Source organism: Oryza sativa, chromosome 12, assembly GCF_034140825.1.
Source record: "Oryza sativa Japonica Group chromosome 12, ASM3414082v1".
NCBI classification, from domain to species: Eukaryota; Viridiplantae; Streptophyta; class Magnoliopsida; order Poales; family Poaceae; genus Oryza; species Oryza sativa.
The window spans coordinates 11,207,815-11,279,692 of record NC_089046.1 but is presented as its reverse complement, the minus strand read 5'-3'; the positions used below and the strand labels follow the sequence as shown (position 1 = coordinate 11,279,692).

General features: G+C 43.5%; 3 protein-coding genes across 13 annotated transcripts; 2 read left to right on the top strand and 1 right to left on the bottom strand.

The window, feature by feature from the left end:
• The first annotated feature begins 12,972 nt into the window (after positions 1-12,972).
• Positions 12,973-24,079, top strand: LOC107275865 (quinolinate synthase, chloroplastic). Its single transcript, XM_015764390.3, has 7 exons — positions 12,973-13,700; positions 16,223-16,507; positions 18,428-18,646; positions 18,774-18,953; positions 20,698-21,213; positions 21,900-22,061; positions 23,617-24,079. The coding sequence occupies exons 1-7, from the start codon at positions 12,996-12,998 to the stop codon at positions 23,683-23,685; spliced, it is 2,136 nt and encodes a 711-aa protein (XP_015619876.1). The 5' UTR covers positions 12,973-12,995; the 3' UTR covers positions 23,686-24,079.
• Positions 24,080-26,421: 2,342 nt separating this feature from the next.
• Positions 26,422-33,332, bottom strand: LOC9271850 (uncharacterized). The gene is made up of 13 exons (XM_015764391.3): positions 32,752-33,332; positions 30,670-30,844; positions 30,385-30,468; positions 30,069-30,310; positions 29,756-29,993; positions 29,129-29,208; positions 28,970-29,054; positions 28,743-28,874; positions 28,551-28,664; positions 27,428-27,472; positions 27,098-27,182; positions 26,920-26,979; positions 26,422-26,844 (listed from the first exon to the last, which is right to left on the bottom strand). Exons 1-13 carry the CDS (start codon positions 32,973-32,975, stop codon positions 26,705-26,707), a joined length of 1,704 nt encoding a protein of 567 aa, XP_015619877.1. The 5' UTR covers positions 32,976-33,332; the 3' UTR covers positions 26,422-26,704.
• Positions 33,333-39,907: 6,575 nt separating this feature from the next.
• On the top strand, positions 39,908-52,805 carry LOC107275294 (pentatricopeptide repeat-containing protein At4g02750). 11 transcript variants are annotated; one of them, XM_066306196.1, is made up of 7 exons: positions 39,908-40,036; positions 47,250-47,370; positions 47,501-47,725; positions 48,380-51,144; positions 51,562-51,722; positions 51,849-51,899; positions 52,297-52,805. In XM_066306196.1, exon 4 carries the CDS (start codon positions 48,701-48,703, stop codon positions 50,783-50,785), a length of 2,085 nt encoding a protein of 694 aa, XP_066162293.1. In that variant the 5' UTR covers positions 39,908-40,036; positions 47,250-47,370; positions 47,501-47,725; positions 48,380-48,700; the 3' UTR covers positions 50,786-51,144; positions 51,562-51,722; positions 51,849-51,899; positions 52,297-52,805. The 11 variants fall into 11 exon arrangements, with proteins under 11 accessions (XP_066162293.1, XP_015620698.1, XP_015620697.1 ...); XM_015765212.3 differs by lacking the exon at positions 39,908-40,036 and adding an exon at positions 46,356-46,692 and having other exon boundaries at positions 47,274-47,370; XM_015765211.3 differs by lacking the exon at positions 39,908-40,036 and adding an exon at positions 46,356-46,696 and having other exon boundaries at positions 47,274-47,370.
• Positions 52,806-71,878: the final 19,073 nt, after the last annotated feature.

Sequence of the window (71,878 nt, the reverse complement as noted above, 5' to 3'; positions counted from 1 at the left end):
TGTAGGGAATCGGGGGCGACTCAAAAGGAAATAAATTGGGCGCCACTGATAATGGCGCGTAGTTAATCAAGAATTAAAACAAATTGAATCGCTTTGATTTTGCGTAGACAACGGGTGGAAAAAATGGTGTAGCGCGATCTCCTCCCGGTTTTTCAAACCGAGAGATCAATTTTTCCAACACGAATGGCATTTGGAAGTTGAGTTGTCCGATTAGCATTGCAAGTACTCCATTATAATGTGCAAGTGCGGTTTGAGAATCTTGTCATGGTGGTGAAAAGATGCACAGACATCGTGTTCTATGGAGCACCTGGTCGCGGATTGTATCAATTATTTGTCAAAGCATCTCGGATGAGGGGATGTTTCAGCATTCTGTTGAGACTACAAGTCATATCTATGGCACCGGCACTATAAAAAATGATTTTCCTGGACGAACCACTTCTTAGATTTCAGGCGGTCCATAACTGACAGCGTCTAGAAAAATCGTCCTCCCATTTTTACGTGCGGATCCTTAAAATGCTTGCACGCGAAAATCGATTTTCGCATGCGGTTCCTTAAGAGGTCCGCACGCAAAAATAAGCCTATTTTTACGTGCGGAACCTTAAGAGGCCCACACGTGAAAATCGATTTTCGCGTGCGGACATCTTAAGAGCACCGCACGCAAAAATACCCTCCCTCCTCAGGCATTTTTCCCTCTCAACCACTTCAAAATTTTCTATCTTATCCTCTCCACCTACTCATCCTTATCTCTCTCTCTCCACAGGCGTGGGCACGCGGGCGCGGGGCACGGCAACAGGCTCGGCAGGCGACGGGCGCGCGGCTGCCGGCGACGGCCGGGAGAGGCGGCGGGCGACGGGAGGCGGCAGCTGCGGCCTCGCGCGCGCTCCCTGGCGGCGTCGCCCCTCGCCCGCCCGGATCTAGAGGCGGTGCCCCTCTCTCGCCAGGATATGGCGGTGGGTGGCGGCGATGCGGCCGGGAGCGGCGGAAGGCGGCGGCGACGGTGACGACGAAGATGATTACGGCAACGACGACGATGGCGGCAACCACGAGGAGGGCGGCGGCGGGCGACGGCTAGAGTTAGGGTTTTGATTTTATTTTTTGGGTTCTTTTTGTTGCGTGTGGGCGACGTAAGCCACCTGCACTCGAAAATCTGATTTTCGCGCGCAGGTGTTAAAAGTGAAATTTGGTAAGCCACGGAGTCATCATCGACCTAAAGTCAGTATCGGCTTCATAGTCCTGAAATCGGCCAATGAGAGTCATCAAGTCACCAATAGTCAAATTCCTGCTATATTCGGTTAAGGAAATTAATCAATTAAAGAAAGTTTATCCAGAAGTGACCGAGATCAAGGAGTAGTATGTTAGTTTCCTTTTAACTTTAGGAAAGTGTGTTTAGTGTCCTACAAGGAGTAGTATCTACCCATGGATATAAATATGTACGTCAGGGGTCATTGTAATTTATCTCACAGATCAATACAACTACTCTCGGTGCATCGCCACCCTCTTTACCGAGGTTTTTACTTATCATCCGACGGAGCTTGGCATCTGACGCGGGTCTACATCGGTTTTCGATCTCCAGGAAGGGGTAAGTCCTACGTTTCGTTGGCCCTGGCAATTATATTGGCTACATTGGCGTCGTTCAAGGCTGCATCAGTATATTTGACCTCTTGGATTGCTCTGGTTCGGTTGATATATTTGCCTACCAATATATTATATATCGTAGTTAATCTAGTTTAGCATCTTAATTTCATCATATCGGCTGAGATTCGTTTTAGGGTTTATACTAGTATCGGCTAAATTATCTTGCTAGATTAGATTAACTAAGCTATCTACCACCCTGAAAATCAATCAAGGGTTTGATTGTCTAGATATTATGTTTCTTTTCATACTTAGTGCTGCATCAATTAAGTTTGATCTACTAAGTCGTGTTTAGAACCATAATCTCTAGCTTGCTTTTTGATTGCCAATAAGGGTTTCATCGGGGTTTCAGCCGATGAGTTATCTGAACGTTGTATTGGCTTATAAGGATTACATAGAAGTTGGATTTAGCCAATCGCAATAAAGGTTCCACTGTTTATCTAATCTTCTGGATTTAATGACATCGGTCTTCCAGCCGATGTATGCTTTAACTTTTGAATCTGTGCTTATTTTATCATATCATTATTAGACAGTTGGTTTCTACTGGATTATATTACTATATTGATTATCATTAGCCGATTGTCTTTGTATGATTATTTATTCATGCGCCAGATTCTACATTGGACATATAGCCAATCAAGACCCTATCGGCATCGGCTAGTATCAACATCGTCTGGAATTACTTCATCGGCTTGTCGGCCGATCGGCTATTTGATCTATTGTTTATATATCTTGTCAGTTGTAGGATCAAACTAACTGGTATGCCTGCATCTCATCAAATAACCTGTACTGGAGCTAAGCAGATCTTCTAGGCTAGTGTGTGTTTTTCGCATCAACAGCGGGTGCGTCACCCACACGAAAAAAATGTATTTTTGCAGACACCCCGTTGCAGATGGGCGCAAGATCTGCACGCGAAAATCCTTTTCGTCCACACACAAAAATCATTTTCGTACTAGTGCGGTTGCTCAACCTACGGCTGATGGACTATAGAAATATCAATGTAGCAACAAAAAATAATTAATAAATAAAACCTTTATATTTATATTATTCACGGTTTAAAAGTCAATCCTTGATGATAGCCTAGGCTGAAAAAAACCTCAAAAATAAATTAAAATTTGGTTGCTGCTGATAATTCAGTAAGTAGACGATTCAGGAAGAGCTAAAGCTTGTATGCAAGGCTTAGCATCGCAGGATATCCAGCCCATTTTTCATCATTGCTCACCTTGAATGGTCGAAGAGAAAGGGTCATTCTTAATGGGCCTATATAAGTATGAGTGGTAATGCAATACGTTCACATACTTTCCACAGATTATAGATGCGTCCCTATGCACTGAAATGATTTATTCCTCGTTTGCAACATGAAGGACAAAAAAGATGGTCTACAACCTGTCAATCAGAGAATTATTTTCCATCACATCAAACTTTCATACACACACAACTTTTCTATCACATCGTACCAATTTCAACCAAACTTCTAAACTTCAGTGTGAACTAAAGACAACCATGGTACAACGCTTAGATTTGGAGTTGACCCTCGTAGCAACAAGTATAAGGTTCTTCTCCACTAAGCTATGCTAACTTCCATTTTCACGCGTACGCTTCTCAAACTACTAAATACTAATACTCCTATAATTCCATGTTAATTATCATATAACCAAAAATCAGATATTTCAAATTGACCATTATATAGCCCTGACTTTGACACGCAATAGTATTACATCTGTGCATGCAAATTGAGTATGCATACATGCATGCAGGCATTCAGGGGTAGGTAATGGCTCGTTTCTTGTTCGTAGTGGAGTAAAAAGTCTACATGTGTCATGACCCAAGGTCATGATGGGATAAACACCGCTGGAAAGATAGCCGGGTGGCGTCGGCTCCTAGAGAAGGGATGCAGATTTAGGCTAGAGAGAAAAACATTGTTGGGAGGGAGAGATTAGACTAATTAATATTCATTGCTTAATGATAATAGATACAATCTCATCCTTATATAGATGGTATAGCTTGACCCCTGAGTAAGGATTCAATCTAATATTATCTCTAACTTAACTAATAATCTTAACTCTAACTTAATTGATATGGACTGCCTACGGCCTCTGCCTTTGTGCCCAATGCCCATGACAACATGTTTCTTGATTGTTGTCACCACATACTCACATTAAATAAATTGTACGGTATAGTTAAGTCCTTTATCTTGGTGAAAATACTTATATGATGATCAATATAAAATGAAAAGAGTATGTTTCTAGCAAAAATTTTCTATAGGAAAGTTAATTGCTTTAAAAAACCATATTAATCTATTTCAAATATTTTTAACCAATACTGAATTAATCACACGCTAATCCATCGCTCTCTTTTGCGTGACGAGGGAAGGTTCCCAACCACAAACGAACACAGCGAGTATGTTTCCATGTAACCCAAACAATGTAAAGTCTTCCAGTTCAACCCAAGTGGAGGATGAATTCTATTTGTTTCATTTTCAGTCCAGTGTTATCACTAGAGATTTGGAGTGTTGGGCAGAAGCAGAACCCTGAATAGACTCGAGTAAACGATGATGCACTATACAGGGTCCACCAACAATTATTCAGCGGCCTGTAGCAAGTCCACCAGTTGTTTTTCATGGAAAAATGTTGCTATTGGCATTAAAAAAGTTCTATAAGTATGATATCCAAACTTGTAAAATGGAGCAAATAGCTTTAGCAGATGAAGACTTCATGTGCTATAAGGGAGAAAACAATATTTGTAATTGTTGGTTATCATATATCTTAGCTAATCTAATTTGATGATTCAATTTACCTCTTTCGGCCAAACCTAGGGTTTTGCCGGTATCATTTTGTCGGTTTAGATTAGCTAAGGTATCCACCACCCTGAAAATTATTCAAAAGCTTGATTGTTTAGACTTTATGCTTTTTTTCATACTTATGCTGCATCAATTGAGTTTGACCTACTAAGTCCTGCTTAGAATCATAAAAACTAACATCATTAAAACTAACATGCTTCTTGATTGCCAATAGGGGTAGAATCATGGATTCAGTCAATCTTAGTTGATATAACTGTTATGCTATGTTTAATTTCTTTAATCATGTTTTTCATGTTATATTTGTCCTTTATATAAGTATATCACTTTATTTAAACTATATTTCCTAGATTGATATTCTTATATAAGGCTGTATCAGAGTAATAGCTGATACTATATATATTTTAACCTAAGTATTGTATCATAGGTTGTGATATAAACTCATGTAAACTTTAATTCATCTTGTCTAAATTACGAGCAATCCATGCTGTCTCGATTAGGTTCGATCTATAATATTGCTTGCATCTAAGAGAAAGATTGAATTAAGGATTACATGTTTATGATTGCATAATCCACGATGAGTACGAACGTACTCTCAAGCCACTACTACAATGCACACATGGAATTAAGGAGCGGCCTGGGTTTATTTTGCATAAAACTAGTTTTCTTTAAATAGTTTGCAAACCTACGACTTACCTATTTTTAACTTAAATCAATGATATTGTTGAAGTTGTAGTTAATAGTAGAGGGTTCATCCACCTCCCCAAACCCCCACCTTGGTTCAGTTTAACTTCACCATTCAATTAATCACCATTTCTCTTAACCAACGACCAGTCCCGCCTTCCGGGGTTGTCCAACATCATTATCCAACCTATTCTAAGCAAGTTCAAATATTATGAGGCTTGTCAAGAGTATTGAAAATTCCATTGCTCTTTTAACCATGAGCTTGGCTATTTGAATAGATTTATTTATTTACATTGCAGTGGATGTATGCTTTACATGCACTTCGTGACGTGCCCAACACATGAGACTTGTCATGTGTCACGACCGGAAATAACCCGACAGGTGACAGGTTTTCCATTCGTGCGTGCATTATTCCTTGTCCCAGGAGACGAGGTACACAAAGGTTGATACAATATTAGAGTTTAACAAGAGGAAGCGTAAATAGTATTTTTATTACATGGGCGACCAAAGGCCCAACACACAGAGATAAAAGAAGAAGCGCGGAAGACTAGGGCGAAGACCATATGCACTTGATGGCAGGCATGAGCTAGACACCGAAGCCATCATCCTCCAAGAATTCCTCTTCTGGGATGGGGGAAAAATTGAGCAAGATTGAGTACAACCACCGTAATCAACAAGTCACACTGACAAATGCACAATAAATATAAGGGGTACAAAGGTGTAATAATAATTAGTTAGGTTTTGCAGTAAAACAACCTTTTAAACCACTTAGTTGCTCAAAGCCATTTAATAAATTCAAACCTAGGTCTACACAATATTACAATTATCCACGGCCGTGAACCTACACGAACCTGCCTTAACCCAAGGCCTACGATAAGTCAGACCGAACTGGCAGCCTTAAAGCCGGGCCCCAGCTCGTCCCAAGCCAACCTAGGAAAACCATTCCAGGTTTTAGTTGATTAACAAGTTTTAAGAGTGAAACCACTAACTTGGGTACATTGCTAGGCTTGCCCATAACCGAGGGTATGGCTATTCAAATAGGTTATACTCTGATCAGAGTGTTGGGATACGCGTAGGGTACGATAGCATAAATCAAAATTTTCTATTGCGTAAACCAGGAACCATGCAATTATTAGATCATAGATCGTTACCACTCGACGCGCTGCGCAGCGGAAGAAGGCTCTAAGAAGTCGAAGGAATTCTCGCGAAGTAGCGCGTCGATGTAGAGGAAGTAGTCGATCGCACCAGCTCGACCTTCTCCTCCTCGTGCGTTCTCCTCGCCGTATTCCCACCCCGATCAGCACTGCAAACCAGCGGCGCCTCTACCGGTATCCACACGTACAGGGACGGAACGCCACGTGCAGATGTGCTAGCACCCGCGCACGTCTAGGGTTTTGCTCGGGGAGGGGAGTGACGGCTAGGGTTTCTCATGTGATGCAATACCTCCGCTGGTCACACCCCTCACGAATATATAGGATCCATCACTCAGGCCTCCAAGGCACGTAGGAGACCTATTCCGGCCCATTAAGCGTGCGACCCTGTAGGTTCATGTACACTCGGCTGAAACCCAAAAACTCCTTTTCAGTTCACGCGTCAACAGCGGCCCCTAGCAGAACGTATTGACCCACCGGGCATACATAAAGATCATATCGATTGAACCTCTAGTGTATACTTATATGAACCACTTTGCCTCATGATATCGATTAAGCTCAAGGCTAGATATGTGCCATCCTCTAATAGCTCAATCATTCACTCGAACCTATTGATACATTATATAACTTGTGATTGACTCCTCAATCACCTTTGGCATGGCCATGCACTTCCATAATCTACAACATCGAGGGGCCCAGAGATATCTTTCCATAGGAGGGGCAAATCCCATCTTGATTATTCATATCCCACTACATGTTTCATGGCATACCCAAAAACTACTTTTATAACTACCCAATTACGGAGTAGCGTTTAGTAGTCCCTAAGTAAGCTACTACACATGTTGGGAACCATGATAATCTCAGGTCTAAGGATTCAACACCAACACTAAATAAGATCACTGATGACACAACACATATGGCTCTTGCAGTGTCTCATGTTGGGTCTATCCAACAACATGTTCACCAACATGTGTCCACATTATTAATTTGGTATCTCTATATCATGATCCATGAGACATGATCATCAATTAATACATGTGCTGATTATTTAAACATATTTGTTCCACATATGATATTTGATCAGGGATCCTTTAGAAATAGTAACAAACAACATAAAGAGTCTCATGAAAGAATCACATATCCATTAACCAATAATGAGTTATCTATTTCAAGGAATAAAGTCAGATAAATATGTAAACATAGTATGTGATACAATCATCTCTATGATTGCCTCTAGGGCATATCACTAATACAGAGGTGTACATCTTTACCCACAAGACACGCCTTCCTCACGTGTCGCCACACGCCACATACCACCACGGTATATGGACGGAGGGCGTAACATACTTCTTCGCTCACCCTAGCCCTGAACAAAAGTACCAACTCAACGCCCACCTACGGCCGGGGTTCCTGGGACAGGTAGGTTATGGTCGAGCCCCACGGCATTAGAACATCCTTCGGGAGTGGCCTTCTGGATGCCCATCCCATGCCACGAGATCTTGACTACCGGACACCTCCTCGTATAGCCTTCATTTGCCTCAGAGATATCCATCACCCTACTTCATCCATCTCTATTTGTGTCCTTTTGCTCATGACCAGACTGGGCTATAAACTAAGCCTTACCCACTTAGACATGTAGAAGTACGGTAGTGCTTTACAACAAAGGCCCGAAGACCGGTCCTTATGGTGACCGAGGTGCTACTATCAAAACCTTGCACCCCGAGCCCAACCTAAAACCATTTTGGGGGGTTTTGAGTAGAGGGGGAGGTGTATACCCAATTCCAAATTATGCCAACCAATCCAATATGTTCAAGTGATGTGATCTTTCCCAAAGTCTAAAGTTATAAAACCTCATAGGGTTGCCTAGTTAAACAACGAAGCATCTAGCTAAAATCATACTAGTGGAACCATAGATAGAGTACACACTAGTTTGGGGATTTATTTTCCTAGGGGGAACAAGGTATGATAACAATATCAATTATAAGGCTATAACAAAGACGGGTAGGTAAAGCTAGATAAAACAGTGATAACGCAAGAATTTAAATAAAGTGGTAATGCAATAATTTAAAATAAAATAATTTTAAAACATGGGACATCAATATGTTCAACGGAGATATGACTTGCCTTGCTCACTTTCCCAAACGTCGGCTTCAACCTCCACGTAGAGCGGATCTTCCGAAGCTGCATCATCTACACGGCCGATAAAAAGGAAAAAGACTATTACTCTAATAAAATCCACATAAGAGGCCAAAACAAAGCACATAAATGGGTTCTTGACTTCTTAAGAAAAAAATATAGACTTGAACAGTCCAATCCCGAGTTCAAACGACCAAGTTATGGCCATTTCAAGTTTATATGTTGCTTAGGTGATTATTTACTATTTTCTTGAATTATCTTTAATTTAAAAATGATTATTGCATCAGCACCCCGGGGTGACGCATGAGCCAGGTCCATGGGGTGGGGCCCACACGACAGCCTCACGGTCAACTGTGGACTGGGCTCACAGGGTTGCCCTCCACCGGCGCCGTGGGCCCCACACGTCAGCCACCGGAGGGGCGATGGTGGCTGACGGGCAGGCCTCACGCGGCGGCCACACGGTGCGCCCGAAGGTTGGCCACGTCACAGAGTTCTTTGGAGACGGGCTTCCGGAAAAGAAGTTGCAACTTGTTGACACACCTTGTCCCAGGCCAGGCCCACTTACATCTGGCAGCTTTTATAGGTCGATAAGGTTGGCCACGTCACAGAGTTCTTTTGAGACGGGCTTCCGGAAAAGAAGTTGCAACTTGTTGACACACCTTGTCCCAGGCCAGGCCCACTTACATCTGGCAGCTTTTATAGGTCATCGACTGCCCTCACAAACCAACACAAGTCTTTTTTTCAATCAGTCCTCAGAGTTCTTCGGAGACGGGCTTCCGGAAAAGAAGTTGCAACTTGTTGATATGAGTATTTTATTAATCCTATTAAGCTCTGGGCCGGGATGTTACATTTGTGGTTCACCCCAAACGGCGGCAGGTGGCGAAAATGGTGACCAGAGAGGAGGAAGACGATGGCGCGACTCAGGTCAACGGTGCGGACGGGGTTCCAGCGATCGCTGGCGCGGGGAGGGGGTGGACGAGGTCGGCGGCGATGGTGATGCCAGTGGTGGTGGCACCGAGGCGAGGGGTGTCCTGAATGGCGGCGAGGCTTGGCTGGAGCTCGGCGGTGATGACGGAGAGAGAGAGAGAGATGGCGGTGGCTCGATTCTATGGATGAGAGGAAGCGCAAGGTGGCGAAAACGAGAGAGGGGTTGCGGTGAGGGTTTTTGTAGCAACGGGGGAGAGAGAGAGAGAGAGCCGAGGAGAGAGGGAAACGATGGCGGCAAATTTTGCCGCCATCAATGGTGCCAGCGAGATTTGCCGGACTAAATCTGACCACGTTGATGAGGGAGAGAGAGGGGTAAGTGGGGGGAATGAGAGAGGGAATCTTGGGGAGTGATTCCCCTTCCAACATGGACGGAAACGGCCGGGAGCAGCGGGACTCGCGGCAGCGGCGGAGGCGCTAGGCGGAAGCGGCGAGAGGACGGGGATGATAGTGGCCCAGGGCGTGGCCGAGTGGGCCGGCCCACCAGCGTGCTCGCGGGGGAAGGAGAGATAGACCGGGCCGGTGAGAGGGGAGAGAGTGAGGAAGTGGGCCGACTTTCGGCCTAGAGAGAGAAGGAGGTTTTTAGGGTTTTTCTTTTAAGAAAATTCATAATAATTTCTTTATTGCTTTATAATTATTATTTGTGCTCTGAAAACTCCATTAAAATTTTGTTAAGCCTTTTAGGCCTTGAGAAAATATACAAAAATTCTCTAAGCCTCATTTGATTTTTTTAGATTGTATATTTTTAATGTTGGAAGCTTTAAACCAATTTTTACTTTTTCTATGAATAATTTAAAAGATACTTTTTAGGGTAAATTTGGGATGTGAAATCATGGCCTGATTTGTCAGTTTCCCTTTTTGCGGCATCTACCCCTAAGGCTCTAAACGAAGCAGCGTTTTAGCGCGTGATTAATTAAGTTTTAGCTATTTTTTTTTCAAAAATGGATTAATATGATTTTTTTAAGCAACTTTCATAGAAACTTTTTATAAAAAATGCACCGTTTAGCAGTTTGAAAAGCTTGCGCGCAAAAAACGAGGAGGAGGAGTTGGTAACTTGTACTACCGAACGGAGCCTAAGTACTATTGTCCTCGAGTTGCATCTCGAGCACCCAACCCTAGCTCAAGTGTAGCGACTTACCTTTCTCAGTCAAGGGCTCCTCCTCAACTGCTTCGCTATCTTCGTCAAACCTAAGAGCATCTCCAACAGCTTCTTCAAATTGGACTCTCCAAACACTCATATAGGCCTGGTTTAGTTCCTAACTTTTTCTTCAAATTTCCAACTTTTCCATCACATCAAAACTTTCCTACACACACAAACTTCCAACTTTTCTGTACATCATTCCAATTTCAATCAAACTTCCAATTTTGGCGTGAACTAAACACACCCATAGCCAACTCTTCAATTGATTTGTCAAGCCAAACTCATTCCTCGCTCCAACAACCTCTCCATCTATACTCTCCATCTATGACACTAGGACCCACACATCAGCCTCTACTACACCTTCTTTCTCTCTCTTCCTCTTCCCTCGGCACTCTTCCCGCGCGACAGATGCGGCCGGGCGCAGAGGCAGTGGCGGCGGCGGTTGTGGCCGGGCGCGGAGGCGGCGGCGGCGGATGTGGCCGGGGTCGGAGGCGGCAGTGCCGGATGTGGCCGGGGCAGAGGCGACGTACAGTGTACGTCGCCGTCAAGGAGAGGGGCGACGGCAACACCTCGCCGTTGCCACTCCCTTCATGCCCTCAACGCCAGCGGCCGGTGAGCAGGAGGCCTTGGCGACGCTCGCTGTCGTGCCGCCCCACCGCCGCATCCTCCGGGGGTGGGTGGGCAGGCGAGCGGACGGGCGGAGGCTGCGGGCTTCGGCTACTTGCGGCGGAGACGACGTTGCTGCTGGTGGCACGAATGAGAGGCAGAGGCGATGCTGCGGGCTGCGGCTACTCGCGTCGGCAAGGGAGGCGGGGGGCGGACGGGTGGATCTGACGGTGGCGGCGGAAATCGGCGGCGACGACGACATTGAGGGTCCTCAGCTGCTGCTCACGCCATCGAGATGTGGCGGCAACGACGACAGCGACGGTGGATCCTCAGCTCCATCCCCGTCCGCGCCGCTGCTCCGAGGTTGACGCCTTTGTTGCGCCCGGATAAGGAGGCGGAGTCGGAGACACAAATCAGTGTGGGGCTCACCATTTGGCCAGTGAGTTTGCCTCTCCACATTTGGCCAGGCGGTGTGGGTGTTTGGCCAGTCGGATGGCTTAGCCATCCGGTTAGCAACTCGTTGGAGCATGTTTTTTTTGGCTTGACTAGCTAAAATTTAGCTTGGAGAGGCATTTGGGGAGACGGTTGGAGATGCTCTAACCGGTTCAGCGAATGACGAGTTAATATAACCGGTTTTCCTATTCTAACAAAAAAAGGGCCAAAATCCTAGAAAAATACTCCCTCCGTTTCACAATGTAAGTTATATTAATGTATCTAGATAGATATATGTCTAGATCCATTAACATCAATATGAATATGGGAAATGCTAGATGACTTATATTGTGAAACGGAGGAAGTAGAAAAAAATGTCAAACCAATGGCCTCGTACGTTCCCTTCCTCTCTGTGCTCTCTACGGCAGCGGTGGCGCATGACCACCTCGTCGGCTGCCCGAATATCGGCCATCCACGAATAACTGCGGCAGCACGAGTGCGGCAACGCGGCGTCCAGGCCCAGTAGCGCGGAGCTCGTCCCGGCTGGCACCGTCTCCCACGGAGTCCTCGCTGATGCCGATGTCGCTGTGACGCCCAAAATAGCAAGAACAGAAGAAATGCGAAAGCAACGATATCGTTGGTTGGCTTTGAGCAAGCAATAGCAGTAGCAACCAGCCACGACGCAGTCCCAATCCAACAACAACGTTGTCATCGTCGTGGTGCTTGGCCTCCTCGAGCACCCAGGCGTAAGTGTCAACAGCGCCGCAGAAGGTAGCGAGGAGGTCCGGATCCAAAAGCATGGCGAACGGGCTCCGACAATAGCGGCGCGGTCGAACGAGCTCGTAGCCATGGAGACATGGCTGCGTAGGCTACACGGTGCCGTGCAGCCGCGCTTGGAGAGAAGCAAATAAGACAGCAGGAGGACGATGGTGAAACAAAGTTCCTTTTGTCTTTCTGCATTCTGATTCCTCTGACTAACGGCCAAACTGATGGAAGTGCTGTAAGATTGGAAAAAAATGACGGAGCTGTGCTTTTAAAGAGGCATAAATTTTTTTGTGCTATTTTCTGCTACTGGGAGAAGCTGTGCTATGAATTGAATTTCCTCCCGGCAGTACTCAAACTAACACGATCATTGGATGACCGGGGTAGAGGGATCGCATGGCGGGACAGGTGGACGGCTGCGCCACTGGCCCACTCCATCAGCGTCCGAACGTTTCACACGCTACCGCCCACTACCACTGCAGTGCACTACCGGTGAAGCTGCGTTTGCCCTTTTTCCAAGAGCCTCCAGAATTTCCAATTCCCAACACCACCCGCACCGATCCACCCTACGAAAAAGCACGCGCCCCCTACGCCGCCTCCTACTACCTTCCCCTTGCATTAAAACGCAACCCACTCTCCACCTCCACGTCTCCCCCCGCACGCCATCGCCATGGACGTCTCCTCCCTCGCCGCCGCGGCCCCCTCCCTCGTCGCGCCACCCCTCCACCACAAGCCCCACCTCGCCTTCCCTCCACACCATCCCTCCCCCGCCCGCGGCTCCATCGGCGTCCGTTGCGCCCACTCGCCCTCGCCCCATCCCTTACGGCCCTCCGCCGCCACCGCCGACGAGGAGGTCTCCTTGCCCCCGAGCCTCCGCGTAAGCCGGCTCGCCGAGGAGTTCCGCGTGTCCCCGGACGCCGCCGACCGCGCGCGCCGCCTCCTAGCCCGTGCGGCCGCGCTCCCGCGGCTCGGGGAGGCCGACCGCGTCGCGGCCAACCGCGTCATGGGGTGCGTCGCGCAGGTGTGGCTCGTGGGGCGGTGCGACGGGGCGGGGCGGATGAGGTTCGCGGCCGACTCCGACTCGGAGCTCTCCCGCGGGTACTGCGCCTGCCTCGTCTCCGCGCTCGACGGGGCGCGCCCGGAGGAGGTGCTCGACGTGGACCCGGCCGACCTCGCGCCGCTCGGTGGGGCCGCCGCGGGGACGGGGGCGCGGTCCAGGGCCAGCACCTGGCACAACGTGCTCATTGGCATGCAGAAGCGTGCGCGGGCGGCCATCGCGGCGCGTGAGGGCAGGCCTGCTGGGGAGCCGTTCCCGTCGCTTATCATCGGCCGCGACGGCGCCATCCGCGCTCAAGGCACCTACGCTGAAGCCCAGGTGATCTTTTGCTCGTTTGTTTATTATGTTCATTCCGTTGCTTTTATTGGTTATTCCTTCCGTTCCCTGTATTTTATTCCTGTGTATTGCCATGTTCCGTGTTCTCCATCATTTGTCCAAGCTTCTCTTCGGAAGGGTTAACAGTACGGCACGGAGCTACTCAGCTCTTCTTATTAGTTACTCCAGTATTACTGATCTCTGACTGAAAAGACGTGGTTTCCTCTACAAATTAGAAAGTAGTGTATATCTTTGATTTGTTGCTTTTCACTAGGATATGGCTAAAAATGTAAGTGCTTTTTCTTGGATATATTTGACGTATAGAATCTGCCAAAGTTGGATGCCGATTTCCATTTTCCACAAAGTTGCACCTGCAAAGAAAAGGTAGCTTTTCTATTGGTCAGTGTATTTCTCCCTTTTTGTAAATGAGAAAATGACTAGTGGTCATATTTATGTGTATGGTCAAGAATGGAGACTCAACTGTCAACCTAATGATGTCAACATCACCTCTTACTTTTTCCACTTTGCGTGGTCACATTGGCAGGTTGCTTTAGGAATTTAGTTAGTTAATTGCTTGAAATGTAGTCTCTACTAGTGCAAAGATATCAAATTCCTTGTGCAAGGGAAGTATACATGAGAAGGCTGTACTAGTCATGACTCCTAACAACAATATTACTTCAATAGGATATGTTGCGTGCAAGGGATATAATACTGCCTTTTGATATAGGAAACTATACTAAAGAGTTAGTAACCCTAAACACCTATTCATGCTACGTAAAGGCAATATGTAATATACATTCCTGTATTTTGTGAAAATGCTCACATGCTCTGATCGATCTCATGGTCATGGCCTTGTACTCCTGAATGGGCCACAAGGCCACCTGTGCCAAATGGACCATAAGGCTACTAGTTCTTTTCTTTTATTTTTTCTCTCTTTCTAGTATTACAGATTCTTAGCTCATTCTCCCTATGTGGTTTTAGTGCCCATGGGGTGTGGCAGCAGTTGTCTCTGTTTCCTACTTTAACAATAGAGTGTTGTAATGTTTCAACGCAGTTTAATTTGCTTCATCAAATCCTACCAGCACTGGTAATACCATTTTGAAAATAAAGTTTTTGAACTACCTTAAGTACACCCGTCAATTGTATCCATTTATATTTAGAGACCTTCTGTGGGGCTATGATATGTGTTAACCTATTCTTTGATGTCATCAAAAGCAGCTCAGTTTCATATTAATGCTAGTTCAAAGTTTCTATGTTTCAACTTATGTAGTTATGGTCGTAGGGGACTTTTTGTTTGTACATGTTTTAAAAAATCTTTGTTCAAAGGATTAAACAACTAAAAATTGATTGCACAAACACTACCTGAGAGCATCCCCAGCAGCTCATCCAAATTTCATCCTCCATATGCCCATATGGATGAGCATCCAAAAATGATTCCTCCTTCATATCCCTCTCCACTTCATTAGATCATCCATATCACACCCTCCTATATTTTAGTAATATCTTTTAACTAACTTTACATTTGTATTTTAAGGGCTATATTTTGAATGACTAAATTTTAATAGTGTTATTTATCTTGATAATCTCTCGAATGAGTAAATTTTAACGGATATTTTTTTAATGGGTAATTTTAACTTTCTACCCATGCTCTGCCCTTTCCTCTATTCTATTCCAACCCCTATTCCTCTTTTTCTCTCTTTCTCTATCCTTCTCTATCGTTCTATCCTCTTCGTCTTTTCCTCTCTTCTATCCTGTCCAGACTACTCCAGCTTCCACGGCTGTCGGCCAGCAGGAGTGGATGTGTGCAGGCGGCTGGCGGTGGAAGCTGAGGCGAGCGGGTGGCGCAGGCGGCCGACAGCCGTGGAAGCGGTGGCGGAGGCCAGCAGGCGCGGAGCCGAGCAGGCGACAACGCCCTCAGGCGGGCAGGCGGCCAGCGGGCGCAGAAGTGAAGGTGGTGGCCGGAGGGTGAGGAAATGACGGCAATGGCTGGCGGGCGCGAAGGCACACAGGCAACGACGGCAGATGCTGAGGTGGCGAGCGACGCAGGTGGCCGGCAAGCTCGTAAGCGGCTGCGGCGGCTTGTGGCTTTTGACGGCTTGGCGTCGGCGGCTTGTGGCCGGCAACGGCGATGACGACGACGAAGGGGACGTCGCGACGGAAGTCCGGATGGGGGCGGGAGCTCGATCCAGATGTGGGCGTTGAGATATGGTGTGAGGAGAGAGAATCGCTATATTTGGCTGAAACATGCTCGCTTTGGCGCATCATCCATATTTGGCGGAAACATGCCGTATCTGCTGGAGGCCCATTTTCACCTCCCGTACACCATCATATGATGGAGGATCTCCTGGGGATGCTCCAATATGTTAGATACCCTGAATAATTACGGTTGTGACTTTGTTGTACATAATAGAAATACCTCCTGTAAAGCTATGTATTTCAACAAATGTAAAATAGAAATACCATAAATTCCCTTCATTTCCACCATGTAGTCTTGAAACTGACTGATTTTATTTTGAGAAGTGCAGGCAATGTTCTTGTCTCCTAATGAATCCAAGACTTCAGAGCTTGTAAAATCCCTTAGGGAGAAAAAAATAGGGATTGTCGCACACTTTTATATGGATCCGGAGGTGCAAGGCATATTAACTGCTTCAAAGAAGCATTGGCCTCACATCCACATTTCTGATTCATTGGTAATGGCAGATAGTGCAGTGAAGATGGCTGAAGCAGGATGCGAATATATCACTGTCTTAGGTGTTGATTTTATGTCAGAAAATGTTCGTGCAATACTTGATCAAGCTGGATATAGCAAGGTATTTATGTGTTTATATCACTGATTGTCATTAAGTTTGAAGAATTTCTATTCTACTGTCTCCATTGTTTACTGGAAGGACTAAGTTACAGAACTCATTGGACCCGATTGATAGATGCGTAGAGCTGTAGATCAGTAGCTATGTTTTTCAAATCTACAACCATGCCATAAATGAGTAGATCAAACAGACAGATGCATCTGTGAGTATCTATATATCCTATATAGTTGAGACCAAAAGCTTAACATGCATTGAGCCACATTATCTAGAAAATAGTGGCCTCTGGATCTCTCTCATGCTTTGATCTCAACCATTCATTTACCATATGCATTTACAACCCACTAAATGTAGTTATTGCTATAAAGCTTAATGTACATTAAACCATGACACCTAGAAATGAATAGCCATTGGATCCCTCTCATGTTTGATACATAATCATCCATATGTCATGTAGAATTGTAGTTTCACATCAATTACTATAAAACAAATATTGTTCATTTAGATATTACGTGTACATGATTTACAAATTATTTTTTTCGAGTTATCTTTGAAATATTTTCAAATTTTCTGCTGCAACACGCGGGGTATCCACTAGTTATAACTATAAAGATCCTTTCATCCACAATCGTTAGTTGATTTTGATTTTGAAGTCCTCATTGCATAATCCAAACTTGGTTTTTCCCTAGTTATGCACGTTAAAAAGTATGAAATTGTTCTGCAGCAGTAATATAAGTTTGAAGTTTTACATATGAAACTATAGCCAAGGATGATGGGAGCATGTGCATTTAAGAGAACACTAACCACAAGCTTTCTTATACTCAATTGTGTCAGAGATATTGGGAGTAAGCATATGTATCTTAGTTCCACAATTCCAACTTGTTTACATTTAATATTTTAAGAATTTTATGGTTCAATGGTTGATCTACTAGTTATGACTTATATCTTAGTTCTACAATTCCAACTTGTTTACATTTAACATTTGAAGAATTCCATGGTTCTGTGGTCGATCTATTAGTTATGACTTGCAAAATATGGAGTGAATGTGCCAGGAGAATTATTTAGACACATTGTCAAGTTTCTTCATCAACAGAAAATAGGAACACTTGTCTGTCTGTGACACCATAGAATGTTACCAGGAACTCCTTACTTGCTTGTTAGGTTGGTTTGTTTCATTTTTGTTATGTCATTTTATTTCTATATTGTTTGACAGATAATTAGTGGGGCCAATCCCTTTGAAGGCCTTGTTTGCATGGGCCTCAATCTGGCCCTACCCATGTACAGGCCGATGGATTGAACTAAAACCCTGGCCCATACAAGTGGATGGGCCTGGATTTCGGCCCATCAAACAGCTTGAATTGGGTGCAATACCTATCCTTGTAGTGGTTCATGTAATGGACCAAAAAAGTCTTAAGAGTCCCAAGTCTCTGATGAACTTCTCTCCTTTAGGTTAGCTGTTCTAGATCCCTTCTCCTAATTGACACCCTTGTTCACATAGTCCCAATGAATGTTTATGCAATTGTGAACTATAATTTGCATTAAGAACCAGCTCTGTTTTACAGTTTGCCATGAAGAAACTACAAAAATAATATCTACGTGTTATTTGTCAGACATTAGAATGAAAATGTAACAACACAAGTTTTTTTGTTATGAAAATTATGCCATGCTATCGGTAATTATAACAGGTACATGCATCTACTTTTTATTTGTATTTAATAATTTTAGACTTTATGGTGCAGCATTCTGTTGGTCTTGCAGCTAAATAAAAGTTACAAAGTATTGGTTGGAGTCAAACATATTAGCATTTTCAGTGTATCCATTTATTGATGGTTACAATCCACAGCTATCTGATATAAATTTTATTAGACATTTCTGTACTTTTCTGAGTTTCTACTCCTGAGTCCTGACTAGTGTATATTTATGCAGGTTGGTGTTTATAGAATGTCAAGTGATCAAATTGGCTGTTCATTGGCAGACGCTGCTTCAAGTTCTGCATATACACATTTTTTGAAAGAAGCATCAAGATCTCCTCCTTCTTTACATGTTATTTATATCAATACTTCTTTGGAAACAAAAGCTCATGCTCATGAACTTGTACCTACAATAACATGCACTTCTTCAAACGTTGTAGCAACTATATTACAGGTAGGTGTTTTTCTTGTCTACTACAAACTCTAGCCAACCATGAATGGTTTTTTGAGAATGGACATTAATTATTGTTCACTACATTAACTCATTTTATTTTGTTTACTCTTATCCGTTAATCTTTCAGGCATTTGCCCAAATACCAGGTCTTAATGTCTGGTATGGCCCGGATTCTTATATGGGTGCAAACATTGCGGATCTATTTCAGAGAATGGCTGTCATGTCAGATGAGGAAATTGCAGAAGTACATCCAAGTCACAACAAAAAATCTATAAATGCCTTGTTGCCACGCCTACATTACTACCAGGTTTATGTGGTTCTGATCCTTCTATGTGCTTTTAGTTAATTCTCAATGATTTTGAGTTACAGATTTTCAACTTAATTGTTGTAAAGAATAGTTCTCTGCAGTATACTTTTCCTGCAAAAAAAAAACAACCTAATGAGACTGGATGTCCTAATCTTATATATTAATATATCGTGCCTTACTCATATATAATTTTCGTTGAAAGTTATCTTTAAATATTTCCACTATATGAGCTTTTTCTAAATGTTTGGTTTTATGCTATTTTCTGACCTTGTGATCCTTCTATATTTTTGTGTTAGTACTAATTTATCCAATTTCACATGTTTTTTAACCTTTTATTTCATATTTTATCCTTTTAAAATAGAAAAATGTCTATTTGACCCCTTTTAAGTTTGAACTACTAGGGTTTGCCTAGTTTTACCCACTCAACTTCAAAACCGTGAAGTAAGAAAACATCAATCGTCGTCTTTTCTATTTTTCATGAACCAACTATTTGGAACTGTGCAAAATTTCCTAGGTAACTCTCTATAATGATTTTGCTACTATGGGACATAATTCATAACATGGTAACCAACAAATTTGTTACTAAGAAAGCAAGATCAAAATCAATGACACGTAGCTAGTCGGTGCTGCAGATATATAGAGAAGGGCAGCAGCAGGGAAGAGAAAGATGTGTACACACGGAGGAGTGTTTATTGATTAACAGTTTTTTTTTTTTTTGAAAATTTGTTACCGGCACCACATCATCTGCCTTGTGATGTGCCATGGTGACAACCACTTTTGGAGCTATCCTTAGGGGTTTATTTAGATGGTTTATTGGTTTATTCTTTATATAGCCATTTTACTTCGGGAGTAAAGTGGATATATCGCAATAGTTTAGATGGGCAGATAAAAGTTTTCTTCCATAACATCTACCTTGACTCATTTTGACATCTGTCCCTTTTATGATTCTATTTGTTGTTTCTAAAATCTAATGAAAAACAATTTATTTCACAAGCAACACATTTTAGGATATTTTATAAATTTGTTCAATCAAACGTGCTGTGTTTCCTTATCTTATAGTCCAAAAAACTGGACCAGTAAACTGGAAAATCCAGTGCTGGTGCTTGGTTTGGTTGGTTTGCATCCAAGTCTGTTCCAACTTATGAACCAGCAAATACCAATTGGACAGATAGTTTTGCACTGGAACAATAAAGAACAGGGCCAAGTTGTTGCGAGTCATGCTCTAATTGAAAAGAATTATTGTGTTCGGAAGGGCAAAATTATTGTATATTTTGAATTTTCAACCAAACTGGTAAGGAATATTACATTTTGTTATTATCTCAAACTAGTGATTCAACCAGTGAACCGGTGGTTCGATGGTTTGTTTATATATTTAATGGGCGCAAGTATGAAAAATTTTACAGCACGGTATGAAATGTGTATAAAAACGAGCATATAGGCTCAGCAGGCCAGCAATGGATAATGTTAATTTTTTGTTTATCATTAATATGTATCAGTTTGATTATATAAACTAGTGTAGGAAGTTTATGCTTTCCTCAACTATAAAAAAATATTAATCTACTTCATGATAACTGGGAAGAGACGAAGAGTTGTATACTATGGAAATCCTTGATAAGGAACATTGTGCTGTCTCGTCTATCTGTACAGTATATTTTCCTTTCATTGTTTATTTTCCAAATTAAGTTTTAATGCTACTCTCATTATACAGCTTTCTCCATTTTATTGAACTGTTTCCTGTATGCAGGATGGTAACTGTATTGTTCATGATATGTTTGGCCATGAAGTTGTGGACAAAATAAAGGAGCAGTATTGTGATGCATTCCTCACAGCACACTTTGAGGTCCCAGGAGAAATGTTTTCCTTGTCAATGGAAGCAAAGACGAGGGGAATGGGAGTGGTTGGATCTACTCAGAACATCTTAGATTTCATTAAAAACCATTTGATGGAAGCTTTGGATAGGAACATCGATGATCATCTTCAGTTTGTGTTAGGAACAGAATCCGGAATGATCACTTCTATTGTTGCTGCTGTCCGTGAATTATTTGATTCCTATAAAACTTCTCAACAAAGTGCCAATATTGAAGTTGAAATCGTGTTCCCAGTTTCTTCAGATGCTGTTTCTAATACATCTGTCAATGGTTCCCACCATCTTGATTCTTCAACAGTTACTGATTTAGACAATGTTAGTGTTGTTCCTGGTGTGAGTTCTGGCGAAGGTTGCTCTATACATGGGGGCTGCGCTTCATGCCCATACATGAAGGTTGGTGGTGATTAAATATATATTGTTTATTTACGTAAGCTTTTCGATTATGTTATTGAAATGAACATGTAAGCTTTGTTCAAGACATCTATATACATCCATGGAAGCAGAGCCTTTATTTAAGACATGAATCAAGATGTCAAGAAATGTCACATCACAAAAACCTTTTCTCATTTACTAGCTTAATGCCCGTGCTTTGCTATGGAAAAAATAAAAATATATTATAATATTGATTAAATAAAAAAATATTTTTCACAAAATGCTTTACCCATCTTTTTGCCACAGGGAATATTCACATCAATTTTATTTTCCACGTGGCTATCCATTTGGATTTGATTTTTGAATATTAAGTTAAAGGGGCAATTTGCAGAATTTATAATGGGAGCAGGTGGGGTGACGGACTCACTGCCACCACCACTATACTTTTAAAGGGGTATAGATAATGTATTATTTGTTATTTCATAATAATGAAATGTAAAAAAAATATTGATCTTTTGCATTCTTTAGCTTGGTAACCATGAAACACTAATGAGTTTTTCTGTCTTTTTCTTTATTTCATTTTTATTTTTACTTTCTTGTGATTTTTCTCTTATGGCAGTTGAAGAAATTACAATATGTTCCCTGAGATTATGTTTGTTTTATGATATTAATTGTTTACCTTGCTCTAATTCTTCCTTTCCATGCAGATGAATTCTTTAAGATCACTGCTTAAAGTATGCCATCAGCTTCCTGACAGAGATAACAGATTAGTTGCCTATCAGGCTAGCCGATTCAATGCTAAGACTCCTCTGGGAAAATTGGTTGCAGAGGTTGGGTGTGAGCCCATTTTGCATATGCGACATTTCCAGGTTTGCCACCCTCTTTATCTTGAACTCTGGACATAATTAACTAACTACTAGTTCACTCATTGGCTTCCGTCCACTGCAATGCATTGGCTTTTTGTTCACTGGACAATCATTGTAGATCTGAAGCCACCGATCGTTATAATAGCATATGACTAAGGTGTTGCAGCTGGTTTCTGATTATGAAGTATATATGTTTTTTTTTGTGCTAACATTTCTAATTCTAGTATTAGAACGCACCATTCAACCTGCAAATTTCAGCAGGCGTGTAGAGTACTTTTCTGTGGCATCCTCAGAGATTTTTCCTTTTTTTTAAAAAAAATACCACTAAAGTTTTGTTTGATCTTTGATTACCCTTGGACCACACCTGCTGTTGTGCCACTGAAAATTTTGGGCCAACTACTAAATACTGGTTCCTGTTGCATTTTCATGGGCAGAAAGATCATAGAATTGTGTGTGGAGAGATGAAAGATCGAAAGCTATTTTATTGATATGGGTGCCACTTATTATTACCGATGTATTGTGCTTTCTTTAAAAGAGGTTAAGGCAGTAGTTTGTTTACATGTTCTGACTTCTGAAAAGAATTGCTCGGTGGAGGCGTGAGCATCTTGGTAGTTTCTAGGCTTTTTTCTCGCCGGAGGGCATCGTTGCTTTCTGGAAGAGCAGCTATCCAAGCAGATTAGGTGAGGGGAGTTTGAGTTTATCTTCTTACTCTCACCTGTTGCTGCTGGTGGTGGTGGTGCTGGTACGCTGGGCGTACAACCCACTAGAGCAGAAGAGATATGGAATTTCTTATTGCAGCACCAAGCATTGCATGGTTCCACAGGTTATGGTAACAGTCAGCAAAGCACGAAGTTCATTGCTGTTTGAGAGTAAAAAACTGGAGTAATAACCATCTCTGGACATGTTTGGTGTGAAACAGTTTAGTGGATAACTGGATATAAATGTGTACTTTGCAATTCTTGCATTTGCACTCAACTCACATGTTTAGGGACCTTAAGGGCATATTAGATGTTAAAAAAATGCATCCAACGTTTTTCCTACATAGCAGTTCAAAAAGCACATAGAACTATAACCCTCGTCCAATATGGTCCCTCGTGTAATATGCATCCTTCTCTCTCATTTAGTACTCTTTCTACACCTCAGAGACAAGGGCATCCTTCTCTCTAGGACTATATATAACCTGATGCAGGCCATGTATTGGTTTTGCTTCCATATTAAGATAGTAATATTTTTTTAAAAGAAATATATAGTTCTTGACGTTTTGGATAAGGTTGAGGTCAAACTTTTGTAACTTTAACAATCAATAACTTTAAAAGTATTTAGTTTAAAAGATCTAGAACAACATATATGGATTTGTCTTTTAAAGTTATATAATTAAAGTAAACATGTATTTATTTGTGCATCATCCAAAACGTCAAGAATTATGAAACTGGATTGAGTAATCTTTGATTCCATTTTCTGTTTATGTTTCAGTTCTGCCTATGTTCGTTTGTATTTTACTAGACTTCATATATAGGCACTAATTAATTATTGACAAGCCAATCTACATACATTTCAGGCAACAAAGAGATTACCAGACAAGCTCGTGCACCATGTTATCCATGGTAAAGGAGAACCTACATCATAGATGTTCCTGGAGCTCTATTAATTTCGTCCACCTGGTTACGGAAAACACCACAGTTACCCCGACTGAATGCAACCTTCAGCTCAAGAGTGCAACTACCAACTTTGTGGCCGATGATGAGATATCCCTGTTCATGGCTTTGCTACTGGTGGAAAAAAGGGAAACCAGAATTTGCAAGGTTAGATAACATTGAGCTGAAAATTGGCGGATATGTGTAAGTGCTAGAGTACACTTGCGATGTACAACAATTTTGACATTTTGTGTGTTGCATGAGACCGATAGTAAAAACAGCACCGGTATGTAACCGAAACCAGTAGTGTTTGGAGCCTCGGAGCTGGACTGCGGTGGTTTGAAAAGGTGAAAGTTGATTAAAAGTACACTCGAAACACTTAGTGAACTTTTTTTTAGACATCAGTTAATTACTATTACCCGGCTTTTTGGAGAAAGCCGAAACCAAGTAACAAGGTCTTTTCAGGAAAACACAAGTTCCGAGCGTCGGGAGTGGCTTGCCGGAGACCACCTGGCATTCCGCCTATGGGGTGAAAACTGGTAGGGTACGATCGGATCACAATATTTCTATATTCTAACTTATACTTTCTCCGTTTCAGTTTAAAATGTTTTGACTCTGGTCAAAGTCAAACCGCTTCAAATTTGTAAAAATAATAATAATATTTTTAACTCAACACAAATTTATTGTAAAAATATATTCAATTATTGATTTAATGAAACTAATTTGGTAATATAAATATTAGTATATTTGTGTATAAACCTAGTCAAATTTAAAGTAGTTTGACTTTGACCAAAGTTAAAACGTCTTATAACCTAAAACAGAGGGAGTATCTTCCTTTAAATTTAGAATCGGATACGGGTAGCGTTGGATAACATATCACTCATCCCGTATCATACCCAATATTCTTCGAATTAGATTCAGGAACGGATATTTAATTTATATCACTAATTGATAGATATTTAATATAAGATAATTGAAGTGCTAAAAGAGATACATCAATGATTAAATTATATAATATTACATGTGAGCTCATAAAGATAGTGATTAACTAATCTTTTATCATATTTATAGGTGAATTTATAATAGATATTCACATATGTTTTATAGCATGGGACATACGGGTGGATACAACCCTTCCCTATCCTAACTCATATTTTTTACGGATTCGGGTTTGAACTCGGATACTATCGGGTATCCTATTTTCTCTATATTATTCCAGCAAGCTTTGGGTTGGGCAGGCGGTTAGTAAGTACCCGTTTGTTTTCACCCCTAATTCCGCCTCCACGCACACGTCGCACCACCACACTTCCATCGTCTGCGACGGCACTCCTACCCTGCGTGTATTTCAGACGGCAAACATTCGCTCATTTTAGCTTCGTATCGAGTAGAAGCGGCTGGCTCAGGTCTCTCTATTTGCTCTGCTCCATGCCCATCCACGAGATGAGCTGGGTGTGAGGTTCTACGAGAGGCGGGTCGACGGTGATCGCGCTGGCACCTCACCTTGGCTCCAGTTTCCTCTCTAGTACGTGGTCGGTGGTTCTCGTTTTGGGTGTCTTATGGAGGAAGATTAGTACGAGGAAGACGACGTTGGTGATAGTACTTCGCATGAGAGTACGAGACTACCGACGAGGCTGTCAACGAAACTAGGGGTGTGTTTAGTTCCTGAAAAAAGTTGTAAGTTTGAAAAAAGTTGAAAGTTTGAAAAAAAAGTTGAAAGTTTACGTGTGTAGAAAAGTTTTTGATGTGATATGATGTGATGGAAAGTTAGGAATAGGGGGAAAACTAAACACGGCCTAGGCAGAGTGGGAGCGACGATGGTGGTCACCAGCTAGCAGCTAATGATGGTGGAGGCCATGGACGACCGGCTCGATTTGACGAAGCATCGCACGATTGGGAGTTGGGAGGGACCCTCAGCGACAAATACGGGAAGGGAACTCCAAAACGTGCGGGACCATTGAGGATCAGTTAGATCTAATATTTCACCTAATAGCTCTCAAAAATAGTTTTGGGATCTGTTGGATCCAATATTTCACTAATAGCCCTCAAAATCAGTTTTGGGATAATACAGTAGAACCGTTGGTGATGCTGCATCAGTTTTGGGGACAATATAGGAGGACTGTTGGTGATGCATAGGTATAATATTCCCCCCAAAAAAAATTTGTTTTTGGGTTTCTGTTGGCGGCTGTTACCGTGGCAAAGGGTTAAAATCGGTAGCTAATACACGCGGCAGCCCGTTCCTCTTTTCTTGTTTTTCTGTTGGGCCGTCCTGTTAATCCGTAATTCTCTTTTTTTTGGCCCTCTCCAAAAACCGTTACTGATAGGAAACCAGTACCATAAATCACTAAATCATTTACTACTATTTGTCAGACTGCTGATTTGATGAAGAAATTATTTTGAATAGGTTGTAAAGGAATTACTGTCTGTATTAGTATACTTTAATTATATAGAAAACTATGTTTTTCTCGCATAAAATAAAAGAAAACTATTTTTGAACAGGTAGTAAAGGATTTACTCCAGCTGTCCCGCGTGATATCAGTATTGGTAGATTGGAAATTAACTGCACAGAAGGGGAAACAATTGTTTTATGATGCATCTTGATAGTACATGTTTTCTTTGTTTCTCAGAAATTTGCGTTGCAGCAAATGTGATGACAAGGTGGACATGCAGATTTCTGCCACCTCCCCACCCCCAAAAAAAAAGGACTAGCGGCATACGCATGACACGTTCCCTCCAAAGAATGAATCTCAACCCTGTATAGAATGACAGAATCCAGGAATTTACAGACCAGAAGAATACGGATACCCCTCCCCAATGTAAACCAAATTGCACGGCATTGTCGGTAAACAAATGCTAAAGGCTCCAATATAAGAAAATGGCTATTGGAACACCCCACCGCCTATCTAAAAGCAAATTTATAGGAGCTTTTCTATACATCCAAATTTGTCTTCTGAATAGCCGTTAAGTTCTGCGGATAGCATTATGTACCCTTTTTGCCACTTCAGATTACAACTGCTATCTATGCCGCGACTGTGAATCTTCTGAGGAGATACTAGAGTGAGGAGAAGGCTCAAGGCTCTCGGGCAACTGATCCAATTGTGATGGCGTTGAGTTCAAGGAACTGCTTTGAGGTTCCTCTTCAGTATCAGCAAATTCTGTAAAATGTCAGGGAAAGCAACGTAAATATTATGACAATATCCCATATCTGAGTCTGTGTTACAGCCTTTTACCATGCAATATTGATTTAAAGGTCCGCCTCGTTGGCTTGTTATTCTTTTTCTTTACTTGAGCTGCAGAGCCAAAAGATAAATGGTTACAAATAATGTGTAAAGCACAAAACTATGTCCAAGACAATTTTTACAAGGTTTTGCAAGGAATAAATGCCAGTAGACTAGGAAAGGAACCAACCTATTCCTGGATGTTCAGGATCATCTGATAGTTCAAGGTTTTTGTAGGTAAAATTGAGAAAATTCGTGTCCTTGGAGGAAAGCATCTGCACAATAGAAACATTTAGTCAGGACCTAGAGTCAGAAAAAAAAAAGGTCACAAGGTAATTAAAATATGACGAATCACACTTTTATTTCAAATGCAAACATTGTCCTACAGGAAGAGTAAGAGAAAATATCGCTAGCCTGAAGCGACCCTTAGTAATTTTGAAATAAAAATGTATCCTCCAATATATTGACAATACAAAAAACTAAAAGCAAATGGTCGCCTGATCTCTGCAAAAAAGTGCACCTTTCTCCAAGGACCTGCCTTTGATGAAGTTTGCATTGGAGCAATCTGCAAGACACCAAACACACAAAGGTCACTAGGTAAGCACTGATGAAATAAGTCAGGTTACAAGAGCCACAATATATTGGACTTGCCAATGTACAAATATCTGCCGCCTCAGTGTATATTTTCTTCACACAACACTAGATGCAATAAAGGGTGTGACATAGTCAAACAAACAAGGCCAAATGAACTAATGATAATATCCCAGAGTGTACTGAATGGCTAAAAAGCTCATTTCCCTCTTGTCAGATCCCTGATAACTTAGTAGCATTTACCAACTAAAATGGTGGCTGATGTGCTTTGGTTTCTCTCATCAACGATGGCTGCTGCTACATTAGGTTGGCCAGGTTGTGGTGTATAGCTGGGGCTAAAGGCCTTGCTAACATTTGGCAGTACATGTTGTTTGTATAGGCCACCGGCCATGGCCCTTTCTATTTCTTTGGCAAGTCGTCATGTATTACACCTTGCCCTAATGGGCATGTTTGAGTCTTCTAGATTCATTTTCTTCTTCTTAATATAACGATGCGTGGCTTCTGCTTTTGGAATATGTAATAATAAGATGGTGCTTCCCATTCTGGCCAGAGGGCTTTAGTGATATGAACACTATTTCTTTTGTTGGCTGCTGCATCAAGATATTATTTTTAATCATGCGATAGCGAGGTTATGAAAGCAAATGTGCTAGCTATCCTAGTACTGTCTTGTGTGACCATGCAAATAAAATCTAGCAGGATAAGCAGAAACATTCAGGACTTCACACAATGTGAAACTTCTGCTATCAGTAAATTAGTGCTCCCTCCAGTCATGAAACATGTCATTTTGGACATCAAATATGTCTTCAGAATTCAACTTTGACAACTATTTGCTTGCAAAATATTTGAAAAACTAAATAAAATAATAACAATAAAAATAATATAGTGCTTTTGGACAAATCTATGCATATATTTTCTAAACATACGGTCTAAATATTCTATAAGATATTGATGTTCAAAGTTTTTAAAGTTGACTTGAGACATGTACTCTAATATGTATAGAGAAAAAGTTGGAACCATTAACTGGCCAAAATAGCTTCGTAATGACACCTCACCTCCTCAAATTTCTCAAAATTTTGTGTGTCCAACTCGTCATTAACCTCAGGAATAAAAGCAGCCTCCATCTGATATAGCTTCTCCCACTCAAGACCTTTGAACCACGGGTGTGCCTGTAAGAACACATCATGCTATAAATTACCAAACTTACAAACATGAAGGATGTAACAGATCATGTGAACCACTTTCACCTTTATCTCATGTGCTCCTTTTGTTCCAAGCCTCAAATCCGCGTTACATAATAGTTTGCTAATAAGATCTTTAGCTTCTGGTGACAGTTTGGCCTCTTCAGGGAATTTTAGATGACTTCTCCAGTTCACTATCTGTAAAGTTGAACTCAAAAGTTAATAGAAAGAATTCACATACAAATCCACAAGTCTTTGAAGGGACATGGCTTAGCTATAGCATTTAAAGTTACCTTCCTACATGTGGACATTGGATCTTCCGAATAAAATGGTGGATAACCCACAAGCATCTCATACATAATGGCTCCAAGTGACCACCTATAAAGTACAAATATGAGAGAGATATAAAACATTAGGACATGAACTGCAAAAGTTCATTAAAGTGTACTAACAAGTCACACTCCATTCCATATCCTTTCTTCAATAGTACCTCCGGAGCAATGTAATCAGGTGTACCAACTGTTGAATAAGCCTGCAATTATCATGAAAGTAAATACATAAAAAACACACTGCCAAGGCTCTTTGGCAAACAAATGATTACCATGCCATTTTTTCTACAATTTTCTATCGACATTTTGGATGTGTTCATTTTCATCTTATGCAGAATGCAGTGTAATCGTTTTCATCATGAACTAATGGGAACTGTTTGACTGTACAGTCAATCATCTCGTCATGCATTTGCTTTACATATAATAGCTAAAATTACGTAAATATACTTGACTTCTTCTAGCAAACATGTGGAATACTTTCACATCAGGCATGCATGTTTAGGCCTAGATTGGATAGATTGAATTTAATCAATTCTGTTCAGATAGGTATAGAAACTGAACTTATATCCCTACCACACTGAAGGGGTCTATCTTAAAGTCCTCTAATCCAAAAGGGCCCAAATGATTGTGATGCATACAGAATGTCCTCTGTACGTGTTTGGGCCTAGGATTTGCCCTGGCTAGGGAATGCATATAGAATTAAGCAATTAGACAAGAGGCAAAATGCTACTATAAAGCATTTTAACATACCAGCATCCGCCGATTCTTCTGCCAATGCAATAGCTGTTCCTGTTGTGTCCTCCTGGGAGCAGCAGAGCTACTTAATAGTTTATCACCATCCATTGACGGATTAATGTTTTTCCCCACTGCATAGTCAAACTCACTCAGATTTGGAAAGCTACTACTATCTAGAGGTTTGCATAAGCCAAAATCTGAAAGCTTCAGGTGCCCAGTTCGGTCTAACAGCAAATTGTCAGGCTTGATATCCCTGAAAATGTATAGCAAAGATGGAGTGGCAAATTTGCTACCGAATGCCATGCAATTTTTATTATCAATGAATTACCTATGAATATAATTGTGCTTGTGTATGGATTCAATTGCTAGAATTGTCTCCGCAACATAAAATCTAGATTCATCATCTGTAAGTGTATCCTTGCGCATTAGTAGAGTCATCATGTCACCACCAGGAAGGTATTCCATAACAAGGTATAGAAACTCTTCGTCTTGAAATGAGCAATAAAGCTTAACAATGTAGGCACTGTCAACCTCTGCAAGAAGATTCCTTTCAGCTCTCACATGCTCAACCTGAAAAGAACACATTAGAAAACCAAAAGTTTGCTGGACAAGCTGATTTAATTACTTAAACACACATGAATTACCTGGCCCCTTCGTAACATTTCAGACTTCTTAAGCTTTTTCATTGCATATACATTGGATGTAGCTTTCTCTCTACAGAGCCTCACCTGAAGAATAAAAATGTAAACTGGAGGCAAGCTGCAGGAGAAACAGAGAACATATATATTGCCTCTAAAAATAGATTTCTTTTCTCCATGTATAATAAAAGGTTTCTCAAGGTACTGCAGAAACTGATGTTTATTACGCATGACACAACAGTCAACTATATCTGCATCGAATATAGGGAGTAGAAACAGTGCCCTTCTTACCTCCCCAAATGCACCTCTGCCAATAATGGTAAGCAATTCAAAATCATCAACACCCATTTTGTGCCTCCTTGAGCGCATGATTTCTCTCTCCCTATTTTCGAAGTCCTTCAGAATATTGTTTTGCTCCTCTTCAGATACATCAGGATCTGCAAGCTTACTCTCCAGCATCCGACGCCTATAATATAATTTGGCATAATATCTTTACCACCAAATAAGAATGGGTGTTCGATGATATCTAAACTACGCCAGAAATGTATATCCAAAACTAATATATAGCATCTTACTGAAACATACAAAAAGATTGAAATTGGAGAGTTATCAAATATCAATCACAAAAAATGGCAATAAGAGAACTGTGAATAGCCTCTTATGATGCTGTAATGCAATAGTTAAGCGCTTTATGCTACATATTTTTATTTATGCATACCATCTTCCCTTAGAGAACACTTCCGAAAATGACAGAATATTAATACAGTTCATTAATAAAATTCAAGGATTGCACATGCATTGTGTTTAACAATTTAAGGCAGAGAATAACACTGAATGCTTCCCAGTCAAGCCCCAAGAAGATTTATAGTAAGTTCAATCCAACACCTATATTTCATTATTCAGAAACCTAAGAAGATAGGTTGTATAGTCATGTGATAGTTCCATATGAAATGGTACACATCTATACTATCTATATAGTTGATGCCCACTAACTCATAAATCTCAACATGTAAGTGTGTCACATCATCACCCACTAGCAATTATTATCTAGAGTATTTTCAATCACATGCAAGTGTACCACATTATCATCCACTAGCAATTATTATCTAGAGTATTTTAAATATCATGCAAACATGACATATCATTAACAATTTTGTTGTATTTTTAGAACTCAATATACAAGCAATGTTAAATCATTATCTCCAGATCATTTTTCACATTATTTAAACATATACATCTATCATTTCTATAATGTATAACATGCATTCATCCACATATCCCACAGCAAAGTGCGGGGTATAAACTAGTTTAACAGAGTGCATGGCTACAAGCAGTCCAGAGATATAATATGGGTACTAAAAGCAATTTAAAGAAGCTGTTGGCTATATAGTTCAAGTTTACATTTCTAGTATTGAGCCTTACCCTTGTTCTTGCCAAAACTTTGGTACTTTTAGGTTTTATTAATAAGCATAGTTTCTTCCTACCCTATTTGGTTGGTGTATGCCACATTACAAAAGAAGGCTTGCAGTTTGTCAACCTTTGCAAATAGATGAGATACAAATAGTCCTACATATGCCGTTTTCTCAAAAGAGATAAAATAACAACAAAGAATGAAGACTAGCAGTTAAGTATATTAACAAAATGCAAGTCCAAGCTGTAAATTATTACAATTGAGATATCATTATGAAAGAACACTCAGGCGAAACTTCGTTGTGGAGCAGGTCAATCAGCAAAGCAGTAGCACATACATCGTATGGTTATATATCCAGGCCACGGAAGTAAAAAAAATTGGAGATAATGGACCCCTTTATTACCTCCTTCCAAGTTACTCCATCCGTCTCAAAAGAAAAACCCAGCCTAGGATAGGATGTGATCTATCCTAGGACAACGAATCCGGACAAGCGCTTATCCAGATTCGTTGTCAATAGATTCTATCCTATCCTAGGTTGGGTTTTTTTTTGAGTCGGAGGGAATATTCTAGTCCAAGTGGCACATCTCCTTACCTCATTTAACATCATGCCAAAAATAGAATCATTTTACCCTCCACAATCCTACATATTCCCATTACTGTATTGCCATCCACCCAATATACTCCTGGTTTATTTTAGCGTTATTAACACGTAACTAATGCGCCGTCATAAAATTGCAAGTATTCTACTATAGTGACCACCTAACAAGTAACTCGGAACCCAGATCATAATAATAATTGTTTAATAAAAGAGCACAGCAAATCGACCTTGAGGAGCTCCAGTTCGAAGATCACCCTACGAATTCCAACCCAGGAACAACGCGCACGCGCATTTCCGAACAATAGCAATCCCCGATCGATTAGCCGATCTATAACAGGCTGAGTGAGCGAGCGGGGGGACTGACCTCTCCTTGCGCTCCTCGAGCGACCTCATCTGGTCCTTGTAGTGGTTCTCGATGAACTGCTTGGCGGCCGCCACCTTGGTGGCGGTGGTGCTCGAGATCGCCTCCTCCCCATCCTCGGCCATCGCCGCCGCTCCGTCCTTCCTCGCGGCGGTGGGCGACGCCGGCTTGCCCCTGTCCTTGTCCCGCGGCTGAAGCTTCTGGAGCCAGCTACGGGCGGAGTCCATGGGGCGGGGTGGTGTGGATCGGATCAGGGGCGGGCCGCCATTGCAGCACCAGCTCGCTCCGCTCCAGTGTGCTCCGCGCCGCGCGGGATCTCCGGATCTGGGGGTGGTGGGGGTGGCAGGCAGCGCAGCCGTCGCGAGGTTAAGGTAGGCAAGGCTTCGACTCGAGAAGAGAAGCACGAGCTCCGCGCGATTCGAACGGATAATTTTTTTGGTCAAGTGGGCGCCCGCTTCGATTCCGATTCGATTCGATTCGATCAGGGAGGTGGTGGACTGGTGGTGGGGGGAGGAGGAGGAGGAGGAGGCGGCGCGGCCAGCAACGACGCCCCGCCCCGCACTGGCGCGCTCGGGAGTCGGGACGCCGGCCGAGGAAGATTTGGTTAGCTTTTTCTCTTCTTTTTTTTTTCATCTGTGTGTGACTCATCTTTTCACTTATGCTTTTGCTTATCAGCCAAAATTTAAATTTTCAACCTTAAATTTAAAACCGATTTTAAGTTTTTTCATCGAAATTTATCTTTCTGTCTTTGCTTTTAGGTCGCTAAAAACATGTATATAAAAATTTTATTCATAAATTACTTCTCGTTTGCGAATATGTCATTTGGCTTATTCCACGAATAACCCAAACAATGGAGTTGTCTTAATTAGGTCTATACTTGTTTGTACTCTCAGCCTATGATCTTTTGGAGGGATTCCCTCCCCTTCGCACGGAAAACGGAACGATAGATTAACACGTGACTAATTAATTATTAGCTAAAAAAACTTGAAAAATGGATTCATATGATTTTCTAAAGCAACTTTCATATATAAAATTTTTCCAAAACGCGTACCGTTTAGCAATTTAAGAAGTGTGCATGTGGAAAACGAGGGTGATGAGTTGAGAACTCAATGGTGCCACTAACATGTGTATTTTATATGTATTCGACAAAATAGCCCTCATTTCTACCTCACTCTTCCCTCATTCTCCCCTTTCTCTTGGCTGCATGCTCCATCCGAATCTCACTACCGGCAGTGCCTACTCACTGCTCCCCGACTTTAACCCGTCCGCTCCGCTGTGGGAGCTCGGGACGTCGGGCAGCTCCACCTGGGGCTCCTCACGAAAGTTGTCCTCACTGTGTTGGGTGCCAAGGTGGCCATCGGTGGCGAGGTGGATCACCGGGCAACTACTCGGAGGCGGTGAAGACACGTCAAGCAGCTGCGAGTGCGATGAGGGAGGCTGTTAGGGAGGTGCACGAGCTTGTCAAAGAGGAGAAACGCCCGTTCTTTCCTCGGTCCTTGCTGCTTTGGCATCATCATCGCCCAAGACTCCTCGCGGCGAGGAGAGACGGATGGATCTAGGCTGAAGAGCAGAGGCGAGCAGATCTAGGACGTCGGTGTTGCCTTCTGCTAGGGGTGGGCAGAAAAAGACCGAACCGAAAAGACCGAGACCGAGAAATTCGGTCATCAATTCGGTCCTATGTAGTGAAAGACCGAATTTTGTTCGGTCAATTCGGTTAGTCTCCTCGGGTAACCGAATAGACCGAAAAGACCGAAATATCAAAAAATGTCTAAATATAACCTACAATCCACTATGTTTAATAGGATTAAACTCTAATTTTCACATCCTACTTTTTCTAGGCATGCAACCTAATAAGAGACTTTTACTCATAAGTGCTTACGAATTTTTTTTGTGATTTTTGTGTTGAAAATTTCCATTATTTCTTTGCATATATGAAATGTTGTTGAATTTCGGTTAGGACCGAGTCCAAGACCGAAAAGACCGAGACCGAATTTGTCGGTCCTAACATTTTTCGCTCCTAACATTTTTCGCTGAAATTCGGTGTTCACTTTTCAAAGATCGAAAAGACTGAAAGACCGAAGATCGAGACCAAAATTTTCGGTTAGACTGAATGCCCACTCCTACCTTCTGCATCACACACTGGCTTCCCTCTGCCCCGTCAATGCCTTGCCCAGCCGTAGAGAGGGATTGGGGGAGGAAGGAGAGATGTCAGCGACAGTGATGATCGAGGGCCCCACGCTGACTTCTTCGTTGGTGTAGAGGGAGACACAAATGTCCTAGCCTAAGAAGAGCTAGAGAGGGAAGAGGCGGCGACTGCGGTGGCCCCCTTTGGGTCATGCCTGCCACCGCCGATGCCGGGAAAAGATGGGAGAAAGGGGAAGAAGGAAGAAGGGGAAAAGGGTAATTTGGTCTATTTTTTTTAAATACATCTAGGGGTAAGCAGTGGTATATCTTTAAACATGTGTAAAACTATAATGGCATGATTCCAATTAAATAAATAATAATGGCATATTTTAAAATTAGTACTTTTTTTAATGGTATGGATATAATTAACCTTAATAAATATTGCGGTGTAACTTTGTCAGATGTATCAGGTAGGGCCCTGTTCGATCTCCCAACCTAGAGATAGATTTTTGTTGCACGTAAAACAACAAACATCATTAGCATATGATTAATTAAGTATTAACTATTATAAATTTGATATATGGATTTATTTGCTTTTTTAACAACTTCTATATAGAAACTTTTTTTTTAAAAAAATATCATTTAGCAGTTTAAAAAGTATGCTAATAGAAAACGTGGAAGTTGAAGGTTGGAGTTGAAGAATACAACACGGCCTAAGTGAAAAGGGAAAAAAAATCCGCCTCGTCCAATATTATCAGTTGTAGGTACTTTAGTAGGGGAGTTTTAACCTTTTTTATTTCAGCGAAGTTGTAGGTAAGTTTTTTTTTTCCCAATGATACACGTTCGTTATAGGCGAGTGAAGAAAAAAAAGAAAGAGGTGATTACATTTTTTATCATACTATTACTATATTCATCTCAAAATATCTCAAAATATAGCTATAACTTATCTAAAATAAAGTTATTTCTACACCTACCATCTACACTTAACCAATCACAACTATTTTCCATTTGCTTTTTTCATCTACTTTCTCTTTCCAACTAATCACGATATTCTTTCAGTCATTTCTATCTAACTACATCCGTTCCAAAGTATAACTATGACTTAAAAATAAAATTATTTCTACACCTGCCACCTCCTCTCAACCAATACAATCATTTTCCATTTACTTTTTTCATCTACTTTCTCTTTCAACCAATCATAATATTTCTTCAGTTTTTTCTAACTCTTTCCTTAATACATGTATAAACCTTAAAAATACTAATATTTTGGAACAGAGAAAGTGACATCTAGCTCTATGGAGTTGACCTAGACAAGCTACTAAATTTACTCAAGGGTCTAACAATGAAAACTTAAAATTATGTTTCTTCCCGTTCCCTCTAAAATCTAAGAGCCTTATGCTTTGGGCATACCAATCTGATGAGCAAAACTGCAAAACTCTTGTCAATTTGCTTCAGAGTTCAGCACATCCAGCAACATGTACACAGTACCAGATACAGAAAACTTTTACTCGTTGCGGTGCTAGGTTCTGAAACAGATTGTGGCATTGGATTACAATCTGAAGCGTACCATATCTCACAAGTTATCTCAAATTTAATGGTTTAAATTACTAATTTTCCAAAGTTAATTTATTCAAGGCACCAAATATTCGTTCCAAAGTGGTAAATAAATTCTATACATATGAACCAATTCCACGAAGGGATCGAGGATTTTGAAGGAACTCAGATTAGTGACTACTAAAGCTAGTGCAACAACACATATTATTGGTACTCATTTTTTTTTCTCCGTAGAACAATCATAACCACAACAGAAATGGTAGAACGCATCATATCATTTTCCTTAAAATACAACAATCTGAACCAAGACCCATAACCGGCATGTAGCCTAGTGGTTACAATGACCTGAGTAGTACCTTAAGGTCCTGAGTTTAAATCTCCATAGGAGCGAATTTCAAATTGGGTTATTTAAGGGCTAAGTTCCCTATTCGATAGGCTAAGTTCCTACTTTAAAAAGGCTGCATATATCCGATTAAATATAGAGCACATAAAATATACCTCAAGAACCAAGACCCACCAAAATTTGCAAAATACACCCTCCAGACAATCTATGCCCCCTCAGCACCAAAATTTGCAAAATATACCGCCCGGACAATCTATGCCCCCTCAATGTCAACACAACCATCGCTATCTCATCATTTAGCTAAAACAACACCAAGAAGGTAAATATACCGCCCGGACAATCTATGCCCCCTCAATGTCAACACAACCATCGCTATCTCATCATTTAGCTAAAACAACACCAAGAAGGCAAATATACCGCCGGACAATCTATGCCCCCCTCAGTGTCAACTCAACCATCACTGCCAGGTCGTTGTCTCTACTACCTCCATTGAGCTGTCGTAGCTTATTTCGCCAAAAGTTTGCATTGCTATGCCATTGCCACACTGCGAGCAAACCATCACGCTACCCCACCGGCATTGCTATAGAACCTCACCTCCGCTAAGCTGCCGAAACTTATCTCACCGGAAAACCACTACTGCCACGTCTTCCTCGCTGCGAACCAGAACCTCCGTCGAGCCTCCTTAGCTTATCATCGTCGACCACAAACTCCACCATGATGCCATCAATGACTGTCTTGTCGCAGCCACGCCACCTTCACCGCAGACCTCCACCATTGCCCTTGGCACTGCTCGCTACGCTCGACTTTGCTCCTAGCGTGACACCGAGCTGGCCTGCCAACACTACCACTCGCCAACTCTGCCAACACCACCGCCATCGCCACCAAGACCTATGGCATCGTCGCTACACAAAATGCCACTATTGCACTGTAACGCCCCGATTTTTGTTCGGGATTTAAAAATCATTAAATATGCATTTTTAAAAATCTCTATCTCTTCTCTACTATTATAAAAGTTTAAGATGTTTTTGCAGTTTGGTAAGTCGTCTGTATCCGAGACTAATTGTCATCCGCTATCTCTGATTCAAAAACTACTGACGTGATCCGAGGGAAGCAATGACGCGTCCACATCCGATTCCCTTGTACATCGCCATCGAATCCAAATGCTCCCGTTGCCTTTTTTTTAAGCGTTCACATGCGTTTCCCTTTCGCTTCATCCGAAGCACCCACTCCGATTCAGTTTTACTATTGCCACGAGCCCACGATCAAGCGAGATGGACTTGTCTCTGTACTCCGTAGAGATTGGAAGAGATGTGCGCCTGGTTAGATTGGAAGGAAATACCGATGGAGATGGCCTGCATGTGCATGGCTGCATCGTTGCTTTTTTGGCCTAATCAAGTATAATTAAGTAGATCCTAACGAGTAAATATATCTGTTGACCTCCTATTATTGCGAAAAGAAATAAAAACTGCAAATATATCTGATCACCTCCTATTATCGTGAAAAGAAATAAAAACTGAAAATTATTAACGGGAGACAATAGCGTGGCATACCTCTATCTCTACTATTATAAAAATTAAATATGCTTTTATTAGTACTTTGGTACGTTATTTTTGTTTCAGTTGGGTTTTAAGTTCATTGCTTCTGGAAATACAAAACTAATCGTATAAGGAATCTCTTTAAAAAACATGGATGCTAACTTGAGATAAAAGTCAAACTCCTAATTGCAGCTCATGATTTTCTAAAAATAAAAATCCAAGCGAATCCACACAATGAATTCATCCTAACTCAACCATATAACAATAATAAGATTAAAATAGTTTTAACCCGTTGCAACGCACGGGCATTGTTTCTAGTTATGTTAAAAGTTAAGTAAAATAATGAGGGAATTAAAAATTTCCTTTAAAAATCATGGCCATGAATATTTTGTAATGTTCTTTATGCCCTAAAATACTCTTTAAAATTTCTCGCGAATTTTTGGAGCTCAAGAAGTAATTTTAATATCACAAAGATCATTTAATCAATTAAATAAAAAGAAAAACAAATTTAATTCTCCTTCGTTCCCCTTGGGCCATTTTCGGTCCAAGCCCTCCTCCCTCTTCCCGGCCAGGCCGCTCGCCTACTTCTCTCGGGCTGGCCCAGCTCGCTTCCCGCCACCTCCAAGTTTGTTCCCCCTCCCTCAAACCGGCCTCCCCTCTCCTCAGGCCGACAAGTGGGTCCCCAACCCCCAGCCAACTCGAGCCAGAGCAGCCGCCCGCCATGGCCGCCCACTCCACTGCAAAATCCGCCACCTCCTGTCCCTCGCGCTCGCGTCTAACCGTCGGGATGTGGTCGCCGCCCACTCCTCCACCATTCCCCCCACTTTCCCCCAAAAAAATGGCGCCGGATTGACCCGCCACGAGCCCACGTCGCCACCCCATGTCGCCGGTCGTTGCCGCCCAAAATTCGTCCCATCCCGGCCGTATCAAAGCTCCCCGAGCCTATATAAAGCACCCTCGTGCCCTTCTCATCTGTTTCCCCATTTTCCCGAGCTCTCCCGTGCCCGGAAACCACCCCGCTACCGTCGCACCTCCCTCCGCCGCCCGCCGGCGCGTTCCAACCGCCTGTCACCGCCGCCCTAACCCTCGCCGCATTGTGACGCCACCACCACCGGCTTCACCGCCGGAGGGCAAGACCGGCCACCACTTCCCCTCCCCAAACCGCCGCTGAAACCCCGCCGCCACCACCAACCCGAGCCACCGCCGCCTCCCGCCGGCGAGCGTCGCCTCGCCCGGCCATGTCGCCGCCACCCACAGCGCCGCCACGCCCCACCGCACCCCGTCCACTGCTCCTCTTCCCCAATCCATTTCCGAAACGCCGCCACCACGTTCACCATCTCTCTCCGCCACCATCGCCAACTACAGCCGCACCGCGCCACCTCTCCGGCCGACCCCGCACTGCGTCGTCGCCTCCCTTGGTTCTGCAAGGACGAGGAGACCCTCGGCCACCGCCCAGCTCGCGTCCCAACCACTGGAATCCATTTCCCCTCGCGCACCGGTGAGCTACCCCTTTTCCAATCCCCTCCGGTCGGTGGTTCACGCTGCCTTGAGCCACCCCATCCTCCCCTAACCCCTCCTCATCATTCTACAGGTCGAGGAGGTGCTCGGCCGCCCTTCCTCACCTGCCGGTCGTCGTCGGTGCTTCGCTCGCGCTGTTTTTCCGCGGGGCGCCGCTGCCTCTCCTCGTCGTCGGCCGCCTTCCCGCGTCGCCTCCTCGCTGCTTCGGCGCTCGGTGAGCCACCTCCCTCCTGCTCCTCTCTTTTTTCCCCTCCTCCGTCCCATGTGTGCCCGCGTGGCCAGCCTACTGTTGGTCGCCGTGGACCACCCCGTGGTCCCGGTCCACGGTGCACCGTCCCTCCCCTTTTGGCTGATGCGTGGGCCCGCCTTTGGTGGACTCGGTCCACACCCGCCCCTCGCTGACGCAATAATCCTTGATTTTTCCTTTGTAAAAATAAATAATAATTGCGCAATAAATTGGTATTGATTCTAGAAATTTATTTAAATGGCTCAAAACTTCTAAAATTCATATCTAATTCATACGAACTCCAAATTGAGCCATTCAAGTTGCAAAATTCATCTAAAACCAAGATCTACATGTTTGTTTACTTTTCTTGTACTGTTTACTTGGTATTTATTAGAGTTTTTTCTCGTTTTGCGTGCTAGTGAGTATATTGCGCCGTTTCAGAAGTCCGCGGTCGTGAGGAAAAGAGTTCAGAAGATCGAAGTGAAGAAGAAGGGCAAGTCACACATTCCCCTTGAGCATGTTGATTATTAGATACCATTAATTGGAGTAATATTTAGTAATGTAAGCACGGTGCTTAGATTATTAGATACCATTAATTGGGGTAATATACAGTGGATCAGAGGCCGGCCGCTGATGGTGAAGGATTAGTGCAGGTGTCCTCTACATGTGTATATTATCCTAAGTGCAATTTCCTGGGGAGGGTACTCCTCCGTATTTAGCCCCGGTTGGATGGCCATGACAGGTTGTCGTAAGGAACTCGGCAACCAGGGGCGGTCTCTCGAAACACTAGGAGGACACTGGGTACGAGGTATTGGTTGCATGATTGTATACTAGTAAGTATAGATTAAAGATGTATATATACTAGAAGTACAGGAATGATACTTTTATTATTCTTTCTCCATTTAGCTTAGACTATATTTTAGTGAGAGTAGTTCTTAGTTCTTTCTTCTGTGTGTCACCCTACCCTTTGAACTAAATTAACCCCTGCATAGACTTGATGTATATAAGTAATATATGAATTGTTAGCATAGTAATCTCTTATCATATCTTCCCTTGGGATAAAATAAATACGATACCTTGGAATACTCCCGGGTGAAATGCTACAATGGTATATCCGTATGCTTGCGGATCATATCTGTAACTATAATATACCAGGATTATTTCTAGTGCTATTGCTGGGAATTATATTTCCGGCAGTGTCGCTAAGAAATACCAACAGTCATCGGCCTAAAACCATTATCGGCTTCAGAGTTCTGGAATTGGCCAATGAGAATTATCAAGTTGCCAATAGTCAGATTCTTGCTATATTCAGTTAAGGAAATTAATCTATTAACAGAAGCTTATCCATAAGTGACCGAGTTCAAGGAGGAAGAGACATGGCAAGTTATCTATTAATTAGGTAGTATTTGTTAGTTTCCTTTTATCTTTAGGAAAGTGTGTTTAGTGTCCCATAAGGACTTTATGTTTTCCTTTTATCTTTAGAAAAGTTTCTTTCTTGTCCAATAAGGACTCGTATCTACCTATGGGTATAAATATGTACACCCGGGGTCATTGTAAACTATCTCCACGATCAATACAAATTCGACGCGTCGCCACCCTTTTTACTTTTCTACTTTTTTTGACAAGTTTATACTTGTCATGGCTATTTGCATCGCCGGGGCCAAGGCTTCGACACTCCGATCTTGTCAATGTAAACACATATCTATCATATATCTTAGTTAATCTATTTTGGTAGTTCAATTTACTTGTATCGGCTGGGATTCTCTTTAGGGTTTATGCTGGTATCGGCTGAATTGCTTTACCAAATTAGATTAGCTAAGGTATCCACTACCCTGAAAATAAGTCAAAGGCTTGATTATCTAGACATTATGTTTCTTTTCATACTTTGCGCTGCATCAGCCCTAGTCGTGCTTAGAAGTTAGAACCATAACCTCTAGCCTGCTTTTTGATTGCCAATAAGGGTTTCATCAGGGTTTTAGCCGATGAGTTATCTGGATGTTGCATTGGCTTATAAGGATTACATACAAGTTGGATTTAGCCGATCGCAACCAAAGTTTCACTGTTTATCTAATCTTGTGGATTCAATAACATCGAACCTCCAGCTGATGTATGCTTTAACCTTCGGATCAGTGCTTATTCTATCATATTGTTAGCCGATTGGTTTTACTGGATTATATGGTTGTTTTGTTATATTACCATCAGCTAATTGTCTTTATATCATTGTTTATATCAAGTGTCAGATTCTACATCAAATATATAGCCGATAACTCAAAACCCTATCGGCATCGGCTGGAATTACTCCATTGTCTTGTCAGCCGATCGGCTCTTTGATCTGTTATTTGTATATCTTGTCAGTTGCCGGATCAAACTGACTGGCACGCCCGCATCTCATCAACTTTTGGACCTGCACTGGAGTTAAGCAGATCTCCTAGGCCATTGTGTTCGTCGACTTAGTTTGCGCCAACACAGACCCGACACCATCGGCCGAGCGCGGATTTCTCGTCAACAGATGCGCACTTATACAGATCCAATCTACTCACAACTGGACTAGGGTATTACCTCGCTTTGAGGGTTTCAACCAATATAAACATCTATGTCACCATCTCTCCTAGATCTAGTGCACCCATAAATAATATTGCCGATATTAAAAACCGACAGTTAGCACGCTAGGTGGGGTCGCTCGATCATTTTTCTTGAGGAGATGGAAACTCACGGAGTCACCTTCGCGGCGACCGCCACATTCCCTGCCACCACCCTCAGACAGCCGACGAACAGCAGTTGGCCCCTCAGGAACCAGCTCTGTTGCCAGTTGCACAAGATCTTTGCCCTTACACCGGGAAGGGAAAAACAGCTCCAGGGTGGGCTCCACTGACTTCACCAGCTCCTCATGAAGACCCTTGGCGGCGTCCAATTCCCGCTGGAAGTGCTCATAATGTGTCTGAGTATTTTTCGCACGCAGCTCAACATCCGCCTAGAGATTGCGCTGTGTGGTGTCCTTCTTCACCAACTCATCCGACAGGGTCGCCTTCTCGGCAGAGATTGACTCGGACGCGGCTAACGATGGTGTCAAGATGACAGACATCAACAGCAGCAGAACACGAGAATAGCCAGAAGCAACATTTACAAGACTCACCATCCAGCTTGGCCTGAAAATCGTGCGCTCCTTCCTGGGCCTCCTGCAACTACGTCTCCAGCTCAATGATCAGAGCTCGCCCGCTAGCTGCCTTAGGCTGGTCCACCAGCTTCTTCCACTCGGTCGCTTCACGTGCGCATCTCCCCTGTTCATCCACAACAGCAGATAGGCACACATCATCACAAAGACTAACACGAAGACCAAATCACTTGGCCAGAGCATCTTACCATCCCTCCTCAGCTGGGAAATTTGGACCCTCTTAACGCCAAAATTTGGTAAGTCCCGAAGTTATCATCAGCCTATAGTAAGTATCAGCTTCAGAGTCATGGAATCGGCCGATGGACACCATCAGTTGTCAGTAGTCGAATTCTTCATGGGTTCGGTTAAGGAAATTTATCAATTAAAAGAAGTTTATCCAAAAGAGACCGAGTTCAAGTAGGATGTGGCATGGTAGTTTATCTATTAATTAGGAAGAGTTTGTTAGTTTCCTTTTATCTTTAGGAACGTGTGTTTAGCGTTCGATAAGGACTTTATGTTTTCCTTTTATCTTTAGAAAAGTTTATTTTTTTGTCTAATAAGGACTAGTATCTACCCATGGGTATAAATGTGTACACCCGGGGTCATTGTAATTTTTGTCTCGATCGATACAACTTTGGCACATCGCCACCTTTTACCTTTCTACTTTTTTGACGAGTTCTTGCTTCGAGTAAGGGCATCGGCTTCGTTCTTCTAACAAGAGGTATGACTTGTCTCAGCGGTTTGCGTTGGTGGATTAGGGCGTCGCTTTAGATGTTCTAATCTATCTTCTACAGCCGCTGGTTATCATATATCTTAGTTAATCTAGCTTAGCATCTTAATTTGATCATATCGATTGAGATCCTTTTTAGGGTTTATGCCGATATCGGCTAAATCATCTTGCAAGATTAGATTAACTAATGTATTCACCACCCTGAAAATCAGTCAAAGGCTTGATTGTTTGGATATTATGTTTCTTTTCATACTTAGTGTTGCATCAGTTAAGTTTGATCTACTAAGTCGTGCTTAGAACCATAATCTCTAGCCTGCTTCTTGATTGCCAAGAAGGGTTTCATCGGAGTTTTAGCCGTTGGGTTATCTGGATGTTGCATCGGCTTATAAGGATTATGTACAAGTTGGTTTTAGCTGATTACAACAGAGGTTTTATTGATTATCTAATCATTTAGATTTTATGACGTCGGACCTCCAACCGATATATGCTGTAACCATTAGATCAACACTCATTTTGTCATATCATTATTAGCCGATTGATTTCTACTAGATTATATTGTTGTTTTATTATATTATTATCAGCCGATTGTCTTTATATCATTATCTACATTGGACATATAGCCGATTGCTCATAACCCTATCGACGTCGACTGATATCGGCATCGGCTAGAATTCCTCCATCGGCTTGTCAGCCAATCGACTCTTTGGTGATCAACACATTTATTTATCTTGTTAGTTGTAGGATCGAACTGACTGGCACGCCCGCACCTCATCAATATTTTGGACTTACACTAAAGGTAAGCAGATCTCCCAGGCCTTTGTGTTCGTTGACTTAGGTCGCGTCTACATAGATCTGGCACCATCGGCTGAGCGCGGATTTTTCGTCAGGAGACCCATAGCTCCTTCTCCAGATGTGCCACTCCTTCGCCTCCTTCTGCTGCTGCTGGAGCTCGACCCGCTGCACTCAATCTCCGTCACGTTGTCGAAGATGCTCTGTAGAGCCTCTCTCTTGGCACTAGAGCGATCGACAATCTTCTGCAAGAATCAACGCAATAATCAAGTCAACTCCATGCCACAACTCCTACTGTCATTCCAAAATAAAGTCAGGGGCTATTCGGCTCAAAAACAAGATAAGTTCAACTCTCTACTCCACTTCAGGGCACAATGACTACCTACATCCTGTCCTGAAGTCTGGGGCTAGAGGATACAACTATTAACCTACATTTTCTCTAGGAGAAACCAGCCCCGCCTTGTACATGGCCATCGAGTCGGCCTTGTCGGCGGCATCGTCAAACCCAACCTTCATGGCCTCCTCCTTGCCACCCTGGAACCATGCGGCTTGAGGGGGAAGGACATAATGGGTCGACGGCAGCGCACACTATCGACAGGGGATTTCTTCCACAATCTCCTCCTCCTCACCGGATGGCTCTTTCCCGGGTCGGTGGTGTGGGGACGTCTGGGAGCTTGGTGGAGAAGCGCATGGAAGAGAAGTCCACAGAGGAGAAGCTCGAGGCAGAGAATGGCGGGACGGAGATCCTGCAACTAACAAAATAAATAAATGTGTTGATCCTGCAACATATTTATTTATCAAATTCGTGGACCTACGTGAAACCTGCTTATAAGTTTATAAAGGCCGCCAGTGTAATTTACTCTTGATTTTATTGAAAGAAATAGAGTAAATTTCACAAAACTACACGTTTTGTGGTTCAAGTTGTAGAAAACCACACACACTTTGACACTTGGCACTTAAGTACACATATTTTAGGCCCTGTTTGTTTCAGCTTAAGATTATTGTAATCTAGATTATTAAATCAGATTACTCTAAGCTGGATTATAATAAGCTAACAAAAAATAAGCTACGTGTTGTTTGTTTCTCTGGATTATTAGAGGCATCTAAGGGTAGTAGATCTTTAGCCACTCAATAATCTGGAAAAAGCTCCTCTAGAGGAGATTATTGAATTATACTAATCTAGCTTATATATTATAATAATCTAGTATAATAATCTATTTGTTTGTTTCAGCTTACTCTTAATAATCCAGATTATAATAATTCTAAGCTAAATCAAACATGGCCTTAGTTGTGTGGTTTCATAAAACCACACTATCGATGAATGGATTCACCCACGGGATAACATGGCTGTTTCACCTAGGACGAGGACATGACATCCTATTACCAGCCATCGCACGAAAAATTAATAGGATGCCACGTCCTCAACCTAGATAGAACAACCACGTCATCTCACGGGTGAATCCATTCATCGATGGTGTGGTTTTGTGAAACTAAACTACCAAAATACTTAAGTGCCAAATATCAAAATGTGTGTGGTTTTCTGGATTTTGAACCATATTGTGAAATTTACTCAAAGAAATAAGGGAAGAGAACCTATCCATCAGATTAATTTGAACGGTGGAGATGAAGTAAAGTCTAGCCCAAAGGTAGAGGATGTGTGTCCCAACGGCGCACCCTAACCGCCGCCCCCTCTCGATTCGCCGTCGCTCGTCCAGATCGGCCGCCGAGAGCGAGGGCCTCGCCTCGCCTCGCTGCCGCCCCCCTCGATTCGTCGTCGCCTCGCCACCCATCGTTCCTCCCCGCGCCCACGCCAGAAACAGCGCCTCACCGTCGCCGCCCGCCTCCCGCACTCCGTCATCCCCCCCCCTCCCCCCCCCCCCCCCCCCCCGCCGCGGTGATTCATTGCCGCCCCCATCTTTCCCCTCTTATCTGATTCATCGCCGCCCCCATCGTGGTGGATCACCACCACCGACGGTAGGTAAGCTCCATCCCTTTTGTTCTATCCAAAACTGACAAACCAAGGTGCATTTTCATCATGTTTGCAAACCGAAAATTCTCCCTATAATGAAATGTCTGCAGTTGCATAAACAGTTTCACAGGATTGTTCCGTTCTGCATATCTTTTTTCAAGAGAGTATACAATTTCAGCATTTTTTGTGATATTCATCATTACAATTTGCTTTCAAAAAGTCATGGTTTATATGACTGCATCAAATAAAACTCGAAACTTCAGGGAGGTGGCATTTCTGTAAAAAAAAAAGATATAGAATGGAAATTTTTGTACTTTTGGTCCTCTTATTTTTTATATCCTGTCAAAATATCAACCAAGATGATGAACCCATTGGACCGTCAGAGTACCATGTGGCTCCGGGAAAATGCATGGGAACTGGTCAGAGTACCATGTGGCTGTGAACACTCTGATTTATAGGGTTTATGAGAACACTCACTTAGCTGAATATTGATTCTGAACTTTATCTTATTATCTTCCTCAGATAATGTATTTCATGAGGAATGGTTAAAATAAATTAACAGGCAAATTGCTGTACTCCTATTAAGGCCACTGTGTGAGGGAGGACGCTGCATCTGCTGAGGTCCTGGTACCGTCTCTCCGTCTCTATCTCGTTGCCACCTTCGCCTCACCACGGGTAGAAAGGTATTCATTGACAATATTTTTCTTAGATTTCTCTACTCTGGCTGTTTCACTTGGACAGTGACCTTGCTGCTAACCATGTGAGTAAATCAAATAATTAATCTACCCTATAATTCTGTCACCCCACCATCAGGTCACTGTCGATCCATAACGCCGTGCAGTCTTCGTGCCAACAACGAGAATCACCCCTGCCGCTCCGCCTGCCTGATCTCCACCGCCAGACACCGTTGCCCGTCTCCACTCCTCGTCGCCCGCCTCGGTTGTCTCCTCCCATCCTCCGCGCCGCCCCCGATCTCCACCGCTAGGACACCGTCGCCTGCCTTGTCGACCAACTCACGGATCTCTGATTCGCACAAAGGTACATACATCCCTCCTCGCCCTTCTCTTTCTCCCCCATTCTATTGTTCATCAATGTTATACAAATCGGTTCAAGCACATAAACTTGCACAGTTCTGATGGTCCTTTAAACAAAACATCTCTTCACATGATATTATAATTGAAGCATATAAACTTGCACAGTTCTAATGGTCCTTTAAACAAAAAAAATCTCTTGACATGATTTTATAATTAAACAGGATTTTATAAGTTTGAATGTATACGCTCACTGAAATTTAAAGAGGTTTAGGTTTCTTGGATACACATGCTGTTAAGAAGTATGGCTTTATACATTCTATGTTAGTGGTATATTATGTGGTAGTATGGCAGAAGATTTCATTTTTTTAGATAACGATAACTAAAGTATTCATGCTTTTGTCTGATAGTCATTTTAAAAAACTCTACTGTTCATGATAAAAATCGGATCAAGCATATAAGCATGCTATTGTCTGATTTTTTTTAAAAAAAATCTCTTGACTTTATTTTATAATTGAACAGTATTTTATAATTTTGAATGTACACGCTCACTGAAATTTAAAGAAGTTTCAGTTTCTTTGATACACATGCTGTTAAGAAGTATGACTTTCGATGTACGCTCTGATTGATATTTCTCCAATATCTTACCTATATCCTGCAGTAAAGCGCGTGACATCATCTGGTACGAACCAAACAACCCCTGCACGCACGCCCGCGGCGCATCTCCTCCCGAGCCCCGGCAACAAGCTCGCCACCGCAGCGCATCAGGGCACCGGGCACAGAGCATCTCTTGCTGCTCAGCACCTCCGGCCGCCACCTCCCGAAGCGGCTGGTGGAGGTCGAGTGCGGGGATCCAGGCCTGAGGAGCTGCTCCACTGCTGGCGGTCGTCGGCCGGCTGACGCGCCGATCCATCCGGGGCCATCGGTCCGTGACCATCCCGAATTGTGGTATCTGGCGGCACCAGCGCCATCACCGCCCCCAATGGCAGCTGCGAAGCTCACCGCCTCTGCTGTGTTTAGGAGCAACCAGGAGCTCACGTCGCTGGCGCGCTCGGGCCAGCTGGCCGCCGCGCGCCGCCTGTTCGAGGAGATGCCCCGCCGCAACGTGGTCTCCTACAACGCGATGGTCTCCGCGCTGGCCCACCACGGCCGCCTCGCCGAGGCGCGCAGGCTGTTCGACGAGATGCCGCGCCGCAACCCCGTGTCCTGGAACACCATGATGGTGGCATGCTCTCAGCACGGGCGCGTCGAGGATGCGCGAGGGCTATTCGATGCAATGCCCGCCCGAAACGAGTACTCCTGGACAATCATGGTATCCTGCTACGTGCGGGCTGGTGAGCTCACCCTCGCAAGGGAGCTGCTCGACCGCATGCCCGGGGAGAAGTGCGCGGCGTGCTACAACACCATGATCTCCGGGTATGCCAAGAACGGCAGGTTTGAGGATGCAATTGCTTTGTTGCAGGAGATGCCGGCCCCTGATATTGTTTCATGGAACTCAGTGTTGGGGGGGCTCATCCGGAATGAGGAAATCTCTCGATCAGTGCAGTTCTTTGATGAGATGCCAGATAAGGACTTGGTGTCCTGGAACTTGATGCTAGAGGGGTATGTGCGTGCTGGGGATTTGGATGTGGCCAGTGCATTCTTTTCAAGGATCCCCTCACCTAATGTTATTTCTTGGGTTAACTTGGTCAATGGGTATTGTCAGGCAGGGAGGATGGGCGAGGCAAGAGAATTGTTTGATAGAATGCCTGAGCGTAATGTTGTGGCTTGGAATGTGCTGCTTTCTGGGTATGTGCAGTTCTCTCAGGTGGAGGCGGCCTATAATCTGTTTATAGAGATGCCAGAGAAGAATTCAATCTCATGGACAACGATGGTGAGTGGTTTTGTACGTTCTGGGAAGCTCCAAGAAGCGAAGGATGTGCTCAGCAAGATGCCTTCCGACAATGTCGGAGCAAAGACTGCACTGATGCATGGCTATTTGAAAAGCAACCTGATTGATGACGCCCGTCAACTATTTGATGGAATTGTGGTTCGGGATGCAGTGTGCTGGAATACAATGATATCAGGATATGTTCAGTGTGGTATGCTTGATGAGGCCATGGTTTTATTCCAGCAAATGCCGAACAAGGATATGATTTCTTGGAACACCATGATTGCTGGCTGTGCTCAGGGTGGACAAATTCGCAAGGCAGCCAGTATTTTCAGGAAAATGAAGAGGAGAAATACAGTTTCATGGAATTCAATTATCTCTGGATTTGTTCAAAATGGTCTATTTGTTGAAGCACTGCAGCATTTTATGCTTATGAGAAGGGATGCAAAGAGCGCTGACTGGTGTACATATGCATGTTGTCTAAGTGCAAGTGCAAATTTGGCTACTCTGCAAATAGGGAGACAATTCCACAGTCTTCTTGTCAGGACTGGGTTTATCAGTGATTCTTCTCCTGGAAATGCCTTGATTTCTGCCTATGCTAAGTGTGGAAGGATGTTGGAAGCAAGACAAGTCTTTGATGAGATGGTAGTACAAGACATCGTTTCATGGAATGCACTCATCGATGGCTATGCTTCTAATGGTAATGGGTCTGAGGTGATAGCAGTATTCCGGGAAATGGAAGCTAACAGTGTCAGACCTGATGAGATCACGTTGGTAGTTGTGTTATCAGCTTGCAGTCATGCTGGGTTAATTGATGAAGGATTGCATTTCTTCAATTCGATGATAAAATTGTACTCGTTAAAGCCTGTGGCTGAGCATTATACCTGTATGGTTGATCTTCTTGGAAGAGCTGGGAGACTAAGAGAGGCATTTGAACTTGTTCAGGGAATGCAGATCCAACCAAATGCTGGTGTCTGGGGTGCATTGCTTGGAGCATGCCGCGTACACAAGAATCACGAGATAGCATGGCTTGCAGCTGAGAAGTTATTTGAATTGGAACCTTGCAAGGCCTCAAATTATGTCTTGCTGTCAAACATCTGTGTGGAGGCAGGGAAATGGGATGATGCTGACAAGGTGAGGGTTTTGATGAAAGAGAGGTGTGTATACAAGCCACCTGGATTAGCTGGATCAATGTAGTCAGTACTCTTGGATATAACGATCAGTACTCCTGGATATATATAACAAGGAATCACAAGGCCGAGCCCATCAGCAGCAGGGGCACAGGCGCACAGCATGGGGAAGTTGGCAGCAGCACCACCAAGAAGGGTGACCACCATCGTGCCACTGCAAGCCCGATGGAATTGAAGTGGGAGGCTGCAAGCAGCATAAGAACAAAAGGGAACCTATCAGCTCCTCAATCAAGTACTTCCGTATTTTGTTCTATCAAATTTTTGGACCAACAAAGCTTTGGATGCTCATGCATAATAATTTGCAGCATATTACGATCATGCAATATTCATATCAGCAATAAAATGTTGGATAATTCTGGATATAGGGTTAGTTGTTTTGATTTATTTGTAAACTACTACTCCCTCCGTCCCAAAATATAGCAACCTAGGATGGGAATGGGTCCTAGGTTGCTATATTTTGGGACGGAGGGAGTATATGACTCGTCTTCCCTTCCCTAAGTACCAAAATGCGGAGAAGAAATGTAGGACTTAGAAATATGATGATTGATGTTAAATTTATGTATTATCTCACTGTTTAAAGAATAAAAGGAATGTTTTTTTCCCGCAGTAGCGAGGATGTAATTAGATACTTTAATTTATTTCCCAGCTGTAACAAACATTTTTTCTAATTGTCTGAATTAATTGTACAGAATTTCTAATTATTTGCTAATCAGAACTAAAAAAATGTGTGTTACAATTATAGATGCTTAATGTTATTTTTCTGTTGAATTTCTTATATTGCAGTGTTATGGAGCTTCCTGGAAGCCTAGGCATTGTTTGTGGAAGTGGCAAGAACAAAAGGATTTCAAGGCATTGCTTGAGCTATCTTTGGAGTTTGGATCCAAGGTGGAAATCAGAAGGGCGTTTCAGAAAAGGATACTGTCAAGTTCTAGAAATCGTACTTGGTAAGAGGTTGCCAAATTCTTGCCTTACTGCTGTTCTGTGCACTGAGTCGAGTGATGCACTTTAGGACCAAGTTTGGTGGAATTGAGTTGATGCTTCAGTAGTGGCTTTTTTTGTAATGACAACAGAAAGATGATGCAGTGCAACAATACGATGATCATGGGCTCATGGATGGCAGAGTAAGTCATTGAACTAATTATCGATGATTATGGCTTACATTATTCTGGCTTTTTTTTTTGAATTGATTGATCCCTGTGGCATTAGATTTCATACCATACTGTTAAGTATTTAATAATTGACCCACTTGATTTTCTTATGTTAAGAATTTTTTAATATCCCCACGTAATCTCACTTGCTTTTACTCACTTCATTGTACTGCACATGTGCATTGTCAGTAGATAACTACATTTTCTAAATCCATGTTTAAGTAATTCTGTAATCTTGCAATATCTTGCTTTTACTAACTTCTGAAAATTTTCATTACCAGATAAAACAATGAGGAAAAAAAAATGATGTGATGGCTATTGGTCATTCGATCTGTAAGATTCTCATTTTGAGGGCCCCTTTGAATTGCAGGAATGGAAAAACGCAGGATTCTGACAGGAATGCAGGTGTAAAACAGAGGATTGGAAAATACAGGAAAAACACATGAATGACCGTTTGATTGGACCACAGGAAAAACGCAGGAATCAGATGAGAGAGATAGACTCAAAGGAATTTTTCCAAAAGGTTGGACCTCTCGCTAACTTTCCTCCAAAATCTCTATAGGATTATCCATTCCATAGGAATTTTAAAGGATAGTATAGGATTCAATCCTTTGTTTCAAAAGCTTTCATAGAAATTTTTTCCATAGGATTGAAATCCTTCAAATTTCCTACACTTTTCCTACAAATCAAAAAGGCCCTCAGATTTTGAATTCGTAGGACTGCTTGTTTTGTCTTGACTTCGGGATTAGAGACCTTCCTTTATTTCATAAACATGTTCAATTTTGGTACTTCGAAGTTGTATTTGCTTGCACTATGACAGTTTGTAATATTGTGTATTATAAACCTGCATGTCACAAAATCTGGAGCTTCTGTCCTGCATAGCTCAGTTGTCACAGAATGATTTCTGCAACAGAGTAAGAGCCCCTTTGGATTTAAATTTCATAGGATTCAAATCCTTTAGGAAATTTTCCTATTTGGGGATTGCGCATCACATGGTTGTCGCGGGCTTCCTGTTGCGGCGGCGTGAATACTGCAATCCCCACGTGACATCTCTCCCCCTGAGAAGTAGTTCGTCCTCGAGCTGAAAGTTAGCCACCGGCTTATTTTTCCATTGAACAAGAACTTCACGTAGACCATGAGCCAAACGACTCTGCGAAACAGTTTCCAGCTGAAGGCAAACTTGGCCATGATGCGTCGGAGGCAAAGACGGCACGACCTCCGGTGGCACTCCTGTAAACGGCTTCCACAATCCCACATGAAAAACATCATGGAGATGAGCTCCCGGAGGAAGACAACGGCGATATGCCACAGAGCTGATGCACTCGATAATCTGATATGGCCCATAGAACTTGGGTCCCAACTTTCCGCGACCTCTCACTGCGAGAGATGCGATTGGCTGGTGCAGCAATCCTCCTTCCAATTCCCTAGCCCGTGACAACTTGGTATCAGATTGCTTTGGTTCTGTGTCCATGGGCTCCGAGATCGTTGACATCCCCGACACTCTCTTCGCCGGCATCCGCAAAGACTTTGCCGAGATGTCAAAGAAGATGACAAAGGTGGCGGCGCAACTCCAGGCCTTGGCGGCCCAGCTGAGCACGCGGCCTCTCTTGAGGATGCTAAACCATCATACCAGCATGCGTCGTCCTTGCGTCCACGGGGACGCATCTTCAAGCAGCACGGATGTCGGCAGCAACTAGCGGTGACGCCGCTCCATGGCAGCCCGTCGCCGACAGCCTTCTCTACAGCGTTGTTCCGACGACCATGGGGAGGGATGGGCTACAGGCTCCGTCTACCGACAGCAGCGGTGCAAATGGGTGGTGCACTGCCAGGGTCAACGTCGGCAATTTTGCCACCGCTCATGCATGTGACGCCTGGCTCACCATCCAGGGGCGTTGGGAATGGTGTTCTGCAACCAAGTGGAGGCAGCGCGACTCATGGCGAGGCGCTCTTGCTTCCTTGAGTGCTAGCACAAATTCCAGGAGCGACAGGTACAATTTAGCGTAGGAAGAAGGGGAGGAACAATACAATCTTGTCGGTGTTCGGGGTCGGGAACTCCTCCTCGGAGTCCTCCCGCCAGCCGATGAGAACCTGAGGAGGGAGCATCCCCTCCTCCACCGCCTCCTCCAGCATCGCCGTCGTCACCATCGATCGCATCCAAGAGACGGCTTGATCCAGGATCGGGACGGATTTCGCCATGGACTACGACATGGTGGCGGCGGAAAGCGGAGAGCTTCGATGAGGGGAGCAGTTGTTAACAGTGAAATTTGGCAAGATCAGATCAGATTTGAAGTTGGGTATCGAAGCGGAATCGAAGGAGATTGGATCTTTGCCAAAACGGACTGCGAATCGACTGGGTAGCGTATCTACTGAAAATAGAGTAAGAGTATGACTGAGTCGATATGGCGAGCAGTTGATACAACTTGACTTGGGCTCGGTTTAGGCCTCGATTGGGATAACCGTCATTGCCGCATAGAGATAAAGGTCATTTAAGGCAATTGTATCTATTAATTAGGATATTAATGCCGGTTTGAGTTAGAGATATGTTAAGAGTCTGCCACGTGGACCTGTTTGTATTTTATCTTTAGGAAAGTTTGAGTCGTGTCCATAATGGACAAGTTTTGTACTCGGGGTATAAATATAAACCCCAGATCATTGTAATAAGGGACGACAATCCAATCAATACAACTTCCGATGCATCGCCATCCTTTTCTTTTTACTTTTCGATGAGTTCTTGCTTCAAGTTAGGGCATCGACAACGATTTCTTGACAAGAGGTAACTTATCTCGATGGCTTGCGCTATCGGGGCTATTATGTCGCTTTAGATGTATTAGTCCTTTTATCCTGATGAAAGATCAAACTCATTGCTCTTTGATATGTTGCACTGGCATTCTTTAACCCAAAAGTCATATGCTCTTTGATATGTTGCACTAGCCGTTTTGAACATGTTCTCTTTGGCCATAAAGATTTGATTGCAGTCAGCATTACCATCTAAAAAGCTAATAACATTATGTCCCGAAGCATCATTAATCAACATGTCGGCTATAGGCATATGATATTCATATTTAGGAGTAACTTTATTTAAATCTCTAAAATCTATGCATATTCTAATCTTACCAATTCCTTTATTCTCAACCGGAACAATATTGGGCACCCACTCCGCATATCTACATGGCCTAATAAACCCCGCTTTTAACAATCGGTCTATCTTTTCCTTGACACGATCGTATATGAGAGGATTGAAATGAAGAGGTGGTTGTTTATAAGGCCTAAATCCTAATTTTATCATAAGTCGATGCTCAACAAGCTCACAGTTAAGTCCTAGCATCTCATGGTATTCCCATGCAAAACAATCAACATACTCATTAAACAACTCAATTATTTTAACCTTATAATCAACCTTGGTATAGTTCCATCACCTATATCTACTTCCTCTAATGGATCAACCGATGTAAAACCTTGATCCAACTTCTCCACTTCAGCAAAATCTTCAATGGACTCACCAATATCGTTCTTTATATACCGATATTCTTGTACCCTCTTTTGCAACCACTCTAAATTAGCATCCTTACTCATCATACATAGCTATATTGCCAAGCCGAAAACTAGACGGCTTTAAAGAGATAGGTACAAAGCCATCTTAGAAATACTAATAAAAACCATAGCTAGAAAGATCTAACCCCGACAAGCATTGAATGTTTCCATGTTGCCATTCAATTGAAGCATTGGCCATTGCAACCTCAGCCGATGTATCCGCTTGAACAATCTCAATATTATTATTGTCGCATTGAATCAAGCATTGGTGCAAGGTGGAAGGAACGCAACAATTGGCATGAATCCAACAACAACCCAAAATAACACTACAGTTACCTTGCACGTCGATGATTAAGAAAGCGGTAGGCAACATCTTGTTTCCTATGGTAAGCTCCACGGAAAAGATCCCTTTGGCCTCCGTTGGTTCACCATTGAAGCCGTTGAGCGTCATGTTGGTCTTCTTCAACTCTTCATCTCCACGCCCCAACTTCTTGAATAGTAAGTATGGCATCAAATTCACGGTGGCACCACCATCCACTAACATCCTAAAGATCGTCTTCCATCAATATGTCCCTTGAGATATAGAGGCTTCATATGACGATTAGACTCATCAGGCTTCTCAAAAACCATATCCCTTGGTCCTAGTGAAAGTTGGGCAATTCTGGCCTCATCCATGGCATGGAACTCCATAGGCAACATACACACCATGTTGACATCCATGTTCCCTTGGCGGTGAATCATTACTAACAATTGGTGGCTCATCTTCTTTCAAGTCTTCCCTTCCTCATCTTGAGCAACCACCGGCTTTTAGACCTCCATTGGCTTAGGCCTCCACTCTTGTCTTGCTGGTGGTCGCAACTCATTGAATCTCATATCTCTCCACTCTTCGGATTTCTTTTCCCTCATTTCTTGAGCACGAAGATGTTGCAACCTCCTCTTTTGTGAAGCCGTCAAATTCTTAGGCATCCACCTTTAATTTGTCTCTATCCCAGGAGCAATGTAATGTCCCTAATTGATTTTACTTGATGAAGATGAAGCTCCCGAACTGCTCCCTAGATGACCCCGGTCAGACCGACCTCGAGACCAGGTCAAACCGGTTGAAGACCGCCGGTCAGACAGGCCCTTCGCGATGGTCCAGCTCCTAATTGGCTTCAATCAGACCGGCCCTAAGGCGCGGTTAGACCGGCCAGAAGGCCTGGTCAGACCAGCACTCTGCGTTATGCTGGTCCCGGCTTTGGTTTTCTTACTCTGGACCACCTTGGCTCTATTTCCAGTAGGTATTGGTACATCATAAGACCCCACTTTGACAGTAATCACCTTCGAAGTCCTTGGCTCCACTTTAGCATGCTTTCTTCCTCCTCTTTCCTCCTCAAACCGATTTTTTGACTGAAACCGGTCTTTGCTTGATAAAGACAACCGCTCATGCACTGACCTTCGTGGCTCTAGCTAACCTTTATAAAATTGCATTGGCAGCATGTACTCGTACATTGGTGGTGGTGCCTTTCATGGCATGAAGTAAGGGAAAGGATAACCCAGCGGCGTCATTGGACAAGGCCCCCATGGCATGAGTTGAGGATTGTAAGGAAAAGGTTGCTCCAATTGCCTTGGTAATCAACACATTCTCTCCCAAGGAAGTGATCTTGGTCTTTTACCCTTATTAGGATGTTCCTCGGCACTCTTCTTCCCATACTTGTTCAAAAGCATCTAAAAAGACGCCTTTGACTTTTGTGGCGTTCTAGAACTTGAAGCTTCACCTTTATTCTCCTTCCATACACCAACTTCTAGACTTTTTGGCACAATCATCTTAGGTCTAGATTCTCCTATCACAACTTCCTTCCCCTTTGTAGATATAGCTTGCTCCCGCCAAATTAACACATTCTTATCATTGAAATCAATAGTATTCACAGGAAAAAAAATCATAATCTAGCTTCATCTTAGAACCTTCAGTAAATTTCAATCATCCTTCTTCTATGGCCGATGAAACACATTGCATTCATTAGTAGTATGAGAATAAGAATCATGCCATTTGCAAAAAAAACGACTCTTCAACTCCTCTAAAGATGGTATGACATGGCCTCTGGGTAATCTAATTTGTTTTTTTTTTTGCAAAAGATAATCAAAAATCTTATCACACTTGGCCACATCAAAACTATTCTTAATCTCACTTTGCTGATCCTTGCGAGTAGTCGGTGTCAAGTTAGAACAAAGAAAAGGTTTATTCTTATTAGTCCATGACCACTCAGTAATATAAATATCATGATCACCATCATCATTATCGGAATCAATATCATCAGGGCAAACAACAATACTAGCATTAGGCTTCTTATCATTAGACCTAATAAACCTCTTAGTTTCTTTAACCCGGTTTTCTTGAGCTAAAGCCTTTTGCATAAGTTGACTAACATCAAGAAATTGTTGACATTCTAATCTTTCTTTAATAGGAGCAAGTAAACCATTATAAGCAAGGTCGGCCAAATCTCTTTCAGTTATATTCAAACTAAAACATTAGTTTCTAGCATCCCTAAATCTCTTAACATAATCAGTGACGTATTCATTGTACTTTTGCCTAACCGATGTCAAATCAGACAACCTAAGCTCAGTTTCACCAGTATATAAGTAATCATGAATTTTTTGTTCTAATTTAGCCCAAATATGAATAGAATTTGCTGGTAAAGAAGTAAACCATGCAAAAACAGTACCGGACAAAGATAAAGAAAATAAGCGCAATTTAAAATCATCCCTTTTACTAGCTTCACCACATTGTGCTAAGAATTGGTCTGTGTGTTCCCATGTGGTTCTACTATCTTCACCATTTAATTTAGTAAATACAGGCACTCAAAAACCACGAGGATATGGGATGTTATCAAAATAATCAGAATACGACTTTTGGTAAACCCTAGCATGATTCCTTGGCTCAATTCCAAATGCTTCTCTAGTAATATTCCTCACATGCTCCTCCATCTTTTCAGGCTTTGGTTGTGGATTTTGTGGCCTAAAAGGTGGTGGCGGCGCAATATTGTTATATTGGACATATCTAACATCTTGAGGCTATCCAACATTAGGATCATTATAGGCATTAGTTACATGTGGAGGAATATGTGGATTAGCAAGAGCAACTGGTGGATTATGTACTAGATAATGGTGCAAAACAACATTCTTAGTGATTGGATCTATTTCATGCACGGGTACAATTCCACCGGATCTATTTTAAGTACAGGGGCTTGACTAGTACTTAAAGTAGAATTAGGTGACAAGTCGGTCGAATTTGGAACTCATAAATGACTCAATTCTTTTATCAAAATAAGAACTCATAGTATGCTCAAATTTATTATTCAAAGTAGCGGCACCAGATTCATCTACGGAACTTGCTACAAGCTTTTGAACAGAAAGAGCAATGTCACCAATATTTACCTCATTGACGGTGACTTAGGACGTAAGGCCGGGCTTACGAATAACTCTTTGACGAGTCTTGATGAAGCATCTCGCCAAGAATGCCTCTGGCGTCGCCTTTACATGACATTCGATCTCTTGGTGTTGTTACTCATCCGAATCCTCCAAAGTGATGGGGAGGATGTTGTTTGGGTCCACTTCACACTTGGCAATGATGTTGATGAAGTCGTTCCCCAACGGAGTCGCTAAAAATCGTGTTAACAACTTTTTTTTGGCAAGAAGACGATCACGATCGGGAGACCTAAACACCTTGCAGTGATATGGAGTCGCCAACCACCTCAATCTAACAAAAGCTAGATCAAGATGGGTTTGATAGATTAAACCGGCTAGCGGAGCTGATTTAGATGAAACAAGCGATAAACACCCGTCTCATGGGCGAACGGAAGGTTTACGGGACAAACCTACAAAGGGATTTCGCACTCTCGCAGTGAAGACAGACGATTTAAGTGCAAATCGACAAATATGGACGAACTAGGCTAGAACTAGGCGAAAAGTAAATATAATATTGAAAAAGTGATTCGATTGGCTAAATTGTGTTGAGAGTATATTGTTTTTTCAATTGAACTGGCCTTGTCCTTATATAGGGGTTAGTCTTGCCTCCTACGGGTCCTCCTCCACGTCCAACTCGGGATAGAAACTAATGAAAACCCGAGACATACCCTCCCGAGCAAGGAATCCCGAGATCCAACGAAAACGGACTCGAAATCAAATTCTGCCGGTCAGACTGGCCACACACCGTCGGTTAGACCGGCCCTTTACACCGGTCAGGCCGGCCCGTAGACGGCGGTCAGACCGGCTCCGTGAAGGAAACCGGCGCCTTCCAAGTTTTGGCAATGTTTTCCTATTTTTAACATAGGTGCCAAATTTGGGTGAAAGCAGAGACATCAAGTGTCAACTTGGATTCAAGCTTGCTGAGGAAAAAAGACGCGATGGTGACCACAGTCTGTGTTCCCGTTAATCTACTCTAGTTCATCCACTTTCTGGTTTAACCATTTCACATGGTAAACTATTAAGTTGTATAGGAAGAAAGAAGACCAAAAGAGGCAATTTATTTAGGGTGTGAATATTAGGAAACATTTGGTTTATTTTGTATAGTCAAGGTCTCTAAGTTCGAGGGGGACGACTCATTGGTGGAGAAAGTGTTTGTAGTCCCGGTTCGTAACCCCCCATTAGTCCCAGTTTCCAAACCGGGACTACCAATCCGGGACTAAAGATCGCTATCTTTAGTCCCGGGTGAAATAACCGGGACTAAAGATCGATCTTTAGTCCCGGTTGGTAACACCAACTGTCACATCCTGAAGTTCTTTCCCAAGCCTAAATTGAATTTATAATCCACCAGAGAAAATATCGGTGTAAAAGCAAGAGAAAACCCTAATAAATTAATGCAAATAATAATTGGATTTGTCATGTGGAATTTTTCTTGAGTTCTACATGTCGAAATACGCTAACAAGATTTTTAGTGGAATTTTCAGTGCTCTAGAAATAATTTTAACCAATTAAAATTGAGCACAAGCAATATTTAATCCCAGGAAAATCCATTTTCCTTCTTTTTCTTTTTTTTCTTTCTTTTCTCTTTTTCCTTCAATTGGGCCGCCGGCCCATTCTCCTTTCCCCCCTCTTCCCGCTGGGCCGGCCGAAGGCCGAGGCCCAGCTGAGCCGAGCTGAACTGGCCGCCCGCCTCCTCTCCCCTGGGGTCGCCGACAGGTGGGGCCCGCCTGTCGGGCCCGTCCCCTTCCTCCAGCCGGCGCCACCGCGCCCGCAACCGCCGTCGTGCCCCGCTCCCGCGCCTCCCGGGCCACGTCGCCCACGTCGCCCTCGTGCCCACGTTCCCCGCACCCATTTCCCCCTCTCTCTCGCTCGCGCCCGCGCTCGAAACGGCCGGGATTCGATTTTCGAATCCCGCCTCTCTCTCCTCCTCCACTCCCCACGTCGGCCGGCGATTCCCGACTCTACCGGCCACGTCCGAGCTCCCCCTCCCCTATTTAAGCTCCACCGCCACCCCCTCTCTCTTTTTCCCTATCTCGCCGAGCTCTCCCATGCCCTCTAGCGCCCTAGCGCCGTCGCCCTCCTCTCCGCCGCCGCCGCCGCCGCTCCGGTCGCCGCTAGCCGCCGTGCCGAGCTGCGCTATCGACGCCGTCGCGTTCGCCGTCGTGCGGGCCATCCCGTCCACCCCTTCCCCACCGGAATCCGCCGTCGGAATCCACTCCGCGCCGTGCGCCGGTGAGCATCGCCATGGTCGCCACCTTCGGCCGGCGCCCTCGCCCTCTCCCTTTTGCCTCTCTCCCTCTAATCCCTCCATTTCGATTTCTTAGGTGATTCCGGAGATCGTCCCGCCGTCGCCGCCGCCCTCCGTTGCTCGCCGTCGGTGAGGCCTCCCCTTCCCCTCCCTCTCTCTCTCCCGTGCCGCTAGCCGCCGCGCCGCCGCTTAGCCACCCACGACGCCGCTCTCCGCCGTCGGTCGCCGTCTCGCGCCACCGCCGCATGCGCGCCGCGCCGCCATGCGCCATGGCCGCCGGGCCAGCTTGAGCCGTGCCTGCGCGCGCCGGCCGCGAGCCACACCCGCCGTCCGATCTACCCTTGGGTAGATCGGGGCCGTCGGTTCGGCTGCCGCGTGACCGCCGCGTCGGTGCCACGTGTGCGCCACGTGGTACGCCGCTTCTCCCCCGGTCCGTGGACCTGGTCCGCCGTGGAGCGCCCTCCTCGGGTCACTGCCATGTGGGGCCCGCATGTCAGCGCCGCCCCCTCTCTCTCCCCGGGATTTATTTATTGCGCAATAATTTAATTAAGGATTTTTCCGTTTATAGTAAAAACATAGTGAATCTTCTAAAATTCTTAACTAATTCATCCGAGCTCCGTTTAAGCCCATTCAAGTCTCAGTAAATCAAGAAAAATGTGTAGAATCCATTAAAAATGGTTTTGTTCTCTGTTTCAGTAGTCTTATAGCCTGTTTGTATTGTTTGCTTTGTATGTCGCTTAGATTCCGGCTCTCCCGACACTCCGGTTTACCTTGAATTAGTCGCCGAAGTTCCTCCAGCTGCAGAGCAAGGCAAGTCATGCTAGTCACTTGAACATGTTGATCCTATATTGCAAATGCTCTATTGTTTTCCTTTAAATTCTGCATTGTTTTATAATATTACTATGGGATGTTTACCTACTGTCATGGCCATGCTATCTTGTACCATGTTCCTTTGTTAACTTGGGATATAACATGACTAGAGATTGGACTAGGGAATGCTTAACTTTGCTTAGTTCAACTAGCACACAATGAGGGACTACATTAATCACATTCTAGTAATGATGTTGGTTAATACTCACCGCTCCGGTGTTGGTTAATTAAAATATATTAAATGGTGGGCCGTGGGTGCATGGTTTGGATGGTCGCGCCCATGGCAATTAAGGACCGGTTCGCGGGAAACCCTGGACGAATTCCTCGTACTTACCACAAGCCAGCGTGGGCAACGGCTGGGCTTGTAGTGTAGCTTTCCTCTAGCCGACGCATCCAGGCAAGGGTGGGCGTGATGGAGTTTGGATGGGCCCCCGACTGCCTATGCGGCCTCCGGATTCACCTAGGCACAAGAGGGGACTGCCCGCTGCCTTGCGAGGAGTGGGGGTGAAACCTGAGGTGTGGTGTGCTTGGTTAGAGGGGGTTATGCGAAGGGTCCTGTCGCGGCCTCTTTCCGGTATGTCGTGGTGGCATGTCGGCGCACGGTAACGTGTCGTGGGGCTGTGTCTGGTGGGTACAGTTGTACACCTCTGATCAGAGTAAAACTATTCGAATAGCCGTGCCCGCGGTTATGGGCGGTTAACCAGATTCACCGTGATTAGACTCACCCTAGATTAATCTAATGGAATTGAATAATATAGGTGGATGGTTGGGCCTGTTGCAACGTGGTATAGCGTTGGACAGTGGATGATTAATATTGATTAATTATTACAACTGTTTTCTGCTTTCAACTTCCGTTTATAAATGCCCGCTTTATGCAAATGAACCAATATAGCTACCCCTTGATAATTCCCTGCATCATACCTCTATTCCGGTATGACTTGCTGAGTGCAGTGGGTAGTACTCAGTCTTGCTCTATTTTCCCCAAACCCCAGAGTTTGAGTATGCGTCAGATGGTGGTTTCTCCGAGGAGTAGGCTTCGTCCGTGCCGTCGAGGATGCCTGTGGAGTGGTGTTCCCGCTGCAGTCCAAGTCAAGGCTTAGCTCCAGTTATCCTTTAAGTTTTCCGCTGCATTTATGTAAGACTTTTATAATGTTTGTAAGACGTGGATCTGTATGTCAACTTTGTCGCTTGTGTACCCCGGCCGGTCCTGGACAGGGATTTTAATGCACATTCTGCTTGGAATTCTATTCGAGAATTTCTGGGCGTGACACCAACCGGGACTAAAGATCGAGCTGACCTTTTTTTTTCATGGCCCTGTTGCTGCATGGTTTATATATATATATATATATATATATATAAACCATGCATATATATGTTTCAATACATATGTACATGCATAATATATATGTATTTATACATACATATATATATATATATATATATATATATATATATATATATATATATATATATGACCAAAATATATATTTACATTATAGAAAATGTGTACACATGCATATAGAAACATAGTCATGTATTAATTACAATCCATTATATGTCCTAGCTAGCTACGATTTCGACGTAGTAGTAGTCGCTAGCTCAGAAGCTAAGGACTTATGAATTGTGTTTCCGTCGTAGTAGAATTCACTCTTAGGATCAAGGATTTGTTCGTTGATGAATCCCATGAGTTGTTCTTGAACCGCCGCGATAAATTCCTTGTGTGTGATCAGGTTATCCCTCATGCCAATAAACTATATGAATGTATGAAATTGATTAGTAATTAAACAACAAATCGATACGTAATGAAATTTTGAATTTATTTGTACGTACATCGAGCTCTTTTGTGGTGATGATTTGGTCTGCAAGGCAGTGGCAATACTCGCACACATAGTAGCCGCACAAGTTAGTTCCTTGCTTTTGCTTTGCGCACTATAAATAAATGACAAACGACGAGATATCTAATTAATATACACTTGTATGTATTTGAATCGGAGAAATATAAATGTAGAGCATGTGTACTCACAGGAAATTTGAACTTCCGCCTAAGTCTTTCTCTCCATTTGCCGCGGACCAAATGACGGAACCGATACCAAGCCCTACATGCAGTTTAAAGCTATGATTCGTAGTAGCAATTAACTATAACAAGATTCTTAATTAATATAGGAACTTATGACAGTACCTGTCTATAAGTTCGAAAACCTTGTCAAATGTAGACTCTTTTTTATCCATTGAGTCATATACGTTGACGGTGCAGGCCTCCAGGTCGAAGAGTAAAAGCACATAGTGGAATCTGCAATGTGCGTGGGATGCATTACATATGAAATACTTAGCATGTTCATACGGGAATGAAATTTGGTATAGGAAGACAGTAAAATTGAACTAACTCTGTGTTGTACGGCAACAGTATGAACGTCTTGTAATGTTGCGCCTTCAGGAGATGGACGAGATTGTCCTCTGTGGCTTGCGGATATTGGTCGAGCATTGCAACGTTTACTTTCCGAGGGTCGATGAATCCAGTATCGAAAACCCCCTGCCGTCGGGCCCTTTGGATCTCCATTCTACAACAATAAAAGGGAGTATATATTATATATAGAGTCTACTTATATACAAGGACCTAATTAATTAAAGTAGACGTAGTAAGAAATCTAACTGAACGATATACTTACAAAATCCAGCAACTCATAATAGAGACGTCGAGGGCGTCCAGCTGGTATAGTTCGTAGATTCCCTTGAAATTGATCCAGAGAATGTCATCTCCTTGCAAGAAGTCCTTGTCCCTGATCCTCGCTCCGATCATCTCTCTACCGGTGGCGCTCATCTCCATGTACAGCTGATGGAACTTGTACATTTGTGTGGGTAGGGACTGCAGCAGCTCAGGCTTGACAAGCGGTTTACCGAGTTCGTACATGTATTTCACTTCCGCCTTTTCGATTGGTGCGTCTTCTAGCAATTGATCCATAGTTAGCCCGGTGTCATTAATAAAGTCTTGTATTCCAAAATCTTCACCGGTCACCAATGGCTCGATCTCCTGGTTTGGTTGCTCTCCAAGCTGGGGGACTGGTTTGGACTTTCTAGAAGATGCTTTCTTGAGTGTTCGCTCATAGTCCGATAGCTTTATGGCCTCCTTGGCAGGTGCAGACATACCCCTGAAGAAGTTCCTGACACTCGGGTCTATAGGAATCTTCTTTTCTGGACTTCGAGGCTTGAATTGTCTCCTGACTTCTGATGCCATGTAAGCGTCAAGCTCCTCTTGCATGCAATCGTACCCCGGGTCCTTGTTCTTGGCGGCGTCAACTTTCGCCTTCTTCGTTGCCCTTGTGGGGGCAGGCGGTGGAGCTTGGGGGGCCCTTGACTTGGAAGGTGCCGGAAGAGGAGCCTAAGGAGGAGTCGGTGCAGGAGCCTGAGGAGGAGTCGGTGCAGGAGCCTGAGGTGGAGACGGTGCTGGAGCATGAGGAGGAGATGGTGCAGGAGCATGAGGAGGAGATGGCAGAGCCGGAGGAGATGGTGCACGAGACGCCGCTTGTCGCCTAGGGAGGATGATGTACCGCTTGCGCCATAGAATAATGGCGTGGCTTGTGTCTCGTAGATGTGTCTCACCGTCTCCTCTAGGGTAATCTAGCTCGAGGTCCTCGTACGCGCCTTCGACCAACTCAACTTCGACCTTGGAGTATCTTGCTGGAATCGGCCTACAGTGGTAAGTACCTGAAGGGTCCGTTGGGATGGCCATGCCCGACGCCACCTTCATGTGGTGAGAGGTTATTTATTAATAATCAACATATATAAGCAGCAACTAGCGGAATGGCCAAATCTAAAATCTATAAACTACGAGCTTACCTTTATTGATAAGTTCCTGAAGGGGATATGCAGCTCACATGGTGTCCGCTGAGTGATGTCATCAACGGGGCAGGTGGTTTCGTCCTGGGTTTGCATGACGTCCATGCTCTGTGATCCTACCTGCCCCGTTGAGGCGCAGCTGCTACAATTTCCTGACGGGCTCACCATTGCAGGAGGAATGGTCGGCTAGGGATCATTGGACCGATGTGTGGTCATGCGTTCATCACCCTTCCTTGCCACCTCCTCTTGCATGCTGAGCTCGTAGTTCGATACCCTGAACTCAAGATCTGCAATCTTCGCCTCGGTATCTCTTTTGCTCCCCATCCGACTCCTGTACGTGTGGATGTCCTCCTTGAACCCAATCTTCCAAGGAATCACCCCTTTCCCTCGTGTTCGTCCTGGATACTCTGGAGTCTGCAGGGCGAGTGACAGCTCGTCCTTCCCTTTGTCCGGTCGGAACATGCCCTGAGAAGAGGCTTCCACTGTGTCTGTTAGTCGACGCGCAGCCTCGCGTATCTGATCGCCGAAGACCAGGGAGCCATCAGCTGGGTTGAGCGTTCCACCGTGAGTATAGTACCAGAACTTCGATCGTTCCGGCCAATTAGCGGTGGCCGATTCGATACCCCTCTCAAGCAAGCTAGCCTCTATCTCCTCCCACTTCGGCATCGCGACGCTATAGCCGCCTGACCCCAAGTGGTGATGGTACTTCTTCTTGGCGGCATTTTCTTTGTTTCTTTCCATCATCGCCTGCCCTTGTTCACCTGTCTTATATGCAACGAACTCGTCCCAGTGATCCCTTAGCTTTGGGAATGTGTCGAAGTTCGGTGTCTGCCCCTTCAGGATATATTTCTGGTACAGATCTCTCTTGAAGCTCTGAAACTGTTCTGCCATTTTCTTCAGAGTCCACCTTTTCACTTTGTCCTCTGTACCCGCGGGAAGGGTGAATGTCTCGAGCATTGTGGTCCACATCATCTCTTTCTCCGAATCTGGGACAAAGCTCTCATGATCTCCGCGTGCCCTTTTCTGTGCCAGTACACCGTACTGACATTCACGTTATCCCGCACAACCCAACCGCTGTGACGTACATAGTTGTCACATCCTGATTTTCGTCTTAGGATTTATAAATTATTTAACAAATTATTATTAGAATTTATATTAAATGTTCATTAATTTACAAGTGAAGTTAAATGTGGGAAATAAAATTTCCTAAATATAAAGCATGGATGAATTTAATTTTTATTAAATTCTCCATGGTTAATTATACTCTCTGGATTATTCTCGGATTTTTCGGACCTCAATTCCTAATTTTAATCATACCAAGAACATTTCAGTAATTACCCACATATTAAATTAATCATTAAATGATCTGATTTTAATTTTGTTAAATACTTTGAGTGTCCAAGTATTTTCAGGTTTTTTATTGAAATTATTTGAGCATTTGAAGTATTTTTAACAATTCAAAGATCATTTCAGTGATTATTTTAATTGAAAAACTCTTTAAAATCCTCCTCTAAGTTGTTGGGCCGTTTCCGGCCCAACTCTCTCTCTCTCTCTCCTCACGCGTGCCGAGCGGCCCAAGTCGGCCCAGCCGAACCGCCCGCCCCTCCTCTCCCCAAGCCGCAGACATGTGGGGCCCACATGTCGGACCCATCCCCTACCTCCGGCCAGCCGCCTTGCCAAGCCGAGCCCGAGCCGCCGCCGCCTCTCCACCAAATTCGCCTCATCCGGTCGCCCTCGAGTCCGATTAGTTGAGGGGAAATCATCTCCACCTTATCCTCTTCCTTTCCCCTAACGTTTCGGAGATCAATTTCATCCGGATAAACCAAATCGAATTCGTTTTGAGTTTATCTCTCCAAACTAACCCGAAGATTTTCCAGCTTCGATTCCTCTCGGCTGGAGTCCGATCTCTTCAATCCAAGCCTATAAATAGCATCCCCTAGTCGTCCTCTTTCGTTTGCCCCAACTCCCGAGCTCCCTCGTCGCTCGTAGCGCCGCCGCCGCGTAGTCTTAGTCGCCGCCGCCGCCGGCCATCGTGCAGCCGCGTCGCGCCGCCGCTAGCGCCGTCGCCGCCGCCTCTTTTCGCCGCCGTTGGGTGCGCACGGAGGAGGTGCATCTCGGCCGCCCCCTCGCCGCCGTCGCCGGACGCCGGAGCGCCGTCGCCGCCGCCGACCCGAACCGCGCTGCCATAGAACCTCGCCGCCGGCCGTCGTTCTTCGTCGTTCGTCGCGTTTTCTTGCATCGGTGAGTTCGCGTCGTCGTCCTCTACGCGTAGATGTCCTCCGTTAGCCCGGCCGATCTCTCTAGCGCCGGTGATGTCGTCGCTCGCGTCATGCCGGCGATGATGACGTCATAAATCTCTTTTAGTTTTCTTTATTAGATGAAAATCGATTTAAACTTCGGAAATTCATAACTAAATCATCGTAACTCGGATTTCAGTGGTTCAAGTTGCTAATTTTTTCTAAAATCAAGATCTACATGTTAAAAATATCCACATGTACTATTTATGCTTGTTCTTGATTTTGTTCTTTCGCTTTAGTTTCCGACGTTCCGAAGGAGAGCGTTTTCGTTGAGGAAGGTTCGGAAGCGTTTGAGGAAGCTCAAGGCAAGTCACACAGATCCCAAACAACCCTTTGAGCAATGTTTTTTGTGATTAGTCCCACACTACTCATTAATGATAATAATGTGATAATTAATTTGACTCCTGATTTGGAATGGATAATTCCTGGTTTGGAGGTTTGATCTGTATGACCGGGGTTGGTTATTCAGGTTTGGTTGGGCCTGTGCAGCATGGGTGTGCTGTTCAGTGTTGATTAATATTAATGATTAATTACTCTACTGTTTTACAAATTCTCAACTCTTTGTTAAATGCTGCTTTCGCATATGAACCCTATATTATGCCATCCTTTGGTATCCTTGTGCACTTGCATATTTGCTGTGTGGCTTGTTGAGTATGTCATATGCTCATTCTTGCAATAACCATCAAACCTCAGTTGAAGAGAAAGGATCCAGAAGGAGAAGACGTTTGGCTTATACCCCAGTTGAGCTGCCTGTGGGAGTGGAGCTGAAGCCATCGCTAGACCGTAATTCCGCTGCTGTTTTCTTTTCTTTTGTAAGTATGTAACGTTATTATGATGGATTTGTATATTAAATTGTCAGTTTGTGTACCTCGGCTGATTCCTGGATGAGGGTTTTATACACAAATAAGTTCGGAAATTACTAGTGAATTTCCGGGCATGACACATAGTTCTTGGCGGCTTCTACCGGGGCACTAGGTCGGCCGTCTTCGTCCACTTCCGTTATGATGTGCCAACCCTCAAGCTTCTTCGTGGCACCTCGTTGCCCGCGTGCCCTCTTCTGTCCAGCGGAGGGTTGACTTCCACTAGCCTCCTCCTCCTGGTTCCCCTCCACATCCCTTTCCACGTGCCCCTCCTGGTTCCCCTCCGCATCCCTCTCCACGTTCCCTTCCTCGTTCAAATACTGGTTTGGATCCTCGTTCCCCTCTTCTTTGTTCCAGTACTGGCTGCTTCCCTCCGCGATTGTATCATACAATATCTGTTCCTCATTGCGATCAGCCATCTGTTCATACAGGAAACAGCTGCTAAGTCATGAGACATTTATGTTTTAACAATCTTATATGCTAACAATCATATGCTAAGTCTAGGTGACGTATATGCTAAGTGATAATCTTATACTAAAACTCAAATAGTGATAAATTCTAAGTCTAGGTGACATATATTATAGGACCCTAGCTAGTCAATAATTATATACTAAGTCTAATTACAAATATAATAATCTTATATTAAAACTCAAATAATCTTATACTAAAACTCAAATAGTCATGTATGCTAAGTGTAACTGTCATATATTAGAACCCTACACAATCTTATATGCTAAGTATAGTTACAAATCTAATAATCTTGTATTAAAACTATAATAATCTTATATTAAAACTAAGTCTAAGTGTCGTATATTAAATCTAATAGTCTTAATTGCATTACAAATATAACAATCATATATATAATTACATCACTTGCCTGCGCGAATTCCTTCGAGGGCTAGCTACTACTCTGGCTTGAGGGACGACTCCGACAACGTCTTTTCTGCAACATACAAAAAGATGTATTAGGATAAACGCGAAGTAACATATATTGCATTTGACGTTCACATTTCGTTCACGATCGTTCACGTTCGCGTTCTCATTAAGGTCACGTTTCATTCACCTACGTTCGTTCGTTCACGTTCATTCACCTGCCTATATTGCATTTCACGTTCACGTTCGTTCACGTTCACGTTAACGTTCGTTCACGTTCGTTAGTTCACGTTCATTCACGTTCACGTTCGTTGACGTTCGTTCACGCTCGTTCATTCACGTTCGTTCGTTCTTTCACGTTCAATTCTCGTTCACGTTTGTTCGCTCGTTCTCGTTCACGTTCGTTCGCTCGTTCACGTTCTCGTTCACGTTCGTTCGCTCGTTCAAGTTCACGTTCACGTTCACGTTAATTCGTTCGATGCCGTGGCGGCAGTGGGACGGCGGTGTGGCGGCAGCGGCGCGGCGGCGGGGCAGCGCGGCGGCGGCATGGCGGCGCGCACAGCATCGGCGTGGCGCGGTGGCGGCGTGCGGCGCGCGGCGCGGTGGCGGCGTGGCGCGCGGCCCGGTGGCGGCGTTGCGCGGCGGTGGCGAAGCGCGCGGCACGGCGGCAGCGTGGCGGCGCGGCGCCGAGGCCGTGCCGCGGCGGCGTCGTGGCGTCTCGGCGTGTCGTGCCGCCACGGCGTCGTGGCGCAGCGTCGTGTCGTGACGACGTCGGCGTCGGCATCGGCAACGAGGCGGCCGGCGGCAACCGAGAGGGAGAGAGAGAGAGATCGAGATCAGAGAGAGAGAGCTGATGAGAGGGAGGCAGCGGCGGCTCTCACCCCAGAGATGCGGCGGCGGCGGCGGAGGAGGCGGAGGCGGCGACGACGACGACGAGCGCGAGACGATGGCGAGATACGACGGTGGCGTCGGCATGGGGATGCCCTAGGTAGTGGCGGCGAAGGAGAAGCCGAGAGAGATCGATCGGGCAAAAACTTCTAAGTGTTGGTGGAGAAGACGAGGGCGCGCATCGGGAATATATATACCCCTAGATCTTTAGTCCCAGTTGATGAGAACAACCGGGAGTAAAGATATTTTTACTCCCGGTTGTTCTCATCAACCGGGACTAAAGATATTTTCCCGCTATTTTCAAATTCTTTTTAAACCTGGTTAGGGTTAAGAACCGGGACTACTGATAAGCGTACTGAATATTAATTTCCATTACATATGTGTTTCTACAATAGAAAATAATGCATTAAAATTATTTAAAGTACAAAAATTAATGACAACTACTTCGAAAAATTATTGTTGTCTGTAATAAATTAAGTGGATAAAACGTAATAAGCAAATATATGATTTAAAGTTAATAAAAATTCTAATAATCATATATACTTAGCATATGAATGATATTAAATTGTTAAAAACTCTAATTAACATATGTATATACATACGACATGATTTAAAATTAATAAAATTTGTAATAATCATATATAATTAGCATATGAATGATATTAAATTAATTGTTAAAAACTCTAATTAACATATGTAAATGCCCCATGCATGATTTAAAACTTTTAAAAATTCGAATAGTCACATATAATTAGCATATGAATGATAGTAAATTAATTGTTAAAAACTCCAATTAACATATGTAAATGCCACATGCATGATTTAAAACTTTTAAAAATTCGAATAGTCATATATAATTAGCATATGAATGATAGTAAATTAATTGTTGAAAACTCTAATTAACATATGTAAATGCCACATGCATGATTTAAAACTTTTAAAAATTCGAATAGTCATATATAATTAGCATATGAATGATAGTAAATTAATTGTTAAAAACTCTAATTAACATATGTAAATGCCACATGCATGATTTAAAACTTTTAAAAATTCGAATAGTCATATATAATTAGCATACGAATGATAGTAAATTAATTGTTAAATATTCTAATT

Excerpts from the sequence above, each read along its gene's own strand:
- LOC107275865 (XM_015764390.3), top strand. The coding sequence starts at position 12,996 with ATGGACGTCTCCTCCCTCGCCGCCGCGGCCCCCTCCCTCGTCGCGCCA. Across the intron at positions 18,647-18,773 it reads TTGTAGCAACTATATTACAG|GCATTTGCCCAAATACCAGG; the intron begins GTAGGTGTTTTT and ends TTAATCTTTCAG. Across the intron at positions 22,062-23,616 it reads TGCATATGCGACATTTCCAG|GCAACAAAGAGATTACCAGA; the intron begins GTTTGCCACCCT and ends CATACATTTCAG.
- LOC9271850 (XM_015764391.3), bottom strand. The coding sequence starts at position 32,975 with ATGGACTCCGCCCGTAGCTGGCTCCAGAAGCTTCAGCCGCGGGACAAG. Across the intron at positions 30,845-32,751 it reads CTCGAGGAGCGCAAGGAGAG|GCGTCGGATGCTGGAGAGTA; the intron begins GTCAGTCCCCCC and ends ATTATATTATAG. Across the intron at positions 28,665-28,742 it reads AAGGAGCACATGAGATAAAG|GCACACCCGTGGTTCAAAGG; the intron begins GTGAAAGTGGTT and ends GTGTTCTTACAG.
- LOC107275294 (XM_066306196.1), top strand. The coding sequence starts at position 48,701 with ATGGCAGCTGCGAAGCTCACCGCCTCTGCTGTGTTTAGGAGCAACCAG.